General features: G+C 40.3%; 5 protein-coding genes across 6 annotated transcripts; all 5 read left to right on the top strand.

The window, feature by feature from the left end:
• Nucleotides 1-1,497: 1,497 nt before the first annotated feature.
• LOC122842451 (G-protein coupled receptor 4-like) lies at nucleotides 1,498-6,643 on the top strand. Its single transcript, XM_044136344.1, has 5 exons — nucleotides 1,498-1,692; nucleotides 3,893-3,968; nucleotides 4,949-5,169; nucleotides 5,712-5,884; nucleotides 5,972-6,643. The coding sequence occupies exons 3-5, from the start codon at nucleotides 4,987-4,989 to the stop codon at nucleotides 6,552-6,554; spliced, it is 939 nt and encodes a 312-aa protein (XP_043992279.1). The 5' UTR covers nucleotides 1,498-1,692; nucleotides 3,893-3,968; nucleotides 4,949-4,986; the 3' UTR covers nucleotides 6,555-6,643.
• Nucleotides 6,644-9,321: 2,678 nt separating this feature from the next.
• Nucleotides 9,322-16,279, top strand: LOC122842600 (G-protein coupled receptor 4-like). Its single transcript, XM_044136629.1, has 4 exons — nucleotides 9,322-9,396; nucleotides 15,068-15,285; nucleotides 15,527-15,705; nucleotides 15,793-16,279. Exons 2-4 carry the CDS (start codon nucleotides 15,106-15,108, stop codon nucleotides 16,277-16,279), a joined length of 846 nt encoding a protein of 281 aa, XP_043992564.1. The 5' UTR covers nucleotides 9,322-9,396; nucleotides 15,068-15,105.
• A 6,846-nt stretch (nucleotides 16,280-23,125) lies between these two features.
• Nucleotides 23,126-33,960, top strand: LOC122842759. Its single transcript, XM_044136902.1, has 4 exons — nucleotides 23,126-23,146; nucleotides 24,022-24,184; nucleotides 30,474-31,648; nucleotides 31,719-33,960. The coding sequence occupies exons 1-4, from the start codon at nucleotides 23,126-23,128 to the stop codon at nucleotides 33,939-33,941; spliced, it is 3,582 nt and encodes a 1,193-aa protein (XP_043992837.1). The 3' UTR covers nucleotides 33,942-33,960.
• On the top strand, nucleotides 23,947-39,516 carry LOC122842599. Of its 2 annotated transcripts, none has more exons than XM_044136628.1 (2): nucleotides 23,947-24,184; nucleotides 36,987-39,516. In XM_044136628.1, the coding sequence occupies exon 2, from the start codon at nucleotides 37,332-37,334 to the stop codon at nucleotides 38,910-38,912; it is 1,581 nt and encodes a 526-aa protein (XP_043992563.1). In that variant the 5' UTR covers nucleotides 23,947-24,184; nucleotides 36,987-37,331; the 3' UTR covers nucleotides 38,913-39,516. The 2 variants fall into 2 exon arrangements, with proteins under 2 accessions (XP_043992563.1, XP_043992562.1); XM_044136627.1 differs by having other exon boundaries at nucleotides 36,678-39,516.
• A 344-nt stretch (nucleotides 39,517-39,860) lies between these two features.
• On the top strand, nucleotides 39,861-42,535 carry LOC122842758 (G-protein coupled receptor 4-like). Its single transcript, XM_044136900.1, has 4 exons — nucleotides 39,861-39,936; nucleotides 40,917-41,131; nucleotides 41,711-41,886; nucleotides 41,974-42,535. Exons 2-4 carry the CDS (start codon nucleotides 40,955-40,957, stop codon nucleotides 42,533-42,535), a joined length of 915 nt encoding a protein of 304 aa, XP_043992835.1. The 5' UTR covers nucleotides 39,861-39,936; nucleotides 40,917-40,954.
• Nucleotides 42,536-57,841: the final 15,306 nt, after the last annotated feature.

The following is a 57,841-nucleotide window of genomic DNA, read 5'->3' as shown; positions in this document are numbered from 1 at the left end:
CCTCATGAACTCTGTTATTCCTGGACAATCCCTCATGGCTGGCTCTGTCCCACTCCCTCTACTGCTGTGAAACCTGTCTGTCCTCCAACACCTCCACCGCACAACTTCCTGGATACTCACCTGGAAATCCATGGTCATACCAGTTCTCCCAGTACTGCAAACTTACCTGCCAGATTACTTCCTCCTCTCCCTGGCAAATATGCGTCACATGTCTCTACAGTAAGGACGACCCAACATGATTATTTCCCTTCATCAAATTCTCCATCTGCTCCTCAGAGCTTCCGGTTCTCTTGCTGTACCAGAAGCCTTTTCTGATCACACCTCCATACTCTTCATTTTCTTACAACAAACCTGAACCTTAGTTCAGTTTGGTCTTTTCCTTCTTTAAAATGTGTTAATTTGACATAATTTGTTTTGTTTGTTTTAACTCTAAAAGTGGACTGGATTTGAAAGTTACAGGATCATATCACCTGTGGACTGGAGTTCTTTTGTAAAAACTAACTTAGTGTAGCTCTTTTGTAATCATTTCACATGAAATCTAGTTTATTCTGATTCACTGTAAGATCAGTTTGTTCATCTCAACTGTTGTGCTCATTCTGTTTCAGCTTGTCTCTGTTTAATTTCATGCTCTACTTCCTGTCCTGACGGATGGTGATTCCTTCACTGTGGAAAATGTTGTGCATGTTGATCCTTCATTCCTCTTCCAAACAGAAGGTGTTTCCTGTGACAGCTGCAGATATGCAGAGTTTTATACCAAGGTTTGGACTAAATATGACTTTGGTTTATTACAAAGTGCATTGTAAACAATATACTTTCTAATGTAAATATGCTTTTGTTTACAATAAAAAACAAAAATATAATGTATTAGAATTTACAGTGAAATACACTAGAAAATGTATTTCAAGAAATGTGAGACTTGGTTCTATTTTGGAAATATTTAGTACTATATGAATGGACAACACATTGCTTTTGTGTTTCATATATTTGAAAATAATTTGCTGTGCAAACTAATTCCATCACTATTAGTGGTTACCACATAAACTTAAATAATAATAATCACTGACATCATTATTTCTGCTCAAGTCTGTTGGTCACATGCCAACGACCTTTGACTCTTGTTACTGAACTAGGTCTGTTGTGTACAGGCTGAACTGATGTGATGCATCAACCAATGAGAATGTATGTGAGGGAAGGTTTCAGATAAACATCCTTCACTGGCCCTCATGGGGGAGAGTCAGGAGTGACAGCAGCAGAGTGACAGACAAAATGAAGTCTGGATAATCTCAAGATCACAATCTGGGAAATAAAAAGATTATTCAGTTTAATGGACTTTACCAAGCTCCGCCCACAACTGACCTAGAAAATATAAAGTCTCACAAACAAAGTTTCTATGGAAACCTCTATGTAAACATGGCGTCTTCCACTTGGACTGATTCTTTGCGGAGCATTTCCGACTTGATTAGTGCGTCATTTCTGCCTAATTTTCAACAAATATCATCTCCAACAATGAACAGAGGAACTAACAAGTTCATGTCATCGTTTTTGGATGAGATAAAGGTATTTGAGGCACGCGGTGCCTCCAACATTGTGCACATCACAGCAAAATGCTTTCGGTCGATGAGGAAACAGCAGATCCTCACATCAATATAGCCGTGGACAAGATCACTGATGCCTGTTGTTCTTTAAGGTTGGGTAAGTCGGGCATTTGTCGTTTTGTAGGTTACTCTTGAACTCAGTGGATGATTCCTGTGGTTTGTTGGCGAATGTTTGAGTGTGTCTAGACCTGATACACTGCACTTGGTGCTAGAGTGGCTAACACGAGTAACAGTTTAGTTCCAAGCCTTTTCTGCTAAAATAAAATCTTTAATGTGTGTCAGATACAGTACACATTACATATTGATCTGTTGAGCTAACATAAGACTGTGTAGCAGAAACATCATGTATGCATGATGTTTGCATTTGGGCTCCATCTGCTGGTGTCGGATAAGGATGGGACGCTGTTGGCCCATCACCGCCGACAAAATGCTAATAAATAAGTAAATAAAAAGCAATAATACTGTCGAGTGCGAGAAATTAACAAAGTCCAAACCTTGTTAAAAAGAGAGAACAAAACACAGCTTTATTACATCTGGCCAGATGGAGAACCCAGAGAGATCTGAGATCTGACTAGACAAAGGAATCACTTCTCTATATTTACTGTTTAATGGCCTTCACACACAGACAGGGTGTCATCGCTGATATTCTAAAAAAGCTTATCAGATTAATACACATAGTGAGAAAAATGCAACCTTTAGTTAAAAACCAGTTTCAGGCAGAATATTCTGTGCCTAATAATAATTACTCAGTCGTTGGGTCTGGTCTGTCGCTGGAGGTTTGACAATTATTTACTTATCGCACTGGAGCAAACTTGTGAAGGCTAGAAGAGAAACAATGACTCTGTAAGTCTGAGTAAGATATAATAAACTGATTAAACATGTAAGATTAACATTAAATAAACTTCTAATAAAAGTAAGCATACTATGAATAATTATTTTATTCCACAATACTTACACCAGCACACACTCCCTTATTCTTGTTGATCCTATGAAAGTTGAGCTACTCATACTGTCGTACACAAGCTTTGATCCAAGCCCGGCATTCTGCTCCTGATTTTGGAAATCTGTGAATTTTCCCACCACAAATACGATCAGGATATCTGACATCACCACTACAGATACCCCACTGGAAATGGAGAACCATTATTTTTCGATTGTTGATGCAAAAACTTTATGCTGGTAAGCTTGTACAGTAGTAGTCTAGCACTACATTAGCATGCGCTAGTGAGACGCATGCTAATGTGTTGTAACTATGTTATTACGTAGAATCAGCCAATGAAAAGCGGCCCCTCTGGTAAGGTCCATCTCCTGCAACCTGAAGATTGTTACAGATCAGAATATTGACTTGTTTGCAGCTTTATGTCCAGAAGTTTGTCCAAAGTAATTTTTTTATGCTTTGTTGAAGGCCATACATCATTTCACTCTATTGCCATCATTTCTGTCAAGAACAGAATCTAATCTAAATTCTACAAGGACTGATTGAAAAAAAACAAAACAAAAAAACTTTGCAGTTTCTGTTTTATTGAGGCGCCAGCAGAAAAGCAGCAGGGTCTGTTATAATGCCAAATCCTGCTGTAGGAGCTATTTACTTATTTTCAGTTAAAATTGAGATTATTTAGTTCATTTTTATTTGTTTATTTTCTAGTTGATTTATAATCAGAATTTTTGTTTAATTTGTTATTTAGAATAGGTTCTTTGGTTAACAATTCACTTAATTAGTTAACTAATTTCAGGTTGGGACGTGGCTGTGTCACGGTACAAATTGGTAGGTCTTGGGTATCTAATTATGCACGTGGGTGGTCTTAAGGTTTTTCACCAGTCAGTTCCAGTCACTTCAGTCTATAACTTGTTTTGCCTGAACTGGAATAAAAGCAACTAGAAGTGCATTTTGACTGTTTTGATCCCTTTTTTGAACTGTATAAACCAGAACCAACGTTGCACTATAGTGACTATTTGAGTTTAACTCACTTTTTGCTTTGATCACTTTTTGCTTTGATCACTTTTTGCTTTGAGTTTTTTGATTTTGGAATTTGAGTTGGAGACAAATAGTCACTACACTTGCATTTAAAGACCTTTGGATGTCAGACATTTTTGCATATTTTCGTGACTATTAACTTGTACACACCTTTCATTGACGTTACATTCAAAACTCAGTGGAAACAAAGAGTTCCAGAGAAAGAAGAAGCATGAAAGTGAGTTTGGTATTCAAATAAGAAGGAGACGTGTGCATGACAGGGTGTGCAAATGATTGTCAGTGGAAACAAACTGCATGTTTTTTCCAGTGATAAATTCTGCAGACTGTTAATGCAGAGAGCAAACCTTCAAACACCAGAGGAGAGAAATCATCTAGAAGGGCCCTGACAGCTTTCAAAGGTAAACAATTTGAATTTATATCTGGAAATATAAAAATGAATGAAACAGGGAAGATGCTTTAGTATTTTAGTTAAATTTTAAATTTGTATTGATCTCTTGGTCAAATAAAATATCCTGAAACTTTTCAGATTTTGTCAAAACTAATTGCTCTTTTTATTGATCAAAACCAAATCCTGAACAAGTAGATGTTGAATTTATTTACATTCTCTGATAATCCAACTCATTCAGTTTTATCACCATAATGTGGCTAAACTGGACCTTTCCAACAAAGTTACTGTCAGATTCTGAACTGAAACTAAATAAAACACAGAAGGATTTTCACATTACAATGAAGTTTTTTAATCAGTTCAACACCAATAACAGTTTATTAAGTCTTCAGGAGAAAAAGTGAAGCTCTGTAAGTTTAACTCTCTAACAATCATTTACTTGATATTTGCACTATTAAATAGATCAGCATTAATAATAATAACAAGGGGATAAGTAGCTAAATATGGAGAGGTATTTTAACTTATTGCTCCTCTGTCTGCTGACTGTACTTCAACATGGATACAGCGCTGAATGTGACTGACATAAGTTACTCTGACAATATGATTGGCTGAAACAGGAAAACTGTCTGAACGTTACAGATCATTACATGTTAAAAAAAAGAAACATTTATGGATTGAACTGTGGCAGCAGAGTCTCAAAATTTCCACACAAATGCAGTCCAGAGACCAGAAGCAGCTTTAGGTTGAATATATTTGTCTTTGCATCAAAACTGTAAGTGTGAATCTTGTTCTGTGCATTTGTAAATTATGGGACTGTTTTAGCTCCATAAAAAATGGAATCTAAAACCAATGAAAGAATCTGATGAAGACATTTGTCCACTTTTACCAGTATAATTTTAAATAATATAGATTCTGATGGTAAATAGTAGGACTTACTAGTTATACTTAATGGGATAAAAATAATATATTATATATCATCACTTATGTTTACAGTTACCTCAGTCATCAAAATCCTGGTTCAACAGCAAAGAATGGAAGAGCTGAACTTCAACGACACGTCATTCATAAACGGCTCTGATTACAGCAACATGACCGACTACATCAGATACTCAGATTATGAAATCTTATTCCTTATTATGAACTTTGTGAATTGGGTCACCATTGCCATTGGATTTCCTTTAGTTATTATAATATTGATTGCAGTTTTTTTTCAGGTGAGTACAAAATAACTTTAACCTCTTTAGTTTTAATTATTACAGAGATTCTGTGAAGTTCTCATTACTTTTACAAATTTAAGGCAAACTTAGAAAGTCCAAAGAATACTAACTTATATATATTTAGCCCCACAGAACAGGGATTAGAACAAACTTTTAATCCAGGAAATTTACCTTAGCAACTACGTTTTAGACTCCTGTTCTTCCAACCCAGAACAGGAACTAGACCAGAAGATACTCAGCAACCCTGAACAGGAACTCCTAGTTTACATACTTTAGATCAACATTAGATTATTTTTCTTCCTTTCCTCTTTCCTTTGGTTTATTTTGTTTGTATTTCCTTTTAATTCCTGTAAAGCACTTTGTATTGCCTTGTTTCTGAAAATGTGCAATATAAATAAAATTACCTTTACTTATATTTATAAAGGATGAGCTACTTGAGCCTGTTGTTTAACTAGGTGTTCTCTCTCATTTCTTGTCTGTCTTGTAACTAGAAATGTCAAATCATTAATTTGTTATTTTCTCTGTTTTATTTCTCTCAGGTGAAAAACGGTCAGGATGCTCCAGTTTATGTTATTAATCTTCTCGTCTCTGATATCGTTCAGTTCTGCTGCAGAATTTCAGTATATTGTTATTTTAGTGACATCCCCGATTTCATCAAATTTCATGCTCTACTGGTCAGTGTTGGATTCATGATGTGTGTCTCCTGTGAACGGTATGTTTCCTTCTTCTGTCTCATATAATCACTTTAATCTGTTCTTATTAACCTTCAGAGACTAAACATCTCTATCTGTTATTGCAGGTATCTGGTTGTTGCCAAGCCACTGTGGTACAGATTCAGGAGAAACATCAAGACATATGTGGTGGTCTGCATTGTGGTCTGGATACTTCCTGTTTTTTATCCACTATTTCATTTCAGTTTTCTGACCCGAAATGCTAGAATGGTTGCCGACATCATCGTCATAGTTCTACTCTTCCTTCCTTTTCCCTTGTTCATCTTCTTCCTGGTTGGGACTATCAAAGCTCTCTCTGGAGCGTTCAATGTCCCAGCAGATGAAAAACGGCGAATCGCAGCCATTCAGGTTGTGGTGCTGATTATTTACACTCTGCTGTTTGTGCCCTTCATCATTTGGGTTCTGTGTATATTTAACATATCGTATAACAATTTTCATTATAATGGTTTTATGGATATTGCGTTTTGGTATGATGTAGCGTTTATTTGTGTTTCTCTTAGTCCTTTTGCAGACATAACTTTGTATTTGTTCAGTCGGAAAAGCTTCATGGATAAGTTTCTGGCTTCAATATGTTGTAAAATATCTAACAATCAGGAGACAAGCAGCACAGATAATGAAAGCAGAATTGTAACAATTACTGAGACTGTTTAGGTTTTAAACAGTTTCACTATTTAGTCAGTACTTTGTAGCTTGTTCCTCTAATCAGACAACTATTTTCAGTAACAAGTAATCTAACGCTTTACTACTTCAAATCCAGTAATCAGATTAAAGTTACTTATCCAAATCACTGTGCATTATTATTTTTTGTCCTTTTCTCCAGTAATTTATTCTATTTACTCTATGCTTCTTGGGTAGTGACCATTGTTTCTACAGTTATCAGCAGCTGATAGCATGCTGCTATAGAAATGTAAACAGTGGAGGCAGGAGAGAGATGTGCATTTAGTTACTGGAAAAACAGGAAATACTTTTAGTTTCTGTCTGAGTTGCCAAGTCCTATTATTATAGACGGCTTTGGGATTTTTTCATTTCCTTTAGTTGCTTGCAAATTTAATGAGTCACAGGTTGCAGTTCTTTGGGATGTTTTTGAATGTGAAGTTGTGTATTTGGGCTTGGAAATACAGAGACACAATTAACAACAGAAATTGACTGACATCCAGGTAGTTTTTGTCAGGCTCATTTCCTGATGTTCTGTCACACTGTGTCTTTGTTGATGTCAAAGTAATATATTTGCTGTGAATGATGTAGAGCTTTGCGTTGCGCTCCAGAAAACTGCAAACATCGAGACTAAAACGCAGAGCCAGATTTAGGAAGGTGTGAGCCCCTGGATTTGATCCACTGTGTGACCCTAATTAATCATGGATAACAACATGCACACACAGTGATATATATATATATATATGTACCTACTAATTCTAAAAATCCTATTTTTGCCTACTTAGTGACTTTTTTGCTCTATTTTTCATACATAAATACACACACAAAAATCAACAAGTCCGGTTTTCTAAAGATCGGCCAAAGAATTGCAGTTGGTTCACAGCTGCTTTCTTTTTACAATAGTGATTTTTCTGTAGAATGGTTGGTAACTAATCAATGTGAAGACCATTACTGCAAACAAAATACATTTAGACTTGATTTAAGAAGTATTTGAACCTATTGAATATTTCTACATATTTGACTGAACATTCGTAAGGAAGAAAAACTGAACAGTAAGAGAATGTAAACTCATCTTATATATATATATATTGTATTTATTTATTCTTCTTCAGTTCTATCTTTTTTCATCCATCTCTCTTTCTCTTTCAGTTTTTATCAACTTTATCTTTCTCTCTAATTATCAGGTTTATTTCCTTACCAAGCTCAGATTGTCAGGCTGTCAGAGTATTTTCCCTTTGCGTGTCATGCCAGGGCATGAGGCACTCGATCTTTCTACACTTTGCCCCTCGCCTGTAGCAGTAGGAGAGTTCCTCTGCTAGCTGAAGAGGCTAAAGCGAGTTCCACTTTTTAACTTTGTATTGAGCGCACAAACTAAGCAGTTGCGTTACTTTTCTGTGACTTACACTGTTTTACTGCTTTTTCAATTGTTTTCTTGTGTGTTTCCAGTCATTGACTTTTAGCATCATTAAAAATACGACATGCAAATCAAAACAGAGCCGCGGTGGATGGAGGATAAATCTGCCCGGGTCTGGATGGACTCACCACTGGGAGCTGGCTTTCAAAGCACAATAAACATTTCAGATTTTTTGTAAACCTGTTTAAACCCAAGCTAAAATCTGGACTTGTTAATACAGACTGCGTGTATTGAAAACAGCCACGAATGAATGTTTCTGTAAAGTTGCACAAGAAAACGGCATTAAATCATTAAGACAAAAATTAATCACTGAGCCAGAGCCAGCCCAAGTGTTTCAGCTGGGCTGGTGGCGCACCTGAGACTGATGAGTGATGGTGGCGTGTACGACGTTTGCAGTTTGGGGAAGAAAAATGAATTAAAAATACGGTGCAGGAAGGCTCTGGATGAAAATGAGTACCTTCACCTTGGGACGGATCCACCCAGAGGGGAGCGTCGGAAGTTTTGGCCGGGATGAAGTTTGTTTTTGTTTGTTTTGATTTGTTTTTGGAAAAACCGGCTGGACACTAGGAATTTTAGCACCGGAGACGTACACGCCTGCCAAGACCAACCACCAACGAAATCACCAGAGGTGTGGGGTTTAAGGAAAAGAGAGGAAAAAACTATATATAGCTATATTTAAAGACAAAGAAAACATAAAAACTATTAAACAAAGCGCCTGATGCATGAGGGATCGAGAGGGCTCACCATTCTTAATGGACTTCATGAAGTGAGGGGTCCCTTGAAGTTGGTCAAAGGGAAATTTCTGGCTGAAGAACCTGACAAAAATGTTTTAGATTATGTTTGTGAGTTTAAGGAGCGCTTGGAAGCAGATTGTAATCTGGCTAAAGGGCAATTGCAACAAGCACAAAGAAAGATGAAGAACCATTTTGATCAGAAAGCCGTTTTTAGAACATTTGCAGTTGGGGACAGAGTGTTGGTACTTTTGCCCATTTGAGGTGACCCCCTGCAAGTGAAATTTTCTGAACCATATGTAATTAAAGAAAAAGTGGGTGAAGTAAACTTTGTTGTATCTACACCAGACAGGAGAAAGTCGACGCGTTTGTGCCATGTGAATCTTATTAAGAACTTATTATGAACGGAATGGACCATCACCTGCAGCTGTGTGTGTTCATCCTGTTCAGGAGGAAGAAATTGATTCAGTTGAACTGGATTGAAGGATCTCAAGGATCTTAAGTTGGCAACTAGTGCAGTGTTGCTGATCAGAAGAAATTCCTGAGTCATTTAACTGCTCAGCAACAAAATGATGTGACAGCTCTTCTGAAGAAATTTTCTATGTTATTTGGTGACTCACCAGGGTTAACATCTTTAACAGAGCATGACATAGATGTTGGTGTTTCTCCTCCAGTTAAACAACATCCATATAGAGTAAGTACTGATAAGATGGATAAAATGAGACAGGAGGTGAAATGCACATTACAACATAATATTATTGGGCCAAGTATGAGTGAGTGGAGCTCTCCTGTAGTGGTAGTTCCAAAACCTGATGGCTCTATTTGACTTTGTGTTGACTACCGAAAAGTTAACACCTTAACCAAGTCTAACTCTTTTCCAATCCCTAGAATTGAGGATTGTATTGATCGGGTTGGTGCAGCCAAGTTCGTTTCAAAGTTTGGTCAGTTATAATGCCAAATCTTGCATTTAAAAATTTTTGGATGTCAAACAATTTTTGCATATTTTTGTGACTATTAATATCTACACAGCTTTCATTGACGTTACATTCAAAACTCAGTGGAAACAAAGAGTTACAGAGAAAGAAGTAAAAGTGAGTTTGGTATTCAAATAAGAAGGAGACGTGTGCATGTCAGGGTGTGCAAATGATTTTCAGGGGAAACAAACTGCATGTTTTTTCCCGTGGTAAATTCTGCAGACTGTTAATGCAGAGAGCAAACCTTCAAACACCAGAGGAGAGAAATCATCTAGAAGGGCCCTGACAGCTTTCAAAGGTAAACAATTTGAATTTATATCTGGAAATATAAAAATGAATAAAACAGGGAAGATGCTTTAGTATTTTAGTTAAATTTTTAATTTGTATTGATCTCTTTGTCAAATAAAATATCCTGAAACTTTTCAGATTTTGTCAGAACTAATTGCTCTTTTTATTGATCAAAACCAAATCCTGAACAAGTAGATGTTGAATTTATTTACATTCTCTGATAATCCAACTCATTCAGTTCTTTCACCATAACGTGGCTAAACTGGACCTTTCCAACAAAGTTATTTTCAGATTCTGAACTGAAACTAAATAAAACACAGAAGGATTTTCACATTACAATGAAGTTTTTTAATCAGTTCAACACCAATAACAGTTTATTAAGTCTTCAGGAGAAAAAGTGAAGCTCTGTAAAATTCAATCATAAACTATTCACACCTCCCAGCCAATACAATGAAAGTGTTGTACTGGGTGTTGGTTAGTGGGTGTGCCTGTGTGCCCACTATCGACTGGAGCAACTTGCGCCACCCACTGGATGTAGGGAGAAACTACAACGTCAGCTCCGTAGTTCACTAAACATCTTAGCAGCAGTGCTACTGTGATCATAGGCAGGATTTTGTTCACCCAACCAAAGACAACAGTTACGACTTGATCTCTCTCTCTCTCTCTCTCTCTCTCTCTCTCTCTCTCTCTTTCTGTCTCTCTCTCTCTCTCGTGTGCATGTGTGAGTGTCTGCTGCATGTGTGGAGAGGAAGGTGAATTAGTCCGAGGTTTTCTAAAGGTTTAAACTTCACTTTTTATGGTGGTATTTTGCACTTTAATAAATTTTGTTTTCACTGGTGTTTCAATTAGTTTTGTTCCGGCAGCACCAAGCTTTTTAACTCGGTGCGATGGCCAGGAAAAGTTACTGTGCTGCAGGCTTTAGGAGCCTTTCACGTCGACATGGTATTAAAATATGTGTTGGCGTGGATTTTTCGGTAGAGGAGTGTGGTTGGGCTGTTGGGGAACGTGTTGGGTGTGAAAGTGTGAAGGCAGCGTCCAGGATGAACAATGCAGTGGTTCTGTTTTTGGACTCGATTGACGAGGTGGACTGCGTAGTTGAGAGGGGAATTGTTTTGAGAAGTACGCAAACTACTGTCTTCCCTTTAATGAACCCTGCTAAAAAGATCATCCTGTCTAATTTGCCACCTTTCATCTACGATGATGTGTTGCTGAAAGAACAGTCAGGTCACGGTCAGGTCGTGTCGACAATGAAAATACTCCGTCGGGTTGCAAATCATCGAAGTTGAAACACGTTGTTTCTTTAAGAAGACAAGTGTTTATAATTCTTAAAAATGATATTGAGGAACTGAGCATAGTGATGAAATTTAAAGTTGACGGCTTTGATTAAACTATTTTTGTGACAACGGAAACTATGAGGTGTTTTGGATGCAGGAGGGGCATTCAGTTTGTAATTGCCCTGAAAATATTCAAAAAGAGAATATTTCTTTTTGAATAACAGAAACTGTTAAACAGTTTTTGTTAACTGTTCAGGTTAACGAAAATCCAGAGCCAGGGACATCAGCGGATACTGTGAATGGAGCTACAGTGGGGGAAACTGGAGAGGGAGCCTCGGTGGCTGCTGCTAGGGAAGGAGCGCAAGAAATTAATGTTGAGGAAATAGTTTCAAGAGGAGAGCAAAAACAGTCCGATGTTTCAGAATGTGACATTGAGGTCATCAATACTTCTGTTGAAGGGAGTCAAACGAAGGAATATACAAAGAAATGGATGTTGATGACTTAGTTCATAGTGGAGGGAATTTGATCAGGGATGATGAAAGTGTTTTTAAAGTACCAAACACTAAAAGAAAATTTAAACAATCTAAAGGGGTAAAACCTAAAAAGACTCAATTAAAAGAAAAGGGTGAGAAAGAAAGTGATTCAGAGGTTGTATCTGATTCTGATAGCGATAGAGAATCTTCTGATTCCTCCATTCCTGATGGTTACAGTCTAGAACAGGTAAGAAGGTTTTTGGAAGTAACAAAAGGAAAACGGGATGTGGTCATAGATGATTTTTTCCCAAATAGAAAATTGTTTGTTGACTCAGTTAAATGGTTAATGAGACAAAGGATATCTGATGGGTTAAGGGACACTGAAGTATATAGACTTCGAAAACTGTTGCAAAAAGTCAGAGCTCGAATTAAGTGACTTACATGAAAGTTAAAAAACAGCTGATGGAACGCTGTACTTTCTTTTTTCTTTGGATCTTTTTTTGTGTGATTATGAGTAGTTTTAAAATCTCATCTTTGAACATAAATGGTGGAAGAGATGTAAAAAAAAAGGGCTGTGTATTTTGAACTTTTAAAATCTAAACGTATTGACAGCCTTTGCTCAAGAAACTCACAGTGAAGTTGATAATGAGGTTGATTGGAAGAAAGAATGGGATGGAAATTTGTTCTGAGTTATAAAACTTCAAGTGCAGGAGTTGCTATTCTTTTGTCAAGAAATTTTCTTCCAGTTTCTATTGAAATTGAAAATGTTATATCTGGAAGATTGTTAAAGGTTACTGTTAAGTATGAAAATATAACATTTATTTTACTGAATGTATATGCTGCTGTGAATTCAGGTGAATGTTGTGTTTTCTTAGAAAAGTTAGCAAATACACTATTAAATTGCGGGTCAACAGATTATTTAATTTTAGGAGGGGATTTTAATTGTACAATAGATGATTTAGATAGAAATCATTTGGAGCCACATATACATTCAAGGCAAATTTTAAAATGTATTATTGAAACTTATTTAGCTGATGTGTAGCGTTTTAAAAATGGAAATATAAGGCAATATTCCTGGGCTCATTGTAAAGAAGGTTTTATTGTTTTGGGCATCATTTACAAATATTTAGATCATGCACTTTGTGTCCAGTGGGCTTTTCTGATCATTATATGGTCAAAGGGAATGTGTTTATAAATAATTTAAGACCTAAAAGTGCATATTGGCATTTCAATACTGTCTTGTTAAATGATGGTTGTTTTAAAAAAGGATTTTCTTTTATTTTTGGAAACAGTGGAGACTTTTAAAATGTCAGTTTGCATCTGTACAGCAGTGGTGGGATATAGGGAAAATTAAAATTCAGCAGTTTTGTAATCAATACACATACAATGTTACAAGAGAAATGGTAAAATCTATTGAAGAATTAGAGACTGAAATTGTGGATCTTCAGAGTTTTTGTGAGTCCACAGGAAATCGAGGCGCTCAAACAAAGAAAAGCTGCTCTGACTGATCTGCTTGGGCTCAGAGCGCTGGGAGCTCTGGTACGTTCACGTTGTCAAAGTGTTTCTGAAATGGACAAAATTCTTCTCCGGTTTGGAAAAGAAAAATGGACAGAATCGTCTCATTCATTGCCTTCGTTCTGAAGATGGAAAAGAGTTGACAGATCCCACCGAACTGCGGAAAACAGCTGTGGATTTTTTTTCAACGTTATATACAGTGAGTTTAGAGAAGACTCTGTGATGACAGAAGAGTTTCTTAAGGAATTGCCAAAGGTGTCGGATCAACACAATGTCATTTTGGAGCATGCTCTAACGTTGGAAGAACTGCAGGAGGCGCTGCTGAGCATGGAAAATGGCAAAGCTCCAGGAATGGATGGCCTACCTGTGGAATTTTATAAATCGTGTTGGACTGTGTTGGCTGAAGATCTGTTGGAAGTCCTTAATAACAGTGTGGCAAGGGGAACGTTACCCCTTAGAGGTCAAAGAGCTGTGCTCACTCTTATCCCTAAGAAGGATGATCTTTATGAAATAAGGAACTGGAGACCTGTTAGTCTGTTGTGCACTGACTACAAGATTTTCTCAAAAGTTCTGGCATGCAGATTGAGAAGAGTGATTGATCAAGATATAAATGTTGATCAGTCATATTGCATCCCTGGCAGATCAATAAGAGATAACATTTTTAGATGTGCCACAGGTACAAAACACTGGAATCAAATGACTTAATTACCTCCACCTTGTGTAGACCAGTTCTCCAGAGCCTTAATTATTCTATTCAGGTGCAGCAGAGGCACATCTAGAAGTTGCAGGACTGCGGCCCTCGAGGACTGGAGTTTGAGACCCCTGGTTTAGAATATTGGATTTATTTTCATTCCCAGGAGATATTTGGAAATTATTTGGTGAAAAATTTACAGAACAGTCTTATATTTTTGGGTTTTTATGTGGCAAAAGAGAGAAGAAAATTGGACGGTTGTTAAATTTTTTTCTCGGTCAAGCAAAGCTTGCAACATATTTGAGTAGAAAATTTAAAATTAACAATGAACAGAATACTGATTGTGTAAAACTTTTTAGAGCAAGAGTGATGTTAAAAAATAAATATTATTTAAAAATGGACGAACTAAATATTTTTCAGAATATTTGGGATTATGAAGGTGTCTTATTTACTCTAAATAATTCCGAACTTTCATTTATGAATATGTTAATTTGACGTTGTGTTGAATGTTCCTGTGTATCACCACTGAGTTAATAAATGAGTTTTTAAAATCAATCAAATCTCTCTTTCTCTCTCTCTCTTTAACAATCATTTACTTGATATTTGCACTATTAAATAGATCAGCATTAATAATAATAACAAGGGGATAAGTAGCTAAATATGGAGAGGTATTTTAACTTATTGCTCCTCTGTCTGCTGACTGTACTTCAACATGGATACAGAGCTGAATGTGACTGACATAAGTTACTCTGACAATATGATTGGCTGAAACAGGAAAACTGTCTGAACGTTACAGATCATTACATGTTAAAAAAAAGAAACATTTATGGATTGAACTGTGGCAGCAGAGTCTCAAAATTTCCACACAAATGCAGTCCAGAGACCAGAAGCAGCTTTAGGTTGAATATATTTGTCTTTGCATCAAAACTGTAAGTGTGAATCTTGTTCTGTGCATTTGTAAATTATGGGACTGTTTTAACTCCATAAAAAATGGAATCTAAAACCAATGAAAGAATCTGATGAAGACATTTGTCCACTTTTACCAGTATAATTTTAAATAATTTAGATTCTGATGGTAAATAGTAGGACTTACTAGTTATACTTAATGGGATAAAAATAATATATTATATATCATTACTGATGTTTACAGTTACCTCAGTCATCAAAATCCTGGTTCAACAGCAAAGAATGAAAGAGCTGAACTTCAACGACACGTCATTCATAAACAGCTTTAATTACAGCAACATGACCAACTACTCCTCTGATCCTGGAGACATTTTCATTCCTATTCCAGACTATGTGAATTGGATCATCATTGCCATTGGATTTCCTTTAGATATTATAGTATTGATTGCAGATTTTTTTCAGGTGAGTACAAAATAACTTTAACCTCTTTAGTTTTAATTATTGCAGAGATTCTGTGGAGTTCTCATTACTTTTACAAATTTAAGGCAAACTTAGAAAGTCCAGAGAATACTAACTTATACATATTTCATTTCTCGTCTGTCTTGTACCTAGAAATGTATGTAATGTGTGAAACAGGCAATATTCTACATGTCAAAAATATTCTGTCATTAATTTGTTATTTTCTCTGTTTTATTTCTCTCAGATGAAAAACGGTCAGGATGCTCCAGTTTATGTTATTAATCTTCTCGTCTCTAACATACTTCAGCTCTGCTGCAGAATTTCAGAACTTTCAAGAGATGCTAATTCAAATGCCCTTTACTTTCTCACATATTATACTATACTGGTCAGTGTTGGATTCATGATGTGTGTCTCCTGTGAACGGTATGTTTCCCTCTTCTGTCTCATATAATCACTTTAATCTTTTCTTATTAACCTTCAGACACTAAACATCTCTATCTGTTATTGCAGGTATCTGGTCGTTGCCAAGCCACTGTGGTACAGATTCAGAAGAACCATCAAGACATATGTGGTGGTCTGCATGGTGGTCTGGATACTTCCTGTTTTGTTTCCGCTACTTATTTTTCTGGCTCCAGACTTTGACATCACTGTTATCATCACAGTTCTTTTCATCCTGCCTTTTCCCTTGTTCATCTTCTTCCTGGTTGGGACTATCAAAGCTCTCTCTGGAGCGTTCAATGTCCCAGCAGATGAAAAACGACGAATCGCAGCCATTCAGGTTGTGGAGCTGATTATTTACACTCTGCTTTATCTGCCCATCATCGTTTCGTTTGTGACTGTGTTTGTGAAGTGGTATTCTAATTTTTGGTATACTGCAGGATTCATTTGTGTTTTTCTTAGTCCTCTTGCAAACACAACTTTCTATTTGTTGAGTCGGAAAAGCATCATGGATACGTTTCTGGCTTCAATCTGTTCTTGTAAAATATCTAACAATTAGGAGACGAGCAGCACAGATAATGAAAGCAGGATTGTAACAATTACTGAGAGCAGTTCTGTAACCACACTGGCACGGTAAACACAATAAATGTTACTAACATGGGAATTAAATACCCAGAACACTGCTGCTTTAAACATTAAACAGTTGGGGAACAATATATAACAACTTGTGAGTTTGACAAGCATACTTTTTAGGGCATTTTGAATATTTTAATATACAAAATGAAGGCAGCTCTGTATGCCTTCCTCTCCCCAGTGCAGCTTGGCGCGAACTGAGGAGGGCAGCAAGAACACACAGGATATGACGCGGAAACAGGAAACAAGAAAATAAATGTTTCTCCGCCAAAATAGAATACAATTCAAAAACTAAGAAAAACAAATAAACATAAATAATGAGGGTGGATTTGAGGTGAAATATAAACAGTTTTACACACATGCTTTTTAAATTGTTTTCTTGTGTGTTTCCAGTCATTGACTTTTAGCATCATTAAAAATACGACATGCAAATCAAAACAGAGCCGCGGTGGATGGAGGATAAATCTGCCCGGGTCTGGATGGACTCACCACTTGGAGCTGGCTTTCAAAGCACAATAAACATTTCAGATTTTTTGTAAACCTGTTCTGATGCTTTAAAATTAACATCCATATTTTACAGCTCCTTGTTTCCTGCTCAGTGTGAACGTCGGAGCTGTCAGACCTTAGAGCCGCTGTTGGCCAGCTAACGTTTTGGAAAGCGAAGAGGGTCGGTGGTTCTGCTCCATGTCCAATATGAGGTTTAAAAAACCCTGTTAGCTTGGATATTTTCTTCATCATCTCTTGTTTGCATTCTACTTTTTCTTTTGTTCCTGCACTTTGCTGTCATACTTTCTGTTGTTTATCATAAGAAATCCCTCCCTGATGCTCCGCTCCAAAGAGTAAGACGCGTCAAACTTGGTCCAATAATAATCAAGCATTCATGATGGAGGTCTTCCAGAACAAGTCAGACAACTTTTTAACAACACCGTCAAAATCCACTTAGCCAGTCATAAAATTAAGGCATTCTGACCTTATTCATTCAAAAGAATACAAAGCACCTATCGGGGCCCCCAACGTGCTGGAGCCCCGATAAGCCCAAGCTAAAATCTGGACTGGCTAATACAGACTGCATGTATTGAAAACAGCCACGAATGAATGTTTCTATAAAGCTGCGCAATAATTACATTATTAATACAAAAATTAAGTATCATATTTTATTTATTGAATTATTTTTGGACTGTTGAAGCAATTAAACATGAGATTAAAAAAATCTCCCCTTCAGTTCAACCTTTTAAATGAAAACACATTTTTGATGTTACCACTGAAAAATAGCTTGTAATTAAGTATTAATTGCAATAGCTTGGTCTTGGTCGAGCTTGGTAAGGAAATAAACCTGATAATTAGAGAGAAAGATACAGTTGATAAAAACTGAAAGAGAAAGAGAGATGGATGAAAAAAGATAGAAATGAAGAAGGATAAATAAATACATTAATACTTAATTGCAATAGCTTGTAATTGTAAGCAATGTAATTTCTATATTGAGGTGTCAGAGGGTTGTTATCAGCAGCTTCTGAAAGGAACTAATAAAGTAACTTGTAATCTAACTTAGTTACTTTCCAAATCAAGTAATCTTTCTGAAAATGTGTCTCAGTTTTTTACTTATTTTGTTTCTTTTTGCTCGTTTTTTCTTTATTTGCCTTGAGTATCTTCACTTTAAATTGGTTAAAGTTTTTAATTTGTTTTATGCTCATTTTGCTTCATAATTGTATTTAGGTCTGAAATCACATTTCCTTGTATAAATATTTGCATTTAAAGATTATGTACTTTATTGTTTTCACATGGTCTGTTCAGTTTAGGCAAACATGTATTCTGATAAATATGTAAAAGTGGTTGCTATAATTCTGATTTATATAGTTGTGATGTATTTTAACATTAACTTTTTATTTTTACTATATTTGCATATAGTTTTGTGTAAGCAAGTTGTTCATGTGTGTTTTTACATGTATGTACAAACAAACATCTTGGCTTCACTAATGACACTTATTGAAGCCAAGATGAAGACAGAATTAAGAGTCTTAATAAAAATATATATAAATATACTTTAAGGCCGTTGATGAGGAAAACTGAAGGAACTGATAAATCAGCATGGACAGGGAACCAGGAAGTGACACGAAGCAACAGGAAACAACAGCAGCATGTCATGATTTATAGTGAGTGGTGGTGAGGCGGAGTCTGAGGACCAGGTTGGAATGAAGGAATGATGATTTAATGATGAAAATACAAATCCAAATGTCCAAATGTCCAGGCAGCACAGATGAGTGTAAGGCTGAGTGGTACCAGTTGTACCAGTTCACTACTGGTACAAATGAATAAACTGACGACTGACTTGATTGAACAGGGGCTGCACAGTGGCACAGTTGGTAGAGCGGCTGCCTTGCAGCAAGAAGGTCCTGGGTTCGATTCCCGGCCCGGGGTCTTTCTGCATGGAGTTTGCATGTTCTGCCTGTGCATGGTGGGTTCTCTCCGGGTTCTCCCAGTCCAAAAACATGACTGTCAGGTTAATTGGTTTCTCTAAATTCTCCCTAGGTGTGAGTGTGTGTGTGTGAATGGTTGTGTGTCTCTGTGTTGCCCTGCGACAGACTGGTGACCTGTCCAGGGTGAATCCCGCCTCTCACCCGGGACGCAGCTGGAGAGGAACCAGCAACCCTCCTGACCCCATTAGGGACAAAGGGTGAACAGAAAATGGATGAATGGATGAGTTGAACAGCAGACAAGACAAACCATAACATTATACATGTTTACACTACACTATGAAGCAAACACACAAAAAAGGAAATATAAAATAAAAAATAAGGCAACAAAAGACCAGAGAGTTAAATGGTTCAGAAACTCACTGAGATTTTATTATTATTATTTCTTTTATCTAATAATTTCTCACAATAGATAAGATGTTATAGGCCTGAGCTCACAGTAGGAACCTGAGCTCACAATGATCTGTGATGGTCTTGCTATGGTGTCTTTTACCAAAACCGTCAGCAAAACTTTCTTTCACACGAGTCACAGTCATTTATTTTTTTATTTCCATACAAAATGGAGTGAAACTGTCAGAACAGAAACAGCTGAGAATGATTTCAGAACAGTGAAAATGTTTTCCATTCAGTTGCATGCATCAGCAGTAACAATACTATCTCAGAAGGATAAATAACTCTTCTATCAAGTTGCAATAAAACATTTGTTCAAAAGTTTAGCAGTTCCCTAAAACCCCAGTAGATGGCAGCAACACTCGATGTAAAATCAAATATTCTCAGTTCAGAAGCCTGAAGGACAGAGAGGAGATGTTCATTGTCTCCTCAAAGCAAAGAGGCAGAAAAACTCCTGGACATTTTGCTGACACCAGTGATGACAAATGAATGACTATCAAAACCTAAAAGCCACATATGTTGTGTAGAAGGTTTTAATTGTTGATACAGCTCATACAGACCTGTCAGTGATACTTTCTGAGATGGGAGACATTTTATGTCTGTTGCCCTCATCCGGCCTCACAGCCTTCAACAGGCCCTGGTGAGTTTGTAGTGTAAGTGGAAATCCTGTTACTTTGCTGTAGGTGCATGAAAAACATGTTGCACATTTTATTTTGAAGGTTACTATGATTGCTTTCTTATTGTCGTCAATGCACCTCCATAAATGTGTTTCAAGAAATTAACTCTTAGCATCTTTATACGTTAAAACATAAAAACACAGAATGTAGAGTCTTTAACAAGACGAGTGATAATTATTTCTTTTCTGAAAGAGAGAAGTCAGTATGACATATTTGTATATTGTTTACAAATATGTTGTAAACAATTTACTTCATATTGTAAACAATATAGTTTAGATTTACAGTGAAATACACCAGGAAATATATTTCCATATAAAGTCAAAACCATGAACACAACAGAGACAACAAAAAAACCAAAGTGTGTTTTGTTTATTGATGTTTATGCATCAATAAACATAAATATACTGAGAGTTAACAGAAACCGGTTTGCATGGAGTTTCAAATAACTCCAGCAATCAAAACTGTCCGTGTTCCTGTCATGTTGAACAGCAGCAGCTGACTAGTGGCCCTCACACAGCAGCATCAGAATCGTTACCATCACTGTTTGTCAGTGACGTGCGGTGAGGTTCATAGCTGGTGAGGCACTGACGTCATCAGAATCAGATTTGCAAATAGATGCATAGATTGACAGCAGTTTACAGGTTATGTTTCACTTTTGCATCCTTACACATACAAACTGTAGCTCACAAAACACACATTTCCTTAAAAAACAAAACAAAAAATCACTATCTCTATTATAATCTATCGCTGCACTTGACTTGCTTCCTGAATCGTTTAGCCTAGCTCGCTGTCACTTACTCGGCAGTTGAGGAGTGAACAAGACGAACGTCTGGGATCTTGAGCGCCCCCTGCCATGAGGCAAGAGAACTGCCTGCCTCACCTCGAACCTGTTCTCTGCCGTTTATAATCGCTCATTACACGAAACACGTTACACAAACACAGTTTGTGACAAAAAGCACTGTACATTATATGCATAAGCTAAGTTATTGGAAATAAGTTCACATATTAAATTTGTTTAAACCATTTTATTGACGCCGTACAGCAACATGCTCTCTCCGCTTAGCAGCCAGCGCAGAGCCAGGGGTTGCGCAATCCAAGGTGAGGCAGAGCTCGCTGCTGCCTCACCGGCATCGCTTCCAAGCATTTGAATGGGAAAATAAGAAAATTCAGCGATTTTGAACACATAAAAATCGAAATTGGTGAAGCTACATGAAAAATAAATATTTTTTAGTACAAACCACCGGATGAATATAACAATTTAAATTACTTTATGATTATATATTTTCTTTCTTTCCATGATGGCTGGTGAGGCACTGCCTCACCTGCCTCCCCTGACCGCACGTCACTGCTGTTTGTCTCATGTATGTTACGGCTTCTCCTTTTTAGGAGGGGGTTACCATGGCAACCACAATAAACTGACCTTGTAAATGTACAAAAATTAACATTTCTTCACCAAAATCCCAGAAAGGTTTGTACAAACTGTGGGGGAGAAAGAGACACTTAGGTTTGGAAAAATCAAAGAAATTGCTAAAATAAAACAAGGCCACTCAGATACTCTAAGTGAAACTTAAAGGAAAAGAAAAACCTGCTGAGCTGATCTAGCAAAAGTCTCAGCAAAACATTACATGGGTGGAATCAATCTATTTACCTAATGTATTTAACAGAAATAAACCTAGATGATGAGAATGTACAGGCTAAACCAAACTATCAGATACTCTAAGTGAAAAATAAAGGAAAAGAAAAACCTGATCATAGTGGTGCCACCCAAGAACTGTTTTGGAGAGTCGTTTGCATTTTGATCTGTAGCCACAATGCTAACCACTTACCACACTGCATCGCTGATAGAACAGATAAAGAAAATTACTTTTAAAAAGTTTAAAAGATGTGTGAATGTGCAACTTTTAGAAACTTATTTTTCAATTCCTTCTGACTGTTTCTACATCAACATTATGGAGATTTTCACCAATTTCCATCTATTCATTGTAAAAGCTGCACTAAAATCACACATGATATTAAATTTGAACGAACAAAACTTTGGTTTTTAACTTTTGGTAGTAGAGAAAAGCAACGTCATGCATCTGGAGACAATTTGAAAACTACAGATGGGCTAAAACTTTCACCAAAAAGCACTTTGTACTCTGCAGACGACAGAGAGATGATGAGGAAGCAAAACGAAGCATATTGTGTTCAACTAATTTTTAGTCCAATAATTCAGTGATCGAGAAGGAAAATGTAGTGGCACGCTGCTTGGACACAAACCGGGAACTGATCACTCTTGGTTGGGTCAGCAGGTGATTTAAGACCCAAAACAAAGAACGACCTTTGGTTCATTACTGATGATGTGTCCAAGTTGCACAGTTTATAAAAAAGGTTTCCTACAGGAAATATGCTGCCTGACTTTGAGGACTCATGTGACAACACTCCTAAAGAAGACATAGAGATGAATAATGAACCCTGATGATCTGAAACTCATCAGGGTTAATAATAAGTTTTCATTTTGCTCTTTTGCCATGGTGCTAACCACATTGCATTGCTGATAGAACAGATAAACTACTTTAGAAAAAGAAACTGTGAATGTGCAACAGAAACGTGTTTTTCAATTCCTCCTGATTGACATTGCTGCAGCAATATGTTGACTTTTACCTATTTCCCTCTATGAAGTGTAAAAGCTGCTCTAAAACCACATAATATTAAATTCAAGTCAAGGTTTGGTTCTTAACTTCTTGGTAATAGAAAAAGACAACATTGTGTGTTTGGTGACAATAACTACGGCTGTGTAGGACGGCCTGAAACTTTTGTCTAAAAGCATTTAGTGTTATGCAGACAACAGAGAAATCATAAAGAAACAGGATGAAGGTGTTGTGTTCGTCTCTTTTTTCTTGATTTGTTTTTTAGTTCACCGATTTAGCAAATAAAGAATGTAAATGATGAAACACACTGCTTAGACACAAGTTAGGGACCAATGGGATCTAATAACTTCAGATTTAAAACACCTGAAGAGCTTCACGGTTTACAGTCTAATAAAAACCACAGATAAGTCAGAAGTTGTGGTGGAGAATATGGATTGTAGGCCAGTGTCACCTGAGGTGGGATATTTCTATACTTCTGAAAGTATCATGATTTGTAAGGAGAGAGTTGGATCAAAATGCTGACAGGAATAAGAAAGTCTTATTGTGAGATGACTGAAGTCTGAAAACTCAGAGACCTCACAGGAACCCACAAGAGGTTTGACTGATGGCTGCTGCAGAAGTTGATGTAAGCTTCCAATGATGAGGCAACGAAAGGAGTTGTTTAAGTACAGAAGGTATTGATTATTACATAGAGAACTGGTGGCTGATTACTGATAGGATGCAGCTGAGAGAAGAGACCAGACTGGCAGGCTGAAGGAGAGAGAGAGAGAATAATAGCACAGGAGGAGAAAACACTAATGGATACATAAGTCAAACAGAAATAAAGTGTTTTAAATATGTGACTAACTTCATTAAATTAAACCGCAAAAGTACATGGGCCACATATAAATATCTGTATTTGTAACTTCAGCCATTTCATTATGAGTACACGTCTGTGGATAGCAGTGACGTGCGGTGAGGTTCATAGCTGGTGAGGCACTGACGTCATCAGAATCAGATTTGCAAATAGATGCATAGATTGACAGCAGTTTACAGGTTATGTTTCACTTCTGCATCCTTACACATACAAACTGTAGCTCACAAAACACACATTTCCTTAAAAAACAAAACAAAAAATCACTATCTCTATTATAATCTATCGCTGCACTTGACTTGCTTCCCGAATCGTTTAGCCTAGCTCGCTGTCACTTACTCAGTTGAGGAGTGAACAAGACGAACGTCTGGGATCTTGAGCACCCCCTGCCATGAGGCAAGAGAACTGCCTGCCTCACCTCGAACCTGTTCTCTGCCGTTTATAATCGCTCATTACACGAAACACGTTACACAAACACAGTTGGTGACAAAAAGCACTGTACATTATATACATAAGCTAAATTATTGGAAATAAGTTCACATATTAAATTAGTTTAAACGTCGTCTGTGGTTCTTTATTTAGGTTCAAGGAAAAGTACCTATCATTTTGGTGCCGAAACCCGGGATCTCTCCCTCCTCCGCTGTCAGGCAGAGGGAGACGCGCTGAATCCGTGCACGGCCAGAGTCAACTGGACCTGGAAAGAAAGACCCAGGAAGCAAATTCTTCGCTGGGCCAGCGACGCATGTCCGACTTTGTCTGTCAACGGCGGAGAGACGAGATCCGACTGGACAACCAGACAACTACAGAAACGTAAGTGAATTTTAAAACAAAAGGACGGCGGAGTCCTGCTAGAAGCTTAAATTCCGTAAAAGGTTTGAGTCCTTGTCAAATATCAGTTTGACTAAATGAAGGTTTGAGTCCTTGTCAAATATCAGTTTGACTAAATGAAGGTTTGAGTCCTTGTCAAATACCAGCTTGACTAAATGAAGATTTGAGTCCTTGTCAAATACCAGCTTGACTAAATGAAGGTTTGAGTCCTTGTCAAATATCAGTTTGACTAAATGAAGGTCTGAGTCCTTGTCAAATATCATTTTGACTAAAGAAGGGTTAGAGTCCCAGTTGACAGAGTTTCAACTAAAGGCAAAAGGTACGGCTCTTAGAGCCTCCTTATTTACAGGACACTTCTTAAGAGTAAGTCCTCACGTAGGAAGTTTGTAATACTGCTTTGTTATTGCTATGTTGATATTGGTGTTTTATCTGCTGCTTTGTTGATGTGTGTGTGTATGAAAGAGTGAATGGTGCTTCTCTCTCTGGGAGTAAAACTCTCTGCCTTCGGAATTAGGATCCAAAGTGAAAAACCGCTTGGAAGCTAGGCTCCAAGTAGAAGCCTGTTTTTCAGAAGGCACTGAGTGCTGATTTACAGCACTTTCTCTGAGGAAGCACAAAATACCAAAAATTTTCAAGCTAAAATTGCAAGTGATTTAAATAATGGGAAACACAAATTCTTGTAATTCCTCACTCGCTGAGGGCCTCAACGGAGATGAGAAATACATGCTGTCCAGATTTCCTGGTAGCATTGTACACATAAAAAAATGGAAAAAGAAATATAAAATAGATGGGAAGCTGAAAATTGATCAATGGCAAGCAATTGTTGGAATTCTGGAGAGTAGTGTAGCAAGAAAAAAGGGGATAAAAAAGGCTAAAAAGGAGGATGAGCTAAGGTGTGCTAAACTATGGTTAAAAGCAGCCATAGACCGTAAAGAACAAATTAAAAAGGTTAAAGATAAAAAGCTTGTAGAATCAAATAACTTAAGATCAGAAGAAAATGAAATGGTGTTAACCAGATGGAATGCTTCAGCGGGACGGGGAGAGCAGGTACGGCCGACTGCTCCTCCCCCGACCGCTGCAGCAGCTCCGTCTGCTTCTGTCTCAGTACCAACAGCCTCGGCAAATAGTCAGCCGAGTGCACCTTTTAATATAAATGAGGGAGCCACTACTTTCTTTGTAAAACCAGAAGATAATGAGCCCATATTAGCTGCAGTGCAGGCCCCTCCCTCGCGTGCGCAAGCCACACTGCCCTCAGTTTCTCCAACTCTCATTCCTGCAAAATCCCCACCAGCTGATCTAACTACAGATCCACTGTCAGTTCATACTCCAACTAAACTTTACCCACCCCTGCCTGTCTCCCCACCACCGTTATATGAGGAGGAAGGTGCAGGTCCCAGCGATCAGGGACATTCATATAACCTGAGGCAGAACAGGAAGCCAAAAGTTTTGTACAGCCTTGAAGGGACGGAACAATATCCAATGATCCAGGTCCCAAACCCAAATCCTAGAGATGGCCAACCGCCACACATTTATGTTTTCAGACCCTGGACCTTGAAAGAGGCCAGAAAAGCGGTAGAAGGAATAACGCCTGTATCAGAAGATCCCGACAAATGGATAGAAGACATGACGGGATTAATCCATTCATATAGATTAAATGGAGTGGAAGCAGGAGAAGCAGCCATGTCCTCATTAGGAAAGGATTGGGCAAAAGTGAGGGGAAGTTATACAGGGAAAGTAATTAATAATAATATTTTAATTCCAATTCCATACCCTCAAGGAGCGAACCCCGCTCTCTCTGATGTTTTTAAAGCACAATGGGACCCGTTGTGTGAGAGAGTTAGAACAAATTTTCGTAAAAGGGCAAATTATAGTCATCTGTCAGATATTAAACAAAAGGTTGGAGAAGATGTGGACGACTTTCGTCTACGATTTGAAAAGGAGTTCAAAGTTCACAGTGGGATCACTTATGATGGAGGACCAGAAAGCGTATATCAACAACAATTAAAAAACGCTTTAATGTCTAGTTTTCGCCCTGAAATTGAGGGCTGGATTAAAAAACACCTGGTTGAATATGATGTTGCCTCAGTCCCACAGCTGATGACGTGGGCACGTCATGCAGAAAAAGTAGTAAAAAAACCAAAAACAGGATCAGATGTTTTTCATCTGGAGGATTTTGGAGAAGTAGATACCTCTGTCTTGTTCCGTGGCTCCTCAAGAGGTCGAGAGAGAAATAGCGGCAGAGGAGGTCGCTATGAGCAACCACTCCGACGTTATATCTCACAAAAACCACAACGTCCAGATGAATGTTGGCATTGTGGCCATCCTGGCCACTGGGCAAGACATTGCCCAGAAAACAAAATAAATCATCGGAGGGGTGGCAGATGGGAGAAAAAACAAAAGCCTAACTCTTCAGCATGACTAGACGCTGCCACACCCAAACAAAACATACCACCAGATCAAATTGATGAAATGGTGGATATATGTGCAGCCTGGGATATGTTAAATGCATTAAAAGAAAAACCCTACATTACACTGATTGTTTGTGGGGAAAAAGTTGAATTTCTATGCGACACCGGTGCATGCAAAACAGTTCTAAAAACTAAAATAGAAGGGGTAAACCCTACATATGAGTCCATTTGGGTGAAATCTGCCAATGGACAAATACATAGAGAACATATGTCAAAAAATACATCTTTTAAAGATCCTGAAACAGGAATTAAAGTAAAAGCTTCTGTTGTAATGTCGTTTCAATGTCCAATAAATCTGTTAGGTAGAGACCTAATGACAAAATTAGGGATAGCAGTAGTCCCTGTACAAAATGGCATGAGAGCTGTCAGACTAAAACATTCTGATCTGTATACAGTTCAAAAAGATGAAAAAATCTACTGTTCATATGATCTAAAGCCAGTTGACAATCCTCATGTTCCAGGAAAGCTTCTCAGAGAAGCTCGAGGACAACTGGACTTACCTGAAACAGAAATGAACTACAATCAATTGCATGTAACAATGAACATCCTAAATGATTCACAGGATGATTATGTGCAAAAGTTTTTAGAAACAAATCCTGTGACACTTGCTGTGACTGAAATGTTCACAGACCGTAGGTCTTATGCAGCTGTGACTGTGCTCCTTCCGACTAGTCAAACAGAGCTGTATAAGTTGCCTGCAAACCCACACATCTCGCTTTTTAAACCACATAATATCACATGGGCAGATGTGGGTAACAGAACCAAAATGGCTTCTGAAGCCACTGATTACAAAGAAAGAGAAGATGGATGGAGCTACAGCCCCAGCTGTGACGTCTGGAAACAATCACTTTGTGAAGTTGCTACGGGCACAGCTCAAGTTCATGCATTTGAGTGACATATGAACATATTTCTTACAGAAAAAGAGGAAGCTGAACTAGCAAAGCTTCCAGAACACTTGTGGACAAAAGGTCCCTCTGATGTAGGGTTACTTGGTTCAATTCCACCAGTACAAATAAAAGCAAAATCTAGTTGGAGGCCCAGAGTAAAACAATATCCTTTAAAACCGGAAGCACTGGACGGGATTAAACCAGTAATCGAAGGATTGTTAAAAGGAGGAATCATCAAAAAGTGTTCAGATTCTCCTTGTAACACACCTATTTTTCCTGTTCAAAAGGCAAACAAAAAAGACTGGCGCATGATTCAGGATTTACATTCAGTCAATGAAGCAGTTCAAACGAGAGCACCAAATGTGCCAGACCCACACACGCTGTTAAACTCGCTAAGACCAAGCAATAAATTCTTCACGGTAATTGACCTCAGCAATGCTTTCTTCTCTGTACCCATTCACCCAGATTCGCAGTTCTGGTTTGCATTCACCTACAAAGGTCAGGGGTATACTTATACCAGATTACCCCAAGGTTTTACTGAAAGTCCAAGCATATTTTGCGAAGCAATAATGGCTTGTTTGTCTGATTTTCAAATATCAGAAAAAAGTCAACTTTTGATTTATGTTGATGACCTGTTGATAGCATCTGAAAGTGAGGAAGCATGCAGAGCAGACTCACTCGCTCTGCTGCACCACCTCAGCCAGACAGGGAACAAAGTAAACAAAGAAAAGCTACAGTGGGTCAGAAAAGAAGTAAATTATTTGGGACATACACTTTCTGCTGAGGGAAAGCAGATACAAAAAGCGAGAAAAGAGACAATTTCTGAAGCACCTAAACCAGAAACTAAGAAGCAAATGATGTCTTTTCTTGGACTTTGTAATTACTGCAGAGCCTAGATTCCACACTATGCTGAAAAAACTCAGGCTTTCCAGGATTTGATTCATAGCACCCCAATGGCTATGACTGACAAAATAACTTGGAATCCAGAAGCTGAAAAAAGATTTGTTGAATTAAAACAAGCACTAATGCAAGCAACAACTTTGATTCTTCCAAACTATAAAAAAACCTTTGTTCAAACTGTAGACTGCAAGAACGGATTCATGACCTCTGTGTTACTACAAAGTCATGGTGATAAGCTGAAACCGTTAGCTTTCTACTCAAAAAGGTTAGATCCAGTAGCACAGTCTTTACCAGATTGTGTGCAAGCAGTCTGTGCGGCAGCGTTAGCAGTAAACATGTCGGCTGACATAGTTTTGTTTCACAAAATGGAGCTGTTAGTTCCACACGCTGTAGATGTTCTACTTTTGCAGAGCAAAATGAATTTGCTCTCACCAGCACGACACCTTTCTTACACGGCGACACTTTTGTCACAACCACACATTATAATAAAACGGTGTACGATTCTGAATCCAGCTACTTTGCTTCCATTACCATGTGATGGAACGCCACACAGCTGCCTAGAAGCTACAGAGCACTTGCAGCTTCCTAGGCCAGATCTACAGGACACCCCATTAGAAATAGGAGAAGTCTGGTTTGTTGATGGGTCATTGTTACGGCCCCTGGCCTCTTGAGGCTGTACATGCTCCTTTTTCTTTTGTTAAGCAGGATCAGCTGTGACAACACTTATTCTGATTGGTTGCCTGGAAGCTGCAGGAGACACACACCCTTGGATCAGCAGATCGTGGCCAGCCAATCAGATGCTGATGAGCCTCACCTGTACCTTTAAAAGGCTCCTGGAACAGTCCTGCGTGGGGACAGCTAGTAGGAAGAGGTTCTGTAAAGCTGTTCCCCTACTTTTGTTTGATGCTGCTTGGTAGAGCACTTGGAACTTTGTTTGCTACTGCTAAAGCAGTTTGATTGTGTGTGCTGCTACTAGCTTGTGCTAGGGAGGTTTGGTGTTCCCTTTGTGTCTTTTGTTCTATTTCATCCCTACTGACCGCCAGAGGGCGGTGCTGAAAGCACTGAATGTTCCCTTCGCGCATGCGCTGTTCGAGCAATAATATCAACAGAGTCACACCTGTGACATATCGGATGATCAATCAGAGGCTATATAGCATGACATCATCCGAGGCTCTGTTCCTCTTTTCTTCTCGCGTGTGGTTCGCTTTGTATGGCATCGGCCTTTTGGATTTCTGGATATTTTTACCGTCGTTGGACGCCCGACTGCCTGTTGGCCGGAGTTGCGGTGTGTCGCCCTCCTAGGGCTGCGACGGATCCTCGTTACAGGTGCTGTTGGAGCTTTGCTAACGGTGTTAGCCTTTTTAAGTTCTTTCGTCCTGTGTTGTGGACATCAGCCCCTTTGTTGCTATTTTGCTTTGATTGGTGACGGCAGCGTTTTCGCCCCCTCTCCCAGTTCAGCCGACTCTGTCTTGAGCTCGCCTGACTTTTGTTTGCTGCTTTCATTGGTGACGGCGGCGTTTTTTTTTTTTTTTTGTTTTTTTTTTCAACCGATCCTGTCTTGGGCTTACCTGATTCTTGTTTACTGGTTTAATTGGTGACGGCAGCGTTTTCGCCCCCTCTCCCAATTTCAACCGATCCTGTCTTAGGCTCACCTGACTCTTGTTTGCTGGTTTAATTGGTGACGGCAGCGTTTTCGCCCCCTCTCCCAATTTCAACCGTTCCTGTCTTAGGCACCTGACTTTTGTTTGCTGGTTTAATTGGTGACGGCAGCGTTTTCGCCCCCTCTCCCAATTTCAGCCGGTTCTCTCTTGGGCTCACCTCACTCTGTTGCTGCTTTAATTGGTGACGGCAGCGTTTTCGCCCCCTCTCCCGATTTTAGTAAGCCTCCTGTTCGGAGTTCTGCACGGCTAACGGAGTTAGCGGTTGGGCTACGTGTTGCCCCTCTGGGGTTATTCGCCCTCTCTCCCAGTTGTGATTGGTGACGGTAGCGTTCTCCGCCCCCTCTCCCGATCGTAGGCAGCTCTGTCTGCCAGTGGTGGGGCTCCTTCTGCTTGGCCATGGATAGCTCCCACTGTTGTGCGGGTTGCGGGGCTGCGCTTCAGGCGGATGATGGCCACGACCTGTGCCCTGCCTGCCTCGGGCATGATCACCTGGCTGAGGCCCTGTCAGACAATCCCTGCATGAACTGCAGCTACATGCCCCATGCTGTAAAAGTGGCTCGACTGGCCCAGTTACGCCCCATGTGTGGGACTGACCTTCCACCTTCTGGGCAGGTGGCCACTCCCAGGCGCTCTAAACGCAGGACTGAGACCGCATCCTCTGTGGCTCCTCCTAAGAAGAGGCGAGCGAGATCTGACCAGGGTCTTTCCACGAGGGTTGAACGACTGTCTGCAGAGTTGGCGGAGATGAAATCCCTTTTTCAGGCACCTCAGGCGGGTGCTCCGATGACTGGATTCTCTTCCCCACCTATGCCAGAATTAGCTGTGGAGGAGGATGTGCTGTCTTTGGCTGCCTCTGCCTCTCATTTTGGGAATGAGGAGGAGGAGGAGGCACGGTCGCCTCGCACTTCGGAGACTGGCTCACGCTCTTCCTCTCAGAGTGCGGCTAGTGGTTCGGGTGACGGTTCCATGCAGGACATTATGCTTATGGCCTTGAGACAGCTGCAGCTGGATGTCCCTCAAGTGGTGGAATCCGCTCCTGGCAGTGCTTTTTTCAGGCGCGGACGAGCTCCTGCTCCCTTTTCTGTCCCTCCATCAGGAGAGTACCTCAGGGAGTTGCATGCTTGTTGGCGGGACCCTAGAGCCTTCTCACGTCTCTCTGCAGATGGTCGGGTGTTGGCAGCTATGCATGATTCTGTCCAGTCAGGCTTGGATCGCATGCCTGCGGTCGAACCTGCTGTTGCCTCGCTCATTGTGTCCCCTGATGAAGCCCTGCGTGAGGATGTTCGGTGCCCGCGGGCTCAATGTCGCATTACAGATGGTTTCCTCTGTAAAGCTTATAATGCTGGAGCTCGTGCCGGCCGCCTTGGCAATTCCTTGGCACACCTCATGTTTGCCCTTTCTGCATCCCTTCAGGATACCGGTGGGGCTGATGCTGCTGTTGGCTTTAGCGATGCAGCACTTCAGGCCTTTGCCTTGATGACCAGAGAGCTTGGGCGTCTGATGTCTTTTCTGGTCCAGGCTCGCCGACAGGTCTGGCTGGCTCAGTCTACATTGACTGAGACATGCCGCAGGACCCTCCGCAGTGTCCCTGTGGTGCCAGGGGAGTTATTCGGGTCTGCTGCTTTGGAAGCGCTGCAGCGAACGGTTCAGGCGCGGCAGACTAGACAACAGCTCTCAGGCCTCAGCAGAGGTATGCCCCCTCCTCCTCATGATCCGAGGCGCCCATCGGTTAGCCCCGGCATTCGGCCGCCTCGGGGTTGTGATCGGCCTGGTGGGTTTCACCCTCGTGTGGTACAGCAGAGACCCAGCAGGGACTTTCGTGTGTGCCAGGCACACCCAACCAGGCCCACCCGGGCTGCAGACTCTGGCCGCCGCCCCCCCAGGACCCCTACGGGTCGTGGGGAGAGAAGGTGATGCTGCCAGGCCAGCCGTCGGATGTTTTTCCCATCAGCAGCTCGGTTGCTGGGCTGCTCTCGCTGTGGATCCGTGGGTGGTTGCCACTCTGACCCATGGTTACCGGCTACAGTTCCGACGGCGGCCTCACATCTCCCACCGGGTCAGGGTGACTGTCATCACCGACCCGGTGAGAGCTCAAGCCCTGGACCAGGAGCTTTCCGCCCTCCTGGCCAAGGGTGCTATCGAGGCAGTAGATCCTCTGCGGCATCCCGGAGGCTACTATTCGACTTATTTCCTCGTGCCAAAAAAGACAGGTGGATTTCGTCCCATTTTGGATCTCAGGGGACTCAATCAGTATTTAAAGGTCCTGCCTTTTCACATGCTCACGACTGCAGAGGTTCTTCGGGCTGTGGCAAGGGGAGAATGGTTTACATCGATCGACCTTATGGATGCGTACTTTCACGTACCTGTTGCGGCGGAACATCGCCGCTTTCTCAGGTTTGCCTATCAGGGTCGCCACTGGCAGTTCTGTGTGCTCCCGTTCGGCCTCTCCCTTTCCCCGAGGGTGTTCACTCGGTGCGTGAGGGCGGCCCTCTCTCCTCTGCAGGCCCGCGGCATGAAGGTTCTTCCGTACCTCGACGATTGGCTTCTCTGTGCCCCGTCTCGAGAGGATGCGTGTCGCGATACGAGTCGCCTGCTCGCTCATGTGTCTCGGTTGGGCCTCAAGGTGAACTTGGAGAAGAGCTGTCTGATTCCATCGCAGACGACCACTTTTCTTGGGGTGCTCTTGGATTCTCCCTCCATGACAGCCTACCCATCTGTCCAGAGGGTGGACGACATCCTCCAGCTGGTGAGTCAATTCAGGCTGGGCAGGCAGCTTCCTTACGTTGCCTTCCTGCGGCTGCTGGGCAAACTAACATCGGTTACTCGGGTTGTGCCCTTAGGTCTGTTGTCACTGCGCCCTTTGCAGAGGTGGATCAACAGCTGGCACCTGGATGCCAAGCTACACCGGAATCGAAAACTTGTGGTAACATGGCCTTGTCTTCATGCCCTGACCCCATGGAGAGACAGGGCCTATTTGTCCAGGGGTGTGTCCATGGGGGTAGTAGTGTGTCGCAGAGAAGTGATCACGACGGATGCCAGCTCCACGGGATGGGGCGCCGTATGGCAACACAGGGCGGTTCAGGGCCGCTGGGGTCCACTGGATCGCTCCAAGCATATAAATGTGCTGGAGCTGCGGGCTGTGCATTTGGCCCTCAGGCACTTTTTGCCCCACTTGGAGGGAAGACATGTCCTGATTCGATCGGACAACACCTCTGTTGTCTACCACATCAACCACCAGGGCGGCACCAGGTCGGCTCAGCTTCTGCAGGAGTCCCGGGACCTCCTGAACTGGGCGACTGTTCACCTATGCACCCTGCGGGCGGTGTACTTGCCGGGTCTGTGCAACGGGGTGGCAGACTCCCTTTCCCGGCGAGCACCGGCTCCGGGAGAGTGGTCCCTCCACAGCGACGTGGTCAGCCTGATCTGGGACCTTTTCGGTCAGGCGGAGGTAGACCTGTTCGCCACAGAGGAGTCGACTCACTGTCCTCTATGGTTTTCCCTTACAGGGGCCGCAGGTGCACTGGGCCAGGACGCTTTGGCCCATCCTTGGCCCAGGGTCCTTCTATATGCCTTTCCACCCCTTTCCCTGATTTGGCCAACTCTTCAGAGAGTTCTCGAGGAGGGCCACAGGATGTTGCTGGTAGCTCCGTATTGGCCAGCACAGCCATGGTTTCCGCTTCTATGGAATCTGTGTCATGGGGTCCCATGGTGTCTTCCGACCCGGAGGGACTTACTATCTCAGTTGGGGGGCCAGATATGGCATCCAGATCCTCGTCGCCTCCGACTGTGGGTGTGGCCACTGGGAGGCTCGAACAGCAGCTGACTGGCTATTCAGGTCCCATCAGGCACACTATTTTGAGTGCCAGAGCACTCTCCACTCGTCAGCAATATGAAAACAGATGGCGTCTGTTTTCCCAGTGGTGTTTTGCCCGTAATGATGATCCGGTCACCTGTGCGGTGCCCACGATTCTGGAGTTTCTTCAGTCTCTTTTTGATAAGGGCCGCTCTCCTTCGACGCTTAAGGTATATGTAGCGGCTATCTCATCTAGTCATGTTGACATTGATGGCTGTACAGTCGGGAGCCATAATCTGGTTTCTCTTTTTCTGCGTGGTGCTCGTAGACTGCGCCTGCCAATGGTTCCACGAGCACCAGTCTGGGACCTGTCTTTGGTCCTCAGTTCCCTGTGCCGCCCTCCATTTGAGCCTTTGGTTCAGGCGGACCTCAAGTGGTTGTCATGTAAGACCGCCTTTTTGTTGGCTATTGTCTCAGCTAAGAGGGTCAGTGAGCTACATGCCCTTTCTGTCAGCCCATCTTGTCTCAGATGGAGTTCAGATGGCTCTGGTGTTACCTTGTGGCCAAACCCGGCGTTTGTTCCTAAAGTGTTTTCTCATTTTCACTGTAACCAACCATTGAGTTTGGCGCGTTTTCAGCCTACATCAGGAGACGTCGGTGATAGTTCTGAGTTACTGTGCCCTGTGCGGGCTCTGGAGGCCTATATTGCAGCCACTGCTGGTATACGACGCTCAGACCAGCTGTTCTTGTGTTATGGGGGCTCCAGGTTAGGCTGTCCTCTGTCCAAACAGCGTCTCTCCCATTGGATTGTGGATGTCATCTGCCATGCCTACGCTGCAGGGCGCCGACCCCTGCCAGTCGGCGTGAGGGCACACTCTACCAGGAGCGTTTCCACTTCCTGGGCAGCCTTAAGAGGGGTTCCCCTGGAAGCTATATGTGCTGCTGCATCATGGGCTTCTCCAAGCACATTCACCAGATTTTACAATGTGAATGTGGCCTCCTCTCATCCTCTGGGCGAGGTTCTATTACAAGGGTCTTCTGGGCCTTCTCCGTGAGGTATGTGCTCGGGATTCCTTGTGACATCGTTGGTACTAGTCATTCAGTGCTTTCAGCACCGCCCTCTGGCGGTCAGTAGGGATGAAATAGAACGAAAGTTACGTATGTAACTACGGTTCTATGAATCCCGGATGACCGCCAGAGATTCTCTGTCACTCAGAATCCTTGCATTTCGCGAGAAGATTCTGTAGGAACAGAGCCTCGGATGATGTCATGCTATATAGCCTCTGATTGATCATCCGATATGTCACAGGTGTGACTCTGTTGATATTATTGCTCGAACAGCGCATGCGCGAAGGGAACATTCAGTGCTTTCAGCACCGCCCTCTGGCGGTCATCCGGGATTCATAGAACCGTAGTTACATACGTAACTTTCGATTTGGATTGTTTGAGTTACCTTTGGACTGATTTGTTTGAACTTTTGTAATTTAATTTGCACTGCTCAGTCTTACTTTTGTTAGTCATTTTCTTTTGTTTCAATTGGGTTATGTTGTACTTTGTTTTGGTTCTGTGAAACCCTTTTTTTGTAATAAATCACCTCTTTTATTTAATTCTTTTTCTCTGGACATTTTTATGTTACCGCCCCTGGACCCCTAGACCTTGGGGGCGTAACAGTCATGTTCAAAGGACCCTATGGGTAAAAACCAGACAGGTTATTCTGTTGTTGCTTTGCCGAACGAAATAATAGAAGCAGAAAGAATTTCCAGCACTCACTCTGCACAAGCAGCAGAAGTGATTGCTTTGACAAGGGCATGCGAACTGGCTGAGGACAAGCACCTAACAGTGTATACAGATAGCCAGTATGTTTTCTCTACACTGTTTTATTTTGCTAAACAATGGGAGCGTAGAGGAATGACAACATCTACTGGGAGACCAATAACGCATGCATCTTTGCTTAAAGATCTTTTACAAGCAATACAACTCCCAACTAAACTAGCTGTATGTAAATGCGCAGCTCACACAACAGGAAAAGATGAAGTTTCAAGTGGGAACAGGCTAGCTGATAAAATTGCTAAAGAAGCTGCAGCAGGGAAGCATGGGAAAGGAGCTTTCTCAGCACAGACTGAAGGAGAACAACAAATGATAGACAAAGCAGTGCTAAAAGACATGCAGGATAACGCACCAAAGGTTGAAAAACAAATGTGGATAACTAAGGGTGCGAAAATTAATGATGAGAACATTTTTGAAGTCGATAACAAACCAGTCCTTCCTAAATCTTTATTTAAAGCGGCAGCAATTGTGACACACGGGCGCTGCCATGTGTCAACAGGGGGGATGGAAACTATAATACAACAGCATTTCACAACATATGGTTTAAATTCTTACTTAAAAATTTTTTGTACTGCATGTCCAGTCTGTGTGAAATATAATTCTCAGGGAAACATAAGGCCAAAACGAGGCAGGTTCCCGAAACCATCTTATCCATTTCAAACTATGCATATGGATTTTATTGAACTTTCACAAAGTGGGCCATACAAATATTGTCTGGTGATGATTGATGCTTTTTCTAAATGGGTTGAAATAGTTCCAGCAAAGCATGCAGATGCTTTAACAGTAGCTAAGGCTATTTGTAAAACTATTATTCCAACACATGGCATTCCACAAACTGTTTATAGTGACAATGGACCACATTTTGTAAACCAAGTGATACAAAATATGGCTACACACTTGGGAATGACATTAAAGAATCACTGTGCCTATCATCCACAGAGCGCGGGGCTGGTGGAACGAGCCAATGGAACTATAAAAAGCAGATTACGAAAATGCATGGCAGATACTGGCCGGGCCTGGCCTGAATGCTTAGATTTGGTGAAGCTTTATATGAGGATCACCCCGACAGCTGATGGTCTAACACCTTTTGAAATAATTCATGGGAGAGCTTACAGATTGCCTCTATTTGCTCCCGACTTACAAAAAGCTGACGAAGAACAGACATTAGCAGATTATATGATTAGGACCTTTAAATTGAAGGAAGTGTCCAGTGCGAATTTACTGCCTTCTGATTCTCTTCCTGTACAGGAGGCCACTCCAATCGAGCAAGGTGATTGGGTCTACATAAAGGTCATCAAACGAAAGAACTGGGCGAGTCCACGGTGGGAAGGACCGTTCCAGGTGCTGATGACCACACCAACAGCTGTAAAGATTGCTGAAAGACCCAGCAGGATACATCTCAGTCACTGTAAGCTGCAGAGAGTGTTTGATCCCTAAAGTCGGAGTAGAGAGGAAGGAGAGCTTTTTAAAAGCTCCCGGGATAAACAGGGGGGCTACATTATAGTTGTAGTTCGTCTGGAACCCGGTGAAGAAACGCTAAGATTCTCACTCCTTTAGTTTAGGGGTTCTGACATCCCTGCACGCCGAGCAGCAATGGAAACTCCATATGCCAGATGGATTTTCTACTGTACTGTGACTGCTGTATGTTTGATGTTTGGAGAAGGAAACGAGCCTGAGCTTCATCTGCATGACTACAGTACCAATCTGTGGTGGAAACTGATGAATAGAACCGCTTATGAGGGACATGCTGTGAACTGCTACGTGTGTGCGCAGATGCCGGTTTCCATACATAACTCAGGTCTACGACCAGGTAACATTACTGACGACAAACAGATGTGTCTCTATGTTCTAAGCACCAGACCACGGCGTATCCCACCCCTAAGAGGAGACAGACCACGTGAGGAGGACTATTCAGTTGACCTCCGGATGGGAGAGGCTGTGCAAAGCCTATTTCAATCTTTAAATTGTTCACTCGCAGATGATGTACTTCCTTTTTCATCTTCTCAACAAACTGTATGGAAAATACCAGAGATCATTTCGTTAGCAGGAGCTAAACCAGGATCTCTAGGGAACTGTGTTTATAATAATGGACATGTTGTTCTAGGGACGGTGCCCTGGAACTTGTGTAACAGAGTTTACACCTACTGCAAACCGACACAGGATTTCATCACCTGCACAGCCTGCAGGGGTCAAGAGACGACTCCATGCTGCAAAGTCTGGAAAGACAACCCGGACTGTGACAACCTGCTTCAGGAGAGGAGTTTCAACATCACGCATAAGACAAAGAGGAGACAGGAGACAACACTGTGTAGCGCCATAGTGCCAGGAGATTATGGCTCCCGGATGTTGGCAGACTGGTACTTCATATGCGGAAATGAAGCGTACATGTTCTTGCCGAAAAATTGGGGAGGACTGTGTGCTGTGGTTCCTTTGATTAACCCGATTGCGTTCATCAGGAAAGCCCAGAATGATCTACACACCCGCTCTAAACGAACAGTTACGTCAGAGGTCAAAAGATGGGGAGGCCTCACAACACATACTGGAGTTCCATGGGAATTCCGGATTTGGAACGGGGGAGAAAAATTCATGCAAAGCCTTTTTCCGTGGGTTGGTCTAGGAGAGATTCGGGACCATGTTGAGATAAACAGGTACGGATTACTGCGACTAATCAACATCACTTACCAACTGGCCAATGGCACTATGAAAGAAATGGCTGAACTGAGAAACATGGTTATGCAAAATCGTGTTGTCTTGGACTTCCTCACTGCCCCTCAGGGAGGGGTCTGTAAGATCATTGGCCCAACGTGCTGTACTTATGTGCCTGACGAAACAGGAACTGGAGGAACTATTTCTGATGCTCTATATGAGCTGGAAGATTTAAAACAGTATGTGGAGAGTGGAACACGCGGTTCACCCTCTTTTGATCTGTTTTCATGGCTTACTTCTGGACCATGGTGGACCTTGCTGTTAAAACTCATGATGCCTGTTCTAGTTGTGTTAGTGTTGTTCTGTCTTTTTATGGGTTGCATTTTTCCTTGTCTACGTAATATGGTGTTCAAAACAATTGACACAACTGTTATCAATTATCAGCTGACAAAGGCATCTTATGAGACGACTGAAGATGACTTGTTCCAAGTTTCTGACGATTTTCTGAACAATGATGAATTTCTGTAATCAATAAACAGCTGACTTCATTTGCTGAATGACTCCTACACCGAAAATGTGAAAACAAGTGGTGTTTTGGATGAAAGAAAAAAAAAACTGCATTTGATTTTTGCTGTTTCTTTTATTTTTCATTTATTACATTATATTCCATTTATCCATTGTATTTTCTGTTTAGGTTAGAAAAAAAACTTGCATTTATTGGTCTTTTTCTTCTTTTTCTTTTTCTTCTTTTTTATGCTTAGCTTTTGCATAAGGTTTATACACATAGTAAAATGATAATAAGGGGGGAATGTTAGAGAATTTTCGGTATTATCATTTTGTTATTACTTTAGTTCAAATTCAGTCTGTTTAACGTGTTCTTTTGCTTGTCTGTTTATCTTCTGACCTGGAGGTCAGGAATGTCTGTTTATCTTCTGACCTGGAGGTCAGGAATGTCTGTTGTTCTTTACTGGTTGATTAGGTTACATGTTTTAAGACCTCTGCCCCCTTTGGCTGTTTTTCTTTGACAATAAAACAGGAGCTTGCGTGAAAGGAGATTAGAACTCTCTCTGAACGGCTTGGAGAAGCTGTTTCGGAGACTTCTCCTTTTGCAAAAGCTTTGTCATAAAATTCATATATACGTTGTCTGTGGTTCTTTATTTAGGTTCAAGGAAAAGTACCTATCAGCTTTGAGTTTTTTGATTTTGGAATTTGAGTTTGAGACAAATAGTCACTACACTTGCATTTAAAGACCTTTGGATGTCAGACATTTTTGCATATTTTCGTGACTATTAACTTGTACACACCTTTCATTGACGTTACATTCAAAACTCAGTGGAAACAAAGAGTTACAGAGAAAGAAGAAGCATGAAAGTGAGTTTGGTATTCAAATAAGAAGGAGACATGTGCATGTCAGGGTGTGCAAATGATTTTCAGTGGAAACAAACTGCATGTTGTGTCCAGTGATAAATTCTGCAGACTGTTAATGCAGAGAGCAAACCTTCAAACACCAGAGGAGAGAAATCATCTAGAAGGGCCCTGACAGCTTTCAAAGGTAAACAATTTGAATTTATATCTGGAAATATAAAAATGAATGAAACAGGGAAGATGCTTTAGTATTTTAGTTAAATTTTAAATTTGTATTGATCTCTTTGTCAAATAAAATATCCTGAAACTTTTCAGATTTTGTCAGAACTAATTGCTCTTTTTATTGATCAAAACCAAATCCTGAACAAGTAGATGTTGAATTTATTTACATTCTCTGATAATCCAACTCATTCGGTTTTATCACCATAATGTGGCTAAACTGGACCTTTCCAACAAAGTTACTGTCAGATTCTGAACTGAAACTAAATAAAACACAGAAGGATTTTCACATTACAAAGAAGTTTTTTAATCAGTTGAACACCAATAACAGTTTATTAAGTCTTCAGGAGAAAAAGTGAAGCTCTGTAAGTTTAACTCTCTAACAATCATTTACTTGATATTTGCACTATTAAATAGATCAGCATTAATAATAATAACAAGGGGATAAGTAGCTAAATATGGAGAGGTATTTTAACTTATTGCTCCTCTGTCTGCTGACTGTACTTCAACATGGATACAGCGCTTAATGTGACTGACATAAGTTACTCTGACAATATGATTGGCTGAAACAGGAAAACTGTCTGAATGTTACAGATCATTCCATGTTAAAAAAAAGAAACATTTATGGATTTAACTGTGGCAGCAGAGTCTCAAAATGTCCACACAAATGCAGTCCAGAGACCAGAAGCAGCTTTAGGTTGAATATATTTGTCTTTGCATCAAAACTGTAAGTGTGAATCTTGTTCTGTGCATTTGTAAATTATGGGACTGTTTTAGCTCCATAAAAAATGGAATCTAAAACCAATGAAAGAATCTGATGAAGACATTTGTCCACTTTTACCAGTATAATTTTAATTAATATAGATTCTGATGGTAAATAGTAGGACTTACTAGTTATACTTAATGGGATAAAAATAATATATTATATATCATCACTTATGTTTACAGTTACCTCAGTCATCAAAATCCTGGTTCAACAGCAAAGAATGGAAGAGCTGAACTTCAACGACACGTCATTGATAAACGGCTCTGATTACAGCAACATGAGCCACTACTCCTCTGAATTCTACATTCTCAGTAGTATTCTAATCTGTGTGAATTGGGTCACCATTGCCATTGGATTTCCTTTAGTTATTATAATATTGATTGCAGTTTTTTTTCAGGTGAGTACAAAATAACTTTAACCTCTTTAGTTTTAATTATTACAGAGATTCTGTGGAGTTCTCATTACCTTTACAAATTTAAGGCAAACTTAGAAAGTCCAAAGAATACTAACATATATATTTAGCCACCCAGAACAGGGATTAGAACAAATTTTTAATCCAGGAAAATTACCTTAGCAACTACGTTTTAGACTCCTGTTCTTCCAACCCAGAACAGGAACTAGACCAGAAGATACTCAGCAACCCTGAACAGGAACTCCTAGTTTACATACTTTAGATCAACATTAGATTATTTTTCTTCCTTTCCTCTTTCCTTTGGTTTGTTATTTTGTATGTATTTCCTTTTAATTCCTATAAAACACTTTGTATTGCTTTGTTTCTGAAAATGTGCAATATAAATAAAATTACCTTTACTTATATTTATAAAGGATGAGTTACTTGAGCCTGTTGTTTAACTAGGTGTTCTCTCTCATTTCTCGTCTGTCTTGTACCTAGAAATGTATGTAATGTGTGAAATATTCTACATGTCAAAAATATTCTGTCATTAATTTGTTATTTTCTCTGTTTTATTTCTCTCAGGTGAAAAACGGTCAGGATGCTCCAGTTTTTGTTATTAATCTTCTCGTCTCTGATATCGTTCAGTTCTGCAGCAGAATTCCAGTATATTTTGATTATTTTAGTTTAATCCCCCTTCTCCTCATATTTTATGCTGCACTGGTCAGTGTTGGATTCATGATGTGTGTCTCCTGTGAACGGTATGTTTCCCTCTTCTGTCTCATATAATCACTTTAATCTGTTCTTATTAACCTTCAGAGACTAAACATCTCTATCTGTTATTGCAGGTATCTGGTTGTTGCCAAGCCACTGTGGTACAGATTCAGGAGAACCATCAAGACATATGTGGTGGTCTGCATGGTGGTCTGGATACTTCCTGTTTTGTTTTCGCTATTTTTTTTTATTACTCTAGATTTTAAGATGATTGGCATCATCATTACAGTTTTTCTCCTCCTTCCTTTTCCCGTGTTCATCTTCTTCCTGGTTGGGACTATCAAAGCTCTTTCTGCAGCGTTCAATGTCCCAGCAGATGAAAAACGACGAATCGCAGCCATTCAGGTTGTGGTGCTGATTATTTACACTCTGCTGTTTGTGCCCTTCATCATTCAGATTCTGCGTTTGTTTGGTGTATTGTATCATGATTTTTGGTATGATCTGTTTTGGTATACTGCAGGATTCATTTGTGTTTTTCTTAGTCCTCTTGCAAACACAACTTTGTATTTATTCAGTCGGAAAAGCATCATGGATAAGTTTCTGGCTTCAATCTGTTCTTGTAAAATGTCCGACAGTCAGGAGACGAGTAGCACAGATAATGAAATCAGGATTGTAACAATTACTGGGAATGTTTAGGTTTTAAACAGTTTCAGTATTTAGTCAGTACTTTGTAGTTTGTTCTTCTAATCCAGGGGTCCCCAAACTCGGTCCTCGTGGGCCGGCCTCCTGCATGTTTTAGTTTTCTCCATGGTTTAACGCACCTGAATCAGATGATGGCTCGTTAGAAGGCCTAAGAAGAACATTGAGATGCTGAAAAGGTTGTTGGTGCCACGAGGGAGAGAACTAAAATGTGCAGGACACCAGCCCTCAAGGACCAGGAATGCACATCCCTGCTGTAATCAGACAACTTTTTTCAGTAACAAGTAATCTAACGCCTTAGTACCTCAAGTCCAGTAATCAGATTAAAGCTACTTAGTTTTTGTCAGGCTCATTTCCTGATGTTCTGTCACACTGTGTCTTTGTTGATGTCTGGACTTGCTAATACAGAGTACGTGTATTGAAAACAGCCACGAATTAATGTTTCTATAAAGCTGTGCAAGAAAACAGCATTAATTCATTAAGACAAAATTAAGTATCACATTTTATTTATTGAATTATTTTTGGTCTGTTGAAGCAATTAAACATGAGATAAAAAAATCTCCCCTTCAGTTCAACCTTTTAAATGAAAACACATTTTTGATGTTACCACTGAAAAATAGCTTGTAATTAAGTATTAATTACAATAGCTTGGTCTTGGTCAAGCTTGGTAAGGAAATAAACCTGATAATTAGAGAGAAAGATACAGTTGATAAAAACTGAAAGAGAAAGAGAGATGGATGAAAAAAGATAGAAATGAAGAAGGATAAATAAATACATTAATACTTAATTGCAATAGCTTGTAATTGTAAGCAATGTAATTTCTATATTGAGGTGTCAGAGGGTTGTTGTCAGCAGCTTCTGAAAGGAACTAATAAAGTAACTTGTAATCTAACTTAGTTACTTTCCAAATCAAGTAATCTTTCTGAAAATGTGTCTCAGTTTTTTACTTATTTTGTTTCTTTTTGCTCGTTTTTTCTTTATTTGCCTTGAGTATCTTCCCTTTAAATTGGTTAAAGTGTTTAATTTGTTTTATGCTCATTTTGCTTCATAATTGTATTTAGGTTTGAAATCACATTTCCTTGTATAAATATTTGCATTTAAAGATTATGTACTTTATTGTTTTCACATGGTCTGTTCAGTTTAGGCAAACATGTATTCTGATAAATATGTAAAAGTGGTTGCTATAATTCTGATTTATATAGTTGTGATGTTTTTTAACATTAACTTTTTATTTTTACTATATTTGCATATAGTTTTGTGTAAACAAGTTGTTCATGTGTGTTTTTACATGTATGTACAAACAAACATCTTGGCTTCACTAATGATGCTTATTGAAGCCAAGATGAAGACAGAATTAAGAGTCTTAATAAAAACATATATAAATATACTTTAAGGCCGTTGATGAGGAAAACTGAAGGAACTGATAAATCAGCATGGACAGGGAACCAGGAAGTGACACAAAGCAACAGGAAACAACAGCAGCATGTCATGATTTATAGTGAGTGGTGGTGCGGCGGAGCCTGAGGACCCAGGTTGGAATAAAGGAATGATGATTTAATGATGAAAATACAAATCCAAATGTCCAAATGTCCAGGCAGCACAGATGAGTGGAAGGCTGAGTGGTACCAGTTGTACCAGTTCACTACTGGTACAAATGAATAAACTGACGACTGACTTGATTGAACAGGGGCTGCACAGTGGCACAGTTGGTAGAGCGGCTGCCTTGCAGCAAGAAGGTCCTGGGTTCGATTCCCGGCCCGGGGTCTTTCTGCATGTTCTGCCTGTGCATGGTGGGTTCTCTCCGGGTTCTCCCACAGTCCAAAAACATGACTGTCAGGTTAATTGGTTTCTCTAAATTCTCCCTAGGTGAGTGTGTGTGTGTGAATGGTTGTGTGTCTCTGTGTTGCCCTGCGACAGACTGGCGACCTGTCCAGGGTGACCCCGTGACCCTGCCTCTCGCCCGGGACGCAGCTGGAGAGAAACCAGCAACCCTCCTGACCCCATTAGGGACAAAGGGTGAACAGAAAATGGATGAATGGATGAGTTGAACAGCAGACAAGACAAACCATAACATTATACATGTTTACACTACACTATGAAGCAAACACACAAAAAAGGAAATATAAAATAAAAAATAAGGCAACAAAAGACCAGAGAGTTAAATGGTTCAGAAACTCACTAAGATTTTTTTTTATTTTTTTTATCTAATAATTTCTCACAATAGATAAGATGTTATACGCCAGTAGGAACCTGAGCTCACAATGATCTGTGATGGTCTTGCTATGGTGTCTTTTACCAAAACCGTCAGCAAAACTTTCTTTCACATGAGTCACAGTCATTTATTTTTTTATTTCCATACAAAATGGAGTGAAACTGTCAGAACAGAAACAGCTGAGAATGATTTCAGGACAGTGAAAATGTTTTCCATTCAGTTGCATGCATCAGCAGAAACAATACTATCTCAGAAGGATAAATAACTCTTCTATCAAGTTGCAATAAAACATTTGTTCAAAAGTTTAGCAGTTCCCTAAAACCCCAGTAGATGGCAGCAACACTCGATGTAAAATCAAATATTCTCAGTTCAGAAGCCTGAAGGACAGAGAGGAGATGTTCATTGTCTCCTCAAAGCAAAGAGGCAGAAAAACTCCTGGACATTTTGCTGACACCAGTGATGACAAATGAATGACTATCAAAACCTAAAAGCCACATATGTTGTGTAGAAGGTTTTAATTGTTGATACAGCTCATACAGACCTGTCAGTGATACTTTCTGAGATGGGAGACATTTTATGTCTGTTGCCCTCATCCGGCCTCACAGCCTTCAACAGGCCCTGGTGAGTTTGTAGTGTAAGTGGAAATCCTGTTACTTTGCTGTAGGTGCATGAAAAACATGTTGCACATTTTATTTTGAAGGTTACTATGATTGCTTTCTTATTGTCGTCAATGCACCTCCATAAATGTGTTTCAAGAAATTAACTCTTAGCATCTTTATATGTTAAAACATAAAAACACAGAATGTAGAGTCTTTAACAAGACGAGTGATAATTATTTCTTTTCTGAAAGAGAGAAGTCAGTATGACATATTTGTATATTGTTTACAAATATGTTGTAAACAATTTACTTCATATTGTAAACAATATAGTTTAGATTTACAGTGAAATACACCAGGAAATATATTTCCATATAAAGTCAAAACCATGAACACAACAGAGACAACAAAAAAACCAAAGTGTGTTTTGTTTATTGATGTTTATGCATCAATAAACATAAATATACTGAGAGTTAACAGAAACCGGTTTGCATGGAGTTTCAAATAACTCCAGCAATCAAAACTGTCCGTGTTCCTGTCATGTTGAACAGCAGCAGCAGACTAGTGGCCCTCACACAGCAGCATCAGAAATGTTACCATCACTGTTTGTCTCATGTATGTTACAGCCTCTCCTTTTGAGGAGGGGGTTACCATGGCAACCACAATAAACTGACCTTGTAAATGTACAAAAATTATTAACATTTCTTCACCAAAATCCCAGAAAGGTTTGTACAAACTGTGGGGGAGAAAGAGACACTTAGGTTTGGAAAAATCAAAGAAATTGCTAAAATAAAACAAGGCCACTCAGATACTCTAAGTGAAACTTAAAGGAAAAGAAAAACCTGCTGACCTGATCTGACAAAAGTCTCAGCAAAACATTACATGGGTGGAATCAATCTATTTACCTAATGTATTTAACAGAAATAAACCTAGATGATGAGAATGTACAGGCTAAACCAAACTATCAGATACTCTAAGTGAAAAATAAAGGAAAAGAAAAACCTGATCATAGTGGTGCCACCCAAGAACTGTTTTGGAGAGTCGTTTGCATTTTGATCTGTAGCCACAATGCTAACCACTTACCACACTGCATCGCTGATAGAACAGATAAAGAAAATTACTTTTAAAAAGTTTAAAAGATGTGTGAATGTGCAACTTTTAGAAACTTATTTTTCAATTCCTTCTGACAGTTTCTACATCAACATTATGGAGATTTTCACCAATTTCCATCTATTCATTGTAAAAACTGCACTAAAATCACACATGATATTAAATTTGAACGAACAAAACTTTGGTTTTTAACTTTTGGTAGTAGAGAAAAGCAACGTTATGCATCTGGAGACAATTTGAAAACTACAGATGGGCTAAAACTTTCACCAAAAAGAACTTTGTACTCTGCAGACGACAGAGAGATGATGAGGAAGCAAAACGAAGCATATTGTGTTCATCTAATTTTTAGTCCAATAATTCAGTGATCGAGAAGGAAAATGTAGTGCCACGCTGCTTGGACACAAACCGGGAACTGATCACTCTTGGTTGGGTCAGCAGGTGATTTAAGACCCAAAACAAAGAACGACCTTTGGTTCATTACTGATGATGTGTCCAAGTTGCACCGTTTATAAAAAAGGTTTGCTACAGGAAATATGCTGCCTGACTTTGAGGACTCATGTGACAACACTCCTAAAGAAGACATAGAGATGAATAATGAACCCTGATGATCTGAAACTCATCAGGGTTAATAATAAGTTTTCATTTTGCTCTTTTGCCACGGTGCTAACCACATTGCATCGCTGATAGAACAGATAAACTACTTTAGAAAAAGAAACTGTGTGAATGTTCAACAGAAACGTGTTTTTCAATTCCTCCTGATTGACATTGCTGCAGCAATATGTTGACTTTTACCTATTTCCATCTATGAAGTGTAAAAGCTGCTCTAAAACCACATAATATTAAATTCAAGTCAAGGTTTGGTTCTTAACTTCTTGGTAATAGAAAAAGACAACATTGTGTGTTTGGTGACAATAACTACGGCTGTGTAGGACGGCCTGAAACTTTTGTCTAAAAGCATTTAGTGTTATGCAGACAACAGAGAAATCATAAAGAAACAGGATGAAGGTGTTGTGTTCGTCTCTTTTTTCTTGATTTGTTTTTTAGTTCACCGATTTAGCAAATAAAGAATGTAAATGATGAAACACACTGCTTAGACACAAGTTAGGGACCAATGGGATCTAATAACTTCAGATCTAAAACACCTGAAGAGCTTCACGGTTTACAGTCTAATAAAAACCACAGATAAGTCAGAAGTTGTGGTGGAGAATATGGATTGTAGGCCAGTGTCACCTGAGCTGGGATATTTCTATACTTCTGAAAGTATCATGATTTGTAAGGAGAGAGTTGGATCAAAATGCTGACAGGAATAAGAAAGTCTTATTGTGAGATGACTGAAGTCTGAAAACTCAGAGACCTCACAGGAACCCACAAGAGGTTTGACTGATGGCTGCTGCAGAAGTTGATGTAAGCTTCCAATGATGAGGCAATGAAAGGAGTTGTTTAAGTACAGAAGGTATTGATTATTACATAGAGAACTGGTGGCTGATTACTGATAGGATGCAGCTGAGAGAAGAGACCAGACTGGCAGGCTGAAGGAGAGAGAGAGAGAATAATAGCACAGGAGGAGAAAACACTAATGGATACATAAGTCAAACAGAAATAAAGTGTTTTAAATATGTGACTAACTTCATTAAATTAATCTGCAAAAGTACATGGGCCACATATAAATATCTGTATTTGTAACTTCAGCCATTTCATTATGAGTACAAGTCTGTGGATAGAGAGTCGCTGTGGGGGGAGGTTGTTGGTTGGTAGGCATCTGCACAAGCCCCAATTACTGCCATCCTGTTCTGTTGAGTTAGCTCAGGGAGGCCAACAGGAAGCGACCCCCACCAGTCTCTGTCTGAAGGCCCACAGTTGGCCCACCACAGCCAAAAATAATCATTTAATATCACACAGAGGAGGGAGGAAGAACCAACATGGGTGACGAAGCAAGAGCAAAAGAGAGCCATGCAGAGCGTCCTGCACCAGCATGCCTCTGCTTGACCCTGTTGCATAAATGTGAATCGACGTTAATGTCAAATGTTTTGCTTCTCTAATGTTGCAGTAATAACTTACAAATGAGGTGCTGCTTGCTGACAGCAGAGTCCCAAAACATGAATGGTGTAAACTGCTGAAAGTAAATTAAAATGTTAAAACAAGTGTTAAAACGTAAAGTGTACATTTTTTGGTCAAGAACCTCAGGAGGATATTTGTTATAACTGAAATGAATTGAGTTGGAACAAGTTGGTTCATCAGAACTGAGTTTTAGAAAACTGAAACATTTAGTTATTTTCTTCAAAGTCACTTTTTTTTCTGCTGGTAAAGGAAATGGACTATTACATCATCTCTGCACCCGTTTCCTTTAATACAGATAATAGATGTGATTGGTCAGACACTGTAACATAACTATTTATAGAGGACGCTCAGACTGCAGAGCGTTGAGATCAGAACAATAACTGGCTAAAAACAGAAACAGTGTAGCAGTCCCTCAGACCCAAGAATACAGGAGAGCTTCGACGGGTGCAGTAGATTTGTATTTAATTCTTTAGAAGCCAAGTTTGTTAAATAGCTCCAAATACACCATGACACCGTGAAAACTAAAAGAAAAGAAAATACATTCGCTTAGGTGCCTTTGTTAACACAAAATATGAATACATTACATAAAACAATGCTAACTTCACGAACATGTACCTCGCTCCGCTGTCCAAGGGCTGCAAAGTTTATGGCGCTAAAGTCCGTGTCGCCTTTAGCCTTCTCAGAAGAATGTGCAACAGTCCAGAGTCATAAAGATGAAGAAAATCCTCCTCTTCCTCGTGGGATATTTTAGCCCAAAGTGCTGACTGACAGGAAACTAGCAACACTTCTTCTTATTTTGGCTTTAAAATGAAGGCACTAACTCAACGTGAACCAAACTACGGCGCCCCCTAGTGGGTACTATGGGTAACACCCTACAAACATCATAAATGATGGAACAGGCATTTACACTCCCACCAAATCATGTATGATGAGAACATATTAACGATTCATGCATGATTTCAAGCATAACAAATTGACATTAAAGAAGTAACCAACAAATAAAATACAGTTAATGTCACACTTTAACCTTCAGCAATATAATGTCTGATGTGAGACTAATGAACGTCAGTTAGTGACTTTCTATAAGAACTACAAGTTTTTGAACAGGTCTCTCAATAATGTGAGGTTTGTGTGTTGTACACTGCTTCTTTACTGAATGTCGTTCACCAACTTGAAGCTTGACTCTGCGCACCAAACCATCATCCTCTTGTGGTGCTTCAACAACTCGACCCAGTTGCCACTGACTTCTGGGAAGTATGTCTTCCTTTATGATGACAATGTCATTGACCTCAAGGTTGCGACGAGACCGGTGCCATTTTTGTCTTGTAGAAATGTTCAGAAGGTACTCCACTTTCCACCTACTCCAAAACTGTTCCGTTAGATATTGCACTCTGCGCCATCTTTTCCTTGCATACAAGTCTTCCTTCACAAACTTTCCAGGAGGAGGCAGTGCAACTTTTGATTTCATTAATATGAGGTGGTTTGGAGTTAGAGGTTCAGGTGATTTAGGGTCATTGATTCCATCAACGCTTAGTGGTCGGCCATTGATTATAGACATTGCCTCATAAAACAGTGTTCTTAGAGAAGCATCATCCAGCCTGCCTTGTGATTGAGCAATGGTGGCATTGAGAACACTGCGGATGGTTCGAATCTGTCGTTCCCACACACCTCCGGCGTGGCTGGCAGATGGAGCGTTAAATACGAACTCGCACTGTTTATCTGCAAGGAAAGCCTCCAGGGTATCTCTGTCACATTCATTGAGAGCCTCTTTTAGCTCATTTTTGGCCCCAATGAAATTTGTACCTTGGTCGCAGTACAGCTTACAGACAGCTCCTCTTAAGCTGATGAAGCATCTTAGGCCGTTAATGAAAGAGTCTGTAGACAGATTCTCTAACATTTCAATGTGGACTGCGCGTGAGGAAAGGCAGGTAAAGAGGAGTCCATACATCTTTGCTCCTTGCGACCTTGCTTGGTGGTGAATGGTCCGAAACAATCCATTCCACTGTAAATGAAAGGATCCGAGACTTCAACTCGTTCCTTCGGTAGCTCAGACATGCGTTGTTCCTCAAGAGGCCGTCGAAGTTTTCGACATTGAACACATCTGTTTATTAGTTTTGCAACTTCTTTGCTCCCACCAATCACCCAAAACCCATTTGCTCTGATCTCCATGAGCGTCTGGCTTCGGCCTTGATGACAAATCTCTGAATGAAAGTGAGATATGATCAGGTTTGTAATGTGATGGTCTTTTGGAAGGATAATAGGGTGTTTCAACTCTTGGCAGAGTGTTGACTTTTTTAGTCTTCCTCCAACCCGGAGAAGTCCCTGATCTACAACAGGATCCAGTTGAAAGAGAGGGCTTGAACTTGGGAGACTATCTTTTGCCTTCAACACTCTTAGCTCTTGAAAAAAGGATTGCTGCTGAAGGAGTTTTATTATTGCATCAGCGGCTCCTTTGCGTTCAACCGCTGTTACAACACTGCCATATTGGGTTATGTTTGGTCTCAGTCTTCTTATTCTTGCCACTACTTTAAGGAGCATTGACCAGCTAGAGAACCTTTCGAAGCGTCTGAGGATGGTGTCTTGTTCGCTTGTTTGAGTTGTAAAGGTTTTGACTGCTTTAACTTCTGGATCACCTACCAACAGTTCAGCTGAGGGAGCAGCTGAGTAGGAAATCTCTTGTTCCCACAGAAACTTTGGGCCAGATAGCCAGCAGGTTGTCATAATCTCTGATGCACTAAGGCCTCTAGAGGCATGGTCTGCTGGATTCTGAGCTGTGTCAATGTAGTGCCACTGTTTGGGATCTGTAATTTCCCTGATCAACTGGACACGATTTGCGACAAAGACATGAAATCTTCGTGCCTCATTGTTGATATATGCCAAGACTACTTGGGAGTCAGTCCAAAAGAACTCCTCATCAATGTTAATCTCGAGCTCTGACCTTAGCATAAAGCTCAACTTAGCTGAAGTGACTGTGGCTGACAGTTCTAGTCGTGGTATGCTTATAATTTTGGTAGGTGCGACTCTAGCTTTAGCTATAACCAGACTACAATGCACTTTGCTGTCATCACTTATGAACCTAATGTAGGAACATGCTCCATAGCCTATGTTACTTGCATCTGAGAAATGATGCAGTTCCACTTTAACAATGTCTTTTAGGTCAGGTGGATGATAACATCTGGGTACTGTGACTGATTTAAGTTTTTCCAAACCATTTTTCCAGTCCTCCCACCGTGAGAGCAGGTTATCGGGAATGGGGTCATCCCATTCGGTACCTCTACGGCAGAGCTCCTGAAGGATACTTTTGCCACTCAAAGTGAAGGGAGCTACAAAGCCCAGCGGGTCATATAAAGATGAGATAACTGACAGTAGGCTTCGGCGAGTAGGAGGCTGGTCCTTTGTATTTACACTGAAGTTGAAGGTGTCATTTTTAACTGACCACTGGATTCCAAGAACATGACCTTCAGGTGTAGTGTCAGGTTTGAGGTCAAGTGACTCTGTTGTATTGGCTCTTTCTGAAGGTGGAAGATGAGAGAGAGCATCACTTTGGTTGGAATTAAACTTGTGCAGATGTAAACCTGCAAGTTTGCAAAGGGCTTGTGTTTCATTTATGAGCTCTCGAGCCTCTTTGACTGATGGAACACTTGTCAACCCATCGTCTACATAGAAACTCCTTTCAACAAAGTCGGATGCTTTCGGGTAGTCAGATCTGTGCTGTTGTGCCAGGTACTTAAGGCCAAAATTAGCACATCCGGGGGAGGATCCAGCACCGAACAAATGTACAGCCATTCTGTACTCTTTGGACTCTACTTCTAGTTGTCCATCCGGCCACCATAGAAATCGTAAGTAGTTGCGCATCTCTGGGCAGACAAAGAACTGATGGAACATTCGTTCGATGTCGCAGATGATGGCTACATTCTCCCTTCTGAAACGACAGAGTACCCCCACCAGGGAGTTAATCATATCAGGACCTGTGAGAAGAGTATCATTTAGTGAGACGCCAAGAAACTTAGCAGAACAATCAAAGACGACTCTTAATTTTGTCGGCTTTTTGGGGTGGTACACCCCATGGTGTGGGATGTACCAAACGATCTCATCATCAGTCACGGGAGGGGCTAGTTCTGCATCACCACTGCTGATGATGTCTTTCATAAAGGCGTTGTAATGCTCGTAATACTGTTTGTCAGCTTTTAGCCTTTTCTTTAGGTGTTGCAGTCGGACTGTGGCTAGCCTCTTATTGTTGGGAAGGACTGGTGGCTTACCATCTTTGAAGGGAAGGGGCATCTGATAGTGTCCATCTTCTCTCTGCTTAATTGTGTCACTGAGGAGTTGTAGAAAACGAACATCGTCCTGGGATACGTACTTATCCTCATAGTTTCTCTCATTGAAGTCTGACTCTAAGACTCTAAGCACGTCAACAGATGAGGGTGTGGGCATCTGTTTGACATTGATGCGATGCACGTAACTCTGATTTCCCTCTCTGTCTAAGTGGGGATTACCAGACCCGATGACACTCCAACCAAGTATGGTTCTTTGTGCAAAAGGCTCGTTCAATTGTCCTGTGACAATTTCTAGGGGAGCTAGGGCTGATGGACAGTCATAACCGATTAGCAAGCCCACTTCACAATTTTGTAGTGGCTGTAACTGGTTGGCTAGGTCTTTAAGGTGTGGCCACTGAAGTGCAGTTTCCCTAGTGGGAATATGGGACTTGTCAACTGGGATAAAGTCACGAGAGTAGGCTTGTTTTATTTTGACGTACGCATCAGAGTCAAAGCTACGCACCTGTAAGTTGCTAGCAAGTTTGCTTGCTACAACTGTGTCAACAGAGGTCATTGTGCTGAGCTTTAACTGCACTGGTTGCTTATCCACATTCAGCTCAGAGGCCAGGTCTCCTAAAATGAAGGAAGAGTCACTTTGAGTGTCAAGCAGGGCATACGTGAGTATTTCTTTCTGTGGCTCTGATGCAGCTGACACAAAAACTGGTACTATGCTTGATGTTGCAGATGTTTTTCTCGTAAGTACATGGGTCATGACTTCATGCACTTCCTTGTTTGCATTCTCAGCTGGGGAAACAGAATCCTCAGTTCTCCTTTCTTTGGGTTCCTTTACTCCCTCTGTGTGGAGACAGGTGGGATGACGTCGGCCACACTTACTGCAAGAGTGACGTCCTTTGCATTCTTTAGTTACATGGCCTTTTCTCAAACATCCAAAGCAGAGATGATTTTCACGAATGAAAGCTTTCTTCTCATCATTGGTTTTTGCTGAGAATGTAGGACACTTAGCAACGCCATGCAATTTGTCCTTGCAAAACAAACAAGGTGGTTTAGGTTTAGGAGCGACCACTGTGGGCAAGGAAGACTTTGTCTGGACAGTTGTAGTAAGTGCTTTAGCTCTTTTAATGTGTCTCTCCTCTGTTTTCTCACTCATTAGGAATGGTGAGGCGACAGGATGACAAGCAACTTTAGCTTCCTTTTGTAAGAACTGTGTGAACTGACCAAAACTGGGGTACTCCTGATGTTTGTCTAGCTCCTCCACAACAATGCGACTCCATCTCTGTATTATCCAGTCAGGCAGTTTTTTGAGAAGCTTGTGATTTTCCTCACAATCGTTCAGGATTTCTAGACCCTTGACTTGGGGAATAGCCTCTGCACAGCTCTGAAGAAAGTCTGCAAACTCTCTCAGTGCTAAAGGATCGTTAGCAGCTATTTTGGGCCATTTTGTAAGCTTGTTCCTAAATGCTCTTTGGACAATGAATGGGCTGCCATACCTTTCTTGCAGAACATTCCAGATGCCCTGGTATGCCTCTTCAGTGTTGCGATAAAAATATCCCTCTACCGCCTTTCGAGCTTCACCTGCAATATAACTCTTTAGATACAATATTTTCTCGCAAGCAGGTAAGGGTTTGTTGCCAATTATCGCCATAAAGGATACTTTCCAGTCAACAAACTTTAGAGGGTCACCACTAAAGATAGCTGGCTCCGGTACAGGAAGTCGGTTTAAGGTAAGGGAGTTTGCTAGAGCTTGAGCTAAGCTAAGTTCTCCTTGTTTTGCACCAGAGTAATGATGCTGAAACGACGAAGCCAATGGATTTAAGGAGTGATGTGGTACACTGACAGAGTCATTTAAAGCATTCTCATGGTTGTGGCAGGCTTCTAGATCACAGCTTTCAACATCACTTAAAGTTCTTAAAGCTCTTACACGTGCTGCTGCTATTTTTACTTCACTTTCTGCCTTTAAATGCTGTAGTCTGATTTTTTCCTGCTCAAGCCTTGCCTTTGTTTCCACTTCTTCTTGTTTTAACTTTGCCAGTGTTTCGTTTTCCTTCAACTTCCATTCATTCTCTATTTGGTTGACTTTAGTTTGCTGTGCAAGTATTTCTTGCACAGCCTTTGCTTGTTCTATTTTAGCTGCGAATTCAGCTTCTGCTTCATGACTGCTTGAAGAATCTGTCTTTGAGCGTGCAACTGAATCTTCTGGGAATGATGTTTCAGTTTTTGTATCTCCAAACACAGAGCCATAGTCATTTTTGTTGAGCATCAACCTTACTCTTTCCTTTTCAAGGCGATCATTAAAAGGTTGATCAATATTTTCTTGTCGTTTAGCAATAACCTCACAAATGTCTGTTGTAAGCACAGTACAGGCATCCATTCTTTTAACTACATTAGGGGTCATGTTTTGGTTGCGGCGAATAGGTTCATAATGTTTTTGTACAGCCGCATGCTTGTCCCTTATGTCATGGCTGGCACTGTTTAAATCTTCAGGTGAGCAGAAAGCCTTCAGTTTTGTTCTAATTTCTATAGCTGACTCCTTCCAAGAATCATATGCTCTGTTAAATGCTTGTTCATGTTTCTTTGCATCCTGTTCATGCATTTCTTTGCCCTTTTCAGTTAGGTGTCTTTCACGATTGCTGGATCTCACCTCTTGCTGTTCTACGTTGTTGGGTTCTTCAGCAGTGTACAACATTTTGTTCCTTTAATGTGTGTGTTTGTGCTTTGTAGTAATGTCTGGACTTAAATTTGAATAAGTGTTGCTTTAACTTTAAGACTATGTGGGAAACAACACTCAGATCAGACATTTAAACCATGTAGGTAAACAATTTAGCATCCACACATATAACAAATATGACTGTAATACTACTGATGTACCGCAAATTACTTAGAGGAAAACCAACCCATACAATTTAAGAAATACCATTTACTTAATGCACACCCACTATAGCTTTAAGATGTTAAACCAGGACTGCATTTAAGGCTTTAAACTCTTAATTAATATGCAGGTAATTTGATCTTTTCATCAAAGTCCTTATTGAGTAAAATACCTGAACCTTTATGAATAACTGAGTCAGAGTCCAATATGAAGAGCCGTGATGAAGTGGCAACGATTCTTGACAGGAATAGTCTCTTGGCTGGTGCAGGCCTCGCTCACTGACACGTGGGTTGCACTCGTCTAATATGGAACCGTCTTTCAATCAGCGACGAGTTTTCACTGTAGCAGTCCCTCAGACCCAAGAATACAGGAGAGCTTCGACGGGTGCAGTAGATTTGTATTTAATTCTTTAGAAGCCAAGTTTGTTAAATAGCTCCAAATACACCATGACACCGTGAAAACTAAAAGAAAAGAAAATACATTCGCTTAGGTGCCTTTGTTAACACAAAATATGAATACATTACATAAAACAATGCTAACTTCACGAACATGTACCTCGCTCCGCTGTCCAAGGGCTGCAAAGTTTATGGCGCTAAAGTCCGTGTCGCCTTTAGCCTTCTCAGAAGAATGTGCAACAGTCCAGAGTCATAAAGATGAAGAAAATCCTCCTCTTCCTCGTGGGATATTTTAGCCCAAAGTGCTGACTGACAGGAAACTAGCAACACTTCTTCTTATTTTGGCTTTAAAATGAAGGCACTAACTCAACGTGAACCAAACTACGGCGCCCCCTAGTGGGTACTATGGGTAACACCCTACAAACATCATAAATGATGGAACAGGCATTTACAAACAGTTTCAGGACCTTTAAACTTTGAAAGGCAAATAGAATTTTTATTTGAATGTATAGAAACAAAAAACTTACATCCAATATAATATTCTGCTGAAAAATACATTCCATGTGTTTAAATTAATGCTACTGTTAAATCAAATTAGGAATAAAATTCATTATTTACTCTCATACCTACTTTAAACAGGCAGAATGAAATTCATTTAAGAAAAAAAGCTATTTACAGAAAGATTTTGCCAATAACTATGTAAACCAATTATTTCTTTGTGTCTCAAATCTCAGTTTTTCTGCAGCGTGATGGAAAACACCAATAACAGCAACTTCAGCATTGATAGCAATAATATTGACAATACTTATCACGTCTTAAGGGACTATTTCTACTTCAAGGGAGGATTCACCAACATAGTGCATCTGGTCATCATCTGCATTGGACTTCCTTTGAACCTAGTCTCCATATTTTTAGCTTTCAAACTGGTGAGTAAAATACTTTTTGATTTAGATGATTTAATTTAAAATGATTGTGTTTTTGTTAGGTTTTCATGTTTCTGGTCATTTTGTTTGCCAAATGAATAACGTGCTGTTTGTTTATCCTTTTATGTTTGTATATTTATATTGTGTGTTGTGTATATAAGCTGCACTTTAACTCGAGTCAAGCATGGTCTCAATCTCGTTGTAATATGTTGATGACAATGACAAATAAATCTGATCTTATCTCTTATCTTATGTTCTATTTGTAGAACAAGGAACATCAATTTTGAACTTTTTGAATTGTTTGTCTGTCCTGCAGGTGAAAAAGGGAAGCTCTGCTCCAGTTTACGTCATCAACCTTCTCATTTCTGATCTCATTCAGCTCTGCAGCAGCATTGCACTGATGGCACATAAACATAACGTCCCCTTTTTCTCCTACATGATCGGCCTAATGGCCAGTGTTGGTTTCATGGTGTGTCTGTCAGTAGAAAGGTACCTGTCTCCATAAATGAATCCCTCTTTTTCTGTCTCACACCGCCTCATAGTTTGTGAATCTTTCATTGCAGATACATGGTCGTTGCCAAGCCTCTGTGGTACAGATACCATCGGGACATCAGGGGAGCTTTCGCTGCGTGTGCTGTGGTCTGGATCATCCCTTTTGCTTTTCTCACCACTTTTTATATTCAGGTCGATTCTGGAATTAAAAGGATATTCTTTTCCAGTTTCCTCCTCCTCCCTTTTCCCTCTTTCATCTTCTTCACGGTTGGCACCATAAAATCTCTGTCTGCAGCACAAGGAGTCTCTCCCCAAAAAAAGCAGCGAATTGTTGCAATCCAAATTATGTTGCTGCTAATTTATATCCTGCTGTT

The sequence above is a fragment of the Gambusia affinis genome, linkage group LG13, assembly GCF_019740435.1.
Source record: "Gambusia affinis linkage group LG13, SWU_Gaff_1.0, whole genome shotgun sequence".
In the NCBI taxonomy this organism is placed as follows: Eukaryota; Metazoa; Chordata; class Actinopteri; order Cyprinodontiformes; family Poeciliidae; genus Gambusia; species Gambusia affinis.
Note: the sequence above shows the minus strand (reverse complement) of the source record. Positions and strands in the feature narration are given on the sequence as shown.

Coding starts and splice junctions, on each gene's coding strand:
- LOC122842451 (XM_044136344.1), top strand. CDS start 4,987: ATGGAAGAGCTGAACTTCAACGACACGTCATTCATAAACGGCTCTGAT. Junction 5,170..5,711: donor TGATTGCAGTTTTTTTTCAG/GTGAGTACAAAA, acceptor TATTTCTCTCAG/GTGAAAAACGGTCAGGATGC. Junction 5,885..5,971: donor ATGTGTGTCTCCTGTGAACG/GTATGTTTCCTT, acceptor CTGTTATTGCAG/GTATCTGGTTGTTGCCAAGC.
- LOC122842600 (XM_044136629.1), top strand. CDS start 15,106: ATGAAAGAGCTGAACTTCAACGACACGTCATTCATAAACAGCTTTAAT. Junction 15,286..15,526: donor TGATTGCAGATTTTTTTCAG/GTGAGTACAAAA, acceptor TATTTCTCTCAG/ATGAAAAACGGTCAGGATGC. Junction 15,706..15,792: donor ATGTGTGTCTCCTGTGAACG/GTATGTTTCCCT, acceptor CTGTTATTGCAG/GTATCTGGTCGTTGCCAAGC.
- LOC122842759 (XM_044136902.1), top strand. CDS start 23,126: ATGGCTGCTGCAGAAGTTGAT. Junction 23,147..24,021: donor TGGCTGCTGCAGAAGTTGAT/GTAAGCTTCCAA, acceptor CTCCGCTGTCAG/GCAGAGGGAGACGCGCTGAA. Junction 24,185..30,473: donor AACCAGACAACTACAGAAAC/GTAAGTGAATTT, acceptor TCCCGATCGTAG/GCAGCTCTGTCTGCCAGTGG.
- LOC122842599 (XM_044136628.1), top strand. CDS start 37,332: ATGGAAACTCCATATGCCAGATGGATTTTCTACTGTACTGTGACTGCT.
- LOC122842758 (XM_044136900.1), top strand. CDS start 40,955: ATGGAAGAGCTGAACTTCAACGACACGTCATTGATAAACGGCTCTGAT. Junction 41,132..41,710: donor TGATTGCAGTTTTTTTTCAG/GTGAGTACAAAA, acceptor TATTTCTCTCAG/GTGAAAAACGGTCAGGATGC. Junction 41,887..41,973: donor ATGTGTGTCTCCTGTGAACG/GTATGTTTCCCT, acceptor CTGTTATTGCAG/GTATCTGGTTGTTGCCAAGC.